Below are 72089 nucleotides of genomic sequence, written 5' to 3' on the forward strand. Positions count from 1 at the left end.
TTTGTTCACATTCTTTCAGAGTTTCTAGTTCTAGTTCTAGTTTCTAGTTTGAGATGCATGTCTCAGTTTACACCACTAGATGGCAATGAAAGCAGGCAGTGATCTACTGTATGTGGGTTTGTTGTAAAATGCCATTCAGAGACAATTAAGAGATCCTAGCCAATGAAGTGTGTTGTGACTATTTGTGCTAGGGTTTATTTTTTTTTGTTTAGGTTCATTTTCACCTCACCTCCACTCTCGTCTTCATTGGGTTTACATCTGCACATGCTGCTTCTTCTTCTTCTTCTTCTTCTTCTTCAGAGTCATCCTTTAAATCTACGGAGCCCCCCCCCCAACATTTATCGCTAAACAAATAATGTGTGGCCACAACTTAGTAACACATGGGAATGAGATCATTATGACGTGGAGAACTCATAATTGACCAACTGGGATAGTCTACCCGTAGTATGTGGCGTATGCTATTTCTTACATTTTTACATTATTTGTACTTGTGGCACCTCTAACCCAGTAACCCAGTTACTAATAGTGCTTCTATCATTATTTACTTGCAAAGACAAATTAAGCCATATGACAAATACAATACAGGTATTGTGAAAATTTCACTGTTGACCTCATTACCCCCAAATAGAGCTTTTCACAGAAACACCACATATATAATTATACTGTGACTTACATTGATAAAATTAAAGATCTTATACGTCTGTATCATAGCCTATGTGAATTGATTTTTTAAACAAACGTTTTCGGCAATATGAGCTATATTTGAAAGTTATCCTCATGAAATGTGTATCCAAATGTTAAGGTATACTGCATTAGATATATCTCAAGTTAAACTGTAAAGATTAGCCTATGCCAAGAAATTTCACCTTCCCGTTTCTCGTGCTCATGTTTTTATTGCACACTACATTGAACCTCTAGATGGCAGTGTTGCATATAGTGTTGCTGCAGTTTTATTGTGACACTGTATGCATGATTTCTTCTGTGTTGCACCATCTGACACAGGCTACATCACCATTTATGAATGAAATCTCATATTTGCTCCAAGATTGACTGGATCATCGTATTACTGCTTTGATTGTTATAATTTGATGGAAGGACTTCCATCATACTTAGCATTAACAACTGCATACATAAACACAAAAAAGGCTATAGTGAAGTCTTGGGCAGTGCAGTAAGTGTCCTGTCTGACAGCTTCTGCACCACTATGGATTTGGAGTTTGGTTGGTATGGCTGCTCTCTGTTGTCTCCCTGAATCTCTTGCTATCCTTTCTATGCTATTGATAGAATGGACAACATTACCTTTAAAAAAAATATAGTTCACTTATTCCATATTTTGCTAGTATTTCCCTGTTTGAAAGTGACTGTACCTGGCTATCACTATTTTCTGCCACTTCCTCAAAACTGCCTCAGATTCTTCCTGCTAGAAAAAATATGATTTGACAGAAAAAAAAAGTCAACTCTCAAAATATCATGCATTAATAGACAATACAATGGCTTGGGTGAATACTTGATTGGCTGGAGGGGAGTTTATTAATTTTAGATAACATGGCTATGACACAGTAGTCCTTAACACTGTTCTAAATGAATGCGCCTAGTTGAGACTGGCTTATGAATAATATTATTGTCCACAAGGACCTTGTGGACAATAATATCATTCATAAGCCAGTCTTTCTCCAATCACATCCATCCAATGGTGCGTGACAAAATATATGAATATGTGTCACTTGGGATAACATCTGTGCCTTTTCCTTAAGAAAGTGCTGAAAACCTTTGTTCAGAAAGAGATGTGTGAGACAGGAAGCATTGTCCCACATCCACAGGACCAGTCCTACAACCCCTCAAGCCATGTCATCCAGAACCTTGTGAATCTGGCCTTATAGTTGCTGGCAAATATTCTGGCTTGGATCAAGTGAATCTGGAAGAAAAGATTAAAACATGGTCGTTGGCAGATCCAAGTGCAAAGTTTTTCTTTAGAAAGTGCACTGAGAACACAAAGGATGAAACAGAGATGGTGAACACAACTGAAAAGGGATTTCCATCCACTGAAGATGCCAGTGACTCAGAAGATGATGGCACACACGAGGTGAAAAAGTCATCACATGAAACATTCTTGTTTATCCATCAGAATGCACAACAGCAGCAACTACTTCAGCGTTATGGGGCTATGGTCCTCCTTGATGCCACATACCGGACAAGCAAGTATGCATTGCCCCTGTTTTTTGTTGTTGTACGGACAAATGTTGGATATAAACCCAATGCAGAGTTCATTTGTGAAAATGAGACGACTGCTGCAATCTCTGAAGCCCTCAACATCATAAAACAATGGAATGTGGATTGGAATCCTAAGTACTTCATGCTTGATTATTCGGAACCAGAATACCAAGCTCTTCACTCTGTCTTCCCTGATGCTCAGAAGTATCTGTGCTCTTTCTATCCGGAGCAAGCTTGGATTACATGGACAAAGGAAGGTAGGATCCTGTTGAATTGAAAATAAATATTTCATCAAAAACCTGTGAACATTGGTTTATCCTTTGTGCTCATTCCAGATTTTCCACTTACTTGGAGCTTTTCATTGTTAATTTTCATATGGTTAGGGATGCACCAAAGGCAACTTTTTCCACTGGTGACACCAATTCTGAGTCCAAAACTTTAAGTGGCTGATACGGAGTACTGATCCATTACCTTTACTGAGCAGTACAATAAGGGTCACTGAATAAAAACGATTTAGCCTGATGATTTTGGCATTGTTACATCCCTGATTGTTATTGTTAGTGGTTGGATGTTTAATAATATTTAAAGGTCATTTTACATTAATAGAATAAATGTGAGACAAGAAATTTGTGAGACAGCTAAGTTAGAGCAATTCCCTTGGTGGAACATGAAATTAAATACAAAAAAATAACATCTTACCCCCTAACAAACTTTTGCAGGAAAGAACAAGTTGTCCCCTACTGAGCAAAGTGAACTGCTTGGCCACCTCCGAGAGATGGCAAGTGCCCCAAGTGAAGCAGCTTATGATAGGGAGGTTGAGAGGTTGAAACAGAGTAGAGTACACAAGTCGAAGCAGGAGGTCCGAAATTATGTCAATAGGAGATGGCTTTGTATTCTAGAGGTAATACACTGCACCTGGACATGTTCTGTTCCACATTTCATGTTCCACATTCCACATTTAGACTGATAGGGATGTTCAAGACAGGTTAGGACCTTTACACACTATTTTGTTCATGGTGTTTTAATTCTTTTGCTTTGATCCTTTCATCAGCACATACTCTTTAATCAGTTTAACAGAATATTTTGTGTGTTTCTCAGAGGTGGTGTAGGGCATATGCACCACAAGGATTCAGTGTGGCAGTAACTACAATCCAAAAAATGGAGTCAAAACGCTCAACAAATCGCTGAAGAGCTTTTACCTCAAAGTTTCTGGGACAGGGAGTGTTTCATCACTGTTGGAAACTGTGGTCTGCGAATTCATCCCGGAACAGCTACTATCATACAATAGACTCAACTTCATTTATAGCAGCCGATGCAAGGCTTACAATCAACATATCCCACAATTCCTGAAAGATAAGCCCAGGAGTTTTGTGCAGGCATGTGCAAGGAGCATGTGCAGGAGCTTGGAAAGGGATCCTTTAGGACCAACAGTGAGACAACCTCAGTGTGGTACAATGTGGACCTTGGTGAAAAATCTGAAAAATATCCGTCTTGTGAATGTTACTTATTCAAAACAGCGTTCTTACCATGCAAACATTTCTTTGCCATTTTCAAGTACACTGACAAAACATGGGCAGACCTCAGTCCGATGTATATCCAAAGCCCATATGTAACACTGGATAACAAAGTCACCTCAGCTCAAGCCAGTCCGGACAGTGTTGAGGACAGCACAGAAGAGGTGTACTCCAGTGAGCCTTGGGATAGCCCTGTGCCTTGCACAAGCAATCAGCCACACAGTACAGGGAATGAGCCACATTGTACAGGTGCAGCATCTGCTCAGCGTCATCTACGAGAAGAGCTTCAAGTTTTACATGACCTATCATATCTTTGCACTAGTAAGGAGGCCATTGGGAATGCAGTCACAGTTGTTCATGGTCTTTGTGAGACAATTAAATCATTATTGTCCAAGGATGATGGCTTGGTCCTCACCAGCAACCAAGATGAACTCACTAAACTACAACTCATACCACTACCCACTCGCTCTAAGAAGGCCAAAAAAAAGAACTGCCAAGAGAAAGAAAATGATGGTAGATGAAAACAAGCTGTGACACGAGGGAAGGCAGGACTGCCCAGCAGTTGCTAAGGAAGAAGGTGTGTTTGACTAAAGCAAATATGGTAAAAGGGTTAGAAAAAATGTTGGTAGCTGGTTAGTAGGGACAAAATCACGTTGTCAAAATAAGTTATAGATATGTCAGTTAACGTGTGCATTGCTGAAGAGACTCAAACCGTCTTTCAGTCCCTCCCTGCCTATCTGTATAGAGCTGGAGATCTCACTCAGATTGATTCAGATTGCTCACTAAGTTGACTTGGCAGAAGGGACATGGCAGGGGCTGGGTAGGCTATGGAACATTTTCTGTGCCAAAATCCAACATGATAAAACCAACCATCAACCATCTAATGATAAAAACATAGAATCTACAAATAACAAATGACCACAACCAATGAATGCTCACATCATCAAATTATGAATATTCAAAATAATGAAAAGCCAACCATCAAGTAACAAAAGAACAAGTCAAATTAAAAAAACCTCCATACAACAAACAGCCACATGTGATTTTTATGTTAAAGTGTGAGTCTACTGTTCACCACCATAGATGTCATGATTTTATTATTTGACATGGACATTCATTATTTGATGGCTGCAAGAGAAGGCTATGTGTGATATTATGTGGTCATTTTGTTATTTAAAGTTGTGCTGTGCACCTGCCAATCAAAGGCTCCGCCACCGCCCAGTCCAACCCACCAAATTGACGATTGATTGGGTGGAGTAAATCTGTACAGTCTGTGTGCAAGGCTTCAGTTCCAAAACTGTTTCATTAGCCTAATCTGCAAAATATGAGTTACTGTGAATTAATTTGAACTGGTCAATTTATTAGATCAAGTGCAGGCTGGAACAGGAAAAATGATCACTCACACTCATTTCACTGCGTGGTACAGGCTGTGAAGAAACAGGCTGCTCTAGTCACACAGCAGGCATGTCTGTTTTCACCTCACCCAACAAGCGTTCTCTAGGTGGGTCCTTTTGACAAGTGCACAGCCAAACGTCAATTAACAAATGACCACATCAAACATTGAATACTTTGCAGCCAGCAAATAATGTCCAAGCTAGTGAAATCACAACATCCAGTGATGAACAGTAGACCCACACCTTAATATAGAAGTCAGATAAGCTTTTTGTTAGTTCATGTGAACTACTGTGTTTTTTTATTTGACTTTTTCTTTTGTTATTTGATGTTTGGCTTTTCATTATTTGACGTGAATATTCATTATTTGATGAATGGCTTTTCATTATTTGACATATTGTATGTTTTTATCATTAGACGTGATCATTTATTGTTGGATTGTGGTTTGTAGTTTTAATCAGATTGTGCATTCCCACCATCTAATTCACTCCCGGAATGCTCAATTACAGCCCTGAAAATATGTGACATGAACATTATAAAGTCATAAAGGCTGACTTACTTTATTTCTGCACATTCTGCATATGAGTTGTCACATATGGCACATTTTCTGTGTGTTTGCTACCTCAATCCTTGAATATACAGTATTGACAAGGTGTAGTTTCCACAATGCATGTCTATACACCTGCACATATCTATATGGCCTTCTGTACACTTGGCATCACACATTTTGCATATAATTTATATTTGTAAAATCACATATGTGTTTTCTCATATTCCCATGTCCTTCCTATTGTTATACATGTTGCACTCTGTTATTTTTATAATGTTTCCACCATTTCATACTGCATATGTTTGATATTTTTGGTATATTTTTTTATAGCATATATTTATTATTATTTAACACTGTAATCCATACTTTTCCCATACTTTTCACTCACACATTCTACTTAACATGTTCTAGTGTTAAAATTATTGGTTGCATATTTTTTTATAACCCCCATTTGCTATATTCTTGTTTATATTCTATTTTTCTGTTAATATTCAATTGTTTTCTCTGCTGTAGGCCTATCCTACTGTTTGCTGTTGCAATGATCCAATTTCACCACAGGAATCATTAGTTTCATCTTAGTTTATATATACATTTTGATGACCGAAAGTAGATAAAAGCCAATTATAATTCAAAGAGACTGTTGGAGAGGTAATAGATTAGATATAGATATAGATATTATATAATTGGATGCCCTCCAGATTAATGTATCAGGACATGTTGTAAATCCAATAAAAACCTCTGATCTGTAATATATATATATAAAATAAAAAAAATCCAGACACTGGTAGGCCAGAAGCAAAGGGTAGCTCTAATCTAATAAGAGGGTTTCCCTTGCCCAGGCCTACCAAAGTAATGAGTACACTACACCAAGTACAAAGTAAAGGTTTGATTTAGATTCTTCTGATTCATACTAATCGTAAAGGTTTTATATGAAAGCCTACAGTATTGCTTGGGAAACCGCTTCACTTTGCTGGACTACAGTGAATGATACGAGCAATACAAATGGCTACTTTTTGATCTTCACTGCACTCTTTTGAAACAAAATAAACTCCTATGGCACTTCTCTCAACACACACATGCTTAGGAAATCTTGCTTCACTATGCCATGATTCGAAGTCTGTCAAACAATGTGAAGTGGTTAATTTCTAGCCATGCACATGCTCATATGCACTTTTTTTATTTTTTATTTTGTGGCTTTTTAGCCTTTATTGATAGGTAGTAGTAGAGATCGACAAGAAAGTGAGGGCAGAGATGTTGTGTCTGGATGTTGCTGTACTGTCGCCTGTTTTGTTCCATTTTCTGTTCTGTATTTGTATTCATTCTTTGTGTTTTCTACCATGATTTTATAATTATTAGCCTCTTTGCTTGCTTTCTTTTTTTGTTCTCAGTATATGTGTATTTTGTACAGTGAAACTTCTGTGTAAAATGCAGAATAGAATTGATTAGTCTTACAGTGGAATTCATAGTATTCCAATGATGTCACATGCATTTCCTACTAATATGGTGCTTCACCATATACAGCACATTGGCTGTGGCTCATTGGCATTTGATTGTAATCACCTATTGATTTATTACAATCACCTGTTATTTTCCTGCCAAGATGGCCTGTGGTAATGTAACAGACTACTATGAATAGTAGCTAACTAGGAAACTGTAGCTCACATGACCAATATATAGAGGAAAATGCATACCATTACTTAACAATACTCATCCAATAACTGTCATCCACCGAGAATGTGGACTTCCACTACCATCGCTAAGTATTAACAAATTCTGCTTACAATGCATCAAGCAAAATCACTGGTTAAGTTGTTTTTGGATGGATTGAGAGGACTCCCTTTGTGGTAAATCAGAAAGATTTCTATGAAGTCTGAATTATCCTGTAAGAGTTTTGCTATGTGACTGAATCAGCAGTCTGACTAGACAATTTTGCACAATCTCGATTATCTGGAAAGTACCATTCTGTAGTCAAATGTTCAATCTTTTTTTTTAACTCATAATTGATTTGGTGAGATCCACTCAACTACTACATAAAGATATGCTTTCTCTCATGCAGTTTCATTTGCCAGTTATTGTCATTTATGTAACCTTTGGGTGTGAATAGCAAAAAACGATCATTAGGCAATAAACCAGACCTTCAAATGATCAAGGATTGCATTAATGGACTTTATTAATACTCTTCACTCTTTGCCTACTGCGTGTTGAAAACAAAGGGAAGCGAGACTCAATAAAAGCTTCCATTATCAATGTTGGTATACAAGTAATTTACATTAAAAGGATAAAACAATATCTAGTTAACAAGGTGTTCATGTTAAACTGACTGTTATAAATATATTCAAAAACACTTTTTGAGCTAATCGTCCATACTCCTTCCAAACATGTTTTTTAAACAGATGGTAGTGTTTCACATAGACTGTGAGGGTCTCTCACTGTTGGAAGGGAAAAGGAAGGTCAAACTCAAGCCTTCCTGCATTAACTTTCATGTAAGTCGGAGCCTCCTCTGAAGCCTGCAGCAGAAAACCAAAAACAATGGTATTGAACTGCTCCACCCCAGAGATGAACATATCCATGATGTACTCAATGACACTGTGCAGCTGCTCCATATTTAGTGCAGAGATCTGTTCAAAGACATCCCTTATGACAGAGACAAGGTTACGATAGGGGACGTTGATGTTGATGAACACTGCATCCAAGTAGTCAGACTTGATGGAGTCAACAAACTCCTGAGATTTCTCAACGACAGCCCTCAGGGTCTCACCCACCTTCACTAGCATCATGTCAAGGCTCTCCATATTTTTCACAAAGTCCACAACTTCGTCAAAGATGTTCTTGAAAGATGTTTTGACCTGATCCAAGATCTGGCCCCCAGTAATTGCATCACCAACTGGCATGCGTAATTTGACACTGCTGATCATCTCAACCAGAGAGTTGTAGTAGACCTCCATGTTCTCAAAGATAATCTGGAGGACCTTCTCTAGCATAGCACCAATGCTGCTGGTCAGCTTCTTGAGGACCTCAGGGAGAGTGGTCATCTCCTCAGAGCCAGGCAGCTTGAACTGGGTCTCCCTCAGGACCTTGATAGCAGCATCCAGGAAGACCTGGACAGTCTTTTGGTACTGGCCAATGATGTTCCTGAAGAAGATGGACAGCTGGCTCATTTGAATGTCATAGTTGAAGGCAGTGTTATAGGCCTCGTTGACAAGGTTAACAATGGAGTTCTTCAGCTCCTCCATGTTCCTTGTGATCTGGTACTTGTCAGCAAACATGGTAAATGTCGAGGTGATGGAAGGGAGTCTGTTCTTGAGTCCAAAGAGCATGTCTTTTGGTGCCTCCATGTTGTAGGCAATCTGCAGGTTCATCTTATCATCATCCTTAGCAGATGATCTGACAAGGAAGATGTCAACATCAACGTCTGGGGCAGACTGTTGAATAGAAGAGAAGAAAAGATTATTTTTGTTATATTTTGATTTTAGTATTTAATTTTCCTGAGATGAAAAAGGTGATGTTCACTTCTTGTGGGGCACAATGTTAATGAAAGGTTTCACTAATACTCACAGCATAACGACTATAGAGTCTTGCACTCATCTGAGATGGGACCCTGCCATTGAATTGAAGGCCCAGGAAGCCAGTGGATGGGGTGGAGATGGAAGCACTGATTCCATCTCTGCGAGCAGCATACCGGAAGTTCACATCAGTGAAAGTAGGGCTGGTGATGTCCACATTCAGGTTGTGGCGAGAGATGCTGGAAGATAAAGAAAGCATATCAAATGAGAAATCACTATTCTTGAGTTAACTGTTAAACATAAAAGAAATTTGATGGACATACATATATTGTAAAGGTTTGTTGAAAAGTAAACAAGAATGTTGAATAGACAATATACTGTATTTACCTGTCATCAACTTGGCGCTTTCTCCTGAAATGTAAAGAAAAAGAAAGAAAAAAACACAAAATTAGATAATTACTTGAAAGCTTAAATAATATCAACAATTATTAAACATAACATGTAAAATGTTCTACGCAAAATGTTACCTCAAGGCTTGGGCAATAACATGATGGACATCCATGGTCAGGTCAGTGTGTGTCAGGACAGCCTTGCTAACCATGTTCAGAGCATCATTCTCAAAGTTTGCAGTGGTAGAAGCTATTGAAAGAAAATTATTTTTATTTTTATAAGATTTGGTGCTCAACAATCCTCAATATACAGTATATAAGAAATAAATATTTATGGGAATTTGTGCAACTCACCATCCATGTCATATTCCAGGAAGACAATGGCAGAGGTAGCAGAGGATTTGAAGGTGACTTTGAAGACTGGAGCATCACCCTCCACTTCAGCTGCCAGGTTTGTGATGTACACTGGGGTGACAATCTTGGCATTGGCAGAGATTTTCTGCTTGGGGGCTGTCACTTCAACGACAGTCTTCTCAAAGATGGTAAAGTCACCCAGGCTACTTGGCTGAGACATATCAATCTCAATATCAGCAGTCAAGGAAGAGATTGGTGCAAGGTCAATGGTTGCCTGGGCAACATGCTCTCCCTTGGTGTTGAAAGTGAACACGTTTGCCTCGTTGTTGCTAGTAAACTTCAGCACTGCATACACACGGCTCAGGGAGGCTTCAACAGCCAGATTCTCATTCACATCCATGCCAATGATTTTGGTCGCACCATGGGTAAGTTTGGCATCAGCAATTACCTTGGATGTGGAGCGTAGGCCATCACTATTCAGGTACAAATTAGCCTCATTGTCCAGGACTCCCAAAACTAGATAGTGTTCAAGCACTGTGCCATCAATGTTTGCCTTAGTGGTTGACTCCATGGAAACATACTCAAAGGTTCCCTCCAGCTTCAGGCTGTGGTCTGCCTCTGCCTTTCCGGCAGCCTTGAGTACGGGCATGTTGAAATCACCCTTTAGCTTCAAGGTGGACACAGCATTTGCTTTGGTCTTGGTGTCCGCAACCAGATTCTGGTTTGCTTCAAGGTTGAGTACAGGCAGGGCAATCTTTGCAACAGTAGCCACAGAGACAGCGGTTTCAAAAGTCTCAGTGCTCACACTGATGGTGCTGTCATGAGTGCCCTCAATGTGACGATTCTCCAGGGACAGGGAGTTGGCCAACTTGATTCCTCTCTTGGTGGTCAGACTGGTGGTTCCATCAAGTTTGGCTTTCAGGCCCTCAAACACAGAGGCTGTGATTGCTCCCAGACGGAACACAAGATCATCCTCAGCATACAGTCCAGCATTGACATTCAGATTGATGATGGCAGACTTGAAGGACAGATCTGTGATCAGGTTACCCTCTGAGGGAATCTGGATTAGACCCATCAAATTAACAAGGGGGGTCATCTGGCTCTTCTGGTACACAATCTTAGCATCCACATCAACAGTCTGCTCGGTGGTAGTCAAGATGTGCTTCAATCCAATTTGCTCGTACAAGTTCAGATCACTGATGGCTGGAGTACGGAAGTCAACAAAAGGCAGATCAATCTCAGGAATGCTGATGGGGCTTGTCAGGAAGTCAAGATTGGCCTCACCATCCATGGCAACAAAGATGCCAGCCTCTTTTTCATTATTGTCAACAGTGAAGTTGTAGAAAATTTTGTACTGATTGAAACGGGCCAGAGTTACTGTGTTCATCTGTTGGGTGTCAGGCTTGAAGATGGCTGAGTAATCATTCTGCAGATCTATCTTAGCAGTCAGAATTTCAAACAGGTTTACCCTGGTATTTCCTTTGTTCTGGAAGTCAAAGACAAACTCAATGGGACGTACAACAACACTGAATGTATTGGAAAGGACTCCGCTGACTGCACCATATAGCTCTGTGTCATGGTTTGCCTTCAGCTCAGCCTTCAGATCATAAAGGTTGCCATGTCCAGATGCCACAACAAGACTGTTCTTAATGGCTAGGCCCTCTACCTCATTGCGGACTTCAAACGTGAAGTAGCTAAGGATGGCAGATTCAGCAGTCATTTGCTGTTTCATCTTCAGAATGGTAGAGTCTGTGTCACCAGAGAAAGTCAGGGTGACAAGGCTGGGAGTGATTGTCAAACGCAGGTTGCTCTTGTGGTTGCCCTCTTCAGCATTGCACTTGCCTTTGCCGACATTTTCAACTGTGAGGCTAAGGGTGTTGCCATCCTGGCGAACAATTGCCTTCTGGGTTAGAGTGGCATCACTGGTGAAACTGATGATTGGGAGGTTCACTAAGTGATTATAAGTTGTGTCAAGAGAGGCAGACATTCCCCCTTCCATAGCAATAAAGGCTGTGTTCACTAATTCAGCAGTGTATGGTGAAGTGGTGACCGTCACTGTAGTCTTGGCTTGGGCCTGGGCTGATCGACCATAGAGGCTTACAGATGCCTGATGTTCAACTCCAAGAGCAGGATGATTGAACTTTAGGGTCTCTGCAAAAACAACACGGCTCATCTTCGGTACTGCAATACGAGCAGTGGAGTCCAGTTTGTAATTAAGGATTTCAAAACTATCAGATGTGGCCTGGGAAGTCAGGAATCCAGTGAACTGAGGGGTCATTTCATTATCAGTAGAATTCTGGAACTCAGCAGAAGTCTTGACAGTGTAGATGGGGGTGTGGAATTTGACCTCACCATACAGTTTACCAAAGCATGGGACCATGATGTCAGTTGGGATGGTTGGCAGCTTGATCTCAGGAAGCTGAAGCGTCTCAACAAGCTTTTCCACAGGGACCTGTGGGATGGTTGGGAGAGAGATCTCGGGAAGGCTGATCTCTGGGAAGGTTATCTCAGGCATGGCAGGAAGGTAGTTCATGGTCAGGTCTCCAAAGAAAGCATCTATATCAAGCATCTTGATCTCAAAGTTGACAAGGAAATCAATAAGATTAATGATTCTCTGCTTAATGTCATCAAAAGAGATGGTGGTGGCTTGCACAGTGTAGAAGCTCATGATGGTAAACTCAGGGATGTCCAGCTGTGTTGGGATTTCAAACTCGTGAAGCTTATCCATGCTAAGTTTCATAGAAGGCACAACAAGGTCAGTGAGAGGGAAGATGAAGGATGGTATGTTCAGCTCAGCTTTCTTCAGTTCAGTGATGAGCCCTTCAATGATTTGCTTAATCTCGCTGACGATCTTGTGCTCAGCAGCCACTTTCTGAATGACCGCAACCATATTGGTGAACATGTCAGTAATGATGGACATGAGCCCAGTATAGTACTTGCTCACTAGCTGTAGGCAAGAGGTAATCTCATCTTTGACATTCATTTCAGTAATTGTCTGTTTCAGATATTCAGCAAATCCCTTTAGGTCATTAAGCATAGCCTGGTCAATGATGTCCTTCAGAGTTTTGATCATTTCTGCAACTTTGATTTCTCTCAGTTGCTCCATGAAGCCCCTAACAGAGGATAAGACAAAGTTGACAAAATCTCTTGTGGCCTCAAGTTTCTGGGGGATTTCAAGTGCTGTGATGATTTCATTCACATAAGCTGTGTACTTAGCAATCATTTGATTGGCCTGATCCACAAACACATTGTAATCGAATGACTTCAGCTTCTGGACAATAGTGTCAAGATACACATTCAGTTGTTCAATCATATGCTTAATCTCAGTTGCTTTCAAGTAGTTGATACCATCTTCTATAACTTGCATAACTTTGGCAGGGATGTCTGTGTCTTTCAGTTTCTGAGCTACAGCGTTGATGGTTTCCTCAATTCTGAACTGCTTGATGAGCTCCACAAGCTTTTCCAAGATGGCCTCAACCTTCTTGTCAACCTCAAACTTGACAATCAGCTCCCTCATCTTGGCATGGAATGTGTTGATCTTACCAAGGATGTCAAAATCTTGAATCAAAACCCTAACATTATCAATTATTTCTCTGAAAATGTCTGTGGGAATCTTAGCTACCAGTTCCTCAATGTAAGCTTCCAAATTGATAGAGGAAATGTAGTCCTTCAGCTTGGCAACAGATGTGGACATGTCAAAGGTCTCAATGAACTGCTTCAAATCACTTATGATCATCTCTAGTTTAGCCTTGATTTCAAAATTGGCATCGATATCATGCAGGAAAGCAATGCTGCTACCCTTCAGTTTTTCCAGGTCAATCAGCTTGATAAGGTCCCTCATGGTATCCATCACAGCAACAATCATAGCCTTGATGTCATACTCTTCATTAATAGCGTTCAACTGTTGCTGGATCTTCTGAATTACAGTTTCAGACAGGGTGCCACTAACGATAATGTCTTTCATGGTATCAACAAAGTTTTGGATGCGAGTAGTGAGATCAAGCAGCAGTTTCTCAACAGTAACCTTCAGGTTCATCAGAGAAGCTTCCAGGTCCTCCATGGAAATTGTATAGTCTTGGGTAAAATCAAGTAGGTATTGCTTTAGCTGAATGGCTTTGCCTTCTACATTCAGCTGAGCAACAAAGTCACTCACATGCTGAGGAATAACCTCGAGTGTAGCCCTGATTTCCTCATTGTTGATGTAGTTCTGCAATGCTTCTGCAATGCTCACAACAACAACCTTGACACTTTCCAAGAAGGCAGGCAAGTTTTCAATTAGAGGGAGCTGAATTATGTGACTATCTGTGTTCTTATCATACTTAAGGAAACCAGAGATGGTGAATTCCTGGTTGTCTGTGGAGGCTGTGTTGAGAATATTTGTGAGGATGGTGCCAGAAACCTCCATTCCGATTCTCTCTGCAGTGTTGTAAACACTTAAGTCCTGATTAAAGGCATGGTCATTCATCTTAGACTTCATCCTAAGAGTGGTTTTCTGCTCCTGGGGAGACAGAACAGTATCCATCTTGTTGTCAATAGTGGTCTCCAGGGAGAAACCATTATCCATCTGCTGGCTCACTGAGGCTCTGTATTCATGCGAGGTTGCAAATGCCAGGGGCTGTGCCTTAAGGAGGAACTTGCCATAGAGCTGGGCACTCTGCTTTCCGTACATGGTCAGGTCACCATCGGCATTAAAGATGGCATCAAGGTTGAAGTCAAAGGGAATGATGCTGGCACGGATAGTGTGGTCAAAGCGCATTGGCTGAGAGTTGAAGCGGGCATCATTGGTGATCCTGGCAGCAAGACCAACAACTTCAAGCTCAGTGTTGTGGCTCATGTGAGTTCCAAACAGTTTTCCAGTGGTGCTGCACTTAGCATTGGCAGTCAGGTCAGCATAATTTACCTCATAAGTGTGCTTGATCTCTTCCTCACCATAGATGGCTTTCAGGCTTCCAGTCAGGTCTATCTTGTAGAGCTCTGCCTTCAGCTGAGCTTCATTAATGAAGTTGGTGGCCAGCACTTTCAGGTTGTTATTGACATTTGCAGAAGCAGTGTAGGGCTTCAGGTCGATGGTGATGTCATGAGTATAAGAGGCATGCTCACTGACACTGGCTTCAGCCTTTGAGTTGAAGTCAAAGCTAGAGAGAGTCATGGCCAGGGTGTTGGCATTATCAACCTTGATGTCATACACTGCAGCCTTGTTGTTGATGGACAGAGTAGCCTTTGAGGCATCGAGTCCAGCACTGAAGGTGTTTTCCAGGGTCAGGGGGCTCTGGAGGGTGGTTGTTCCACTTGTGGCCAAACCGTCCTTGTTCATTGTCAGAGTAGCCTTGTGAATAGCTTCATTCTCGAGGAGCTTCACAGTGGCATCACTGCTCAAAGCCAGACCACTGACATCAAGGGAGGCAGAAAGCAGACAGTAGATACGGTTTTCAGATTGTTCTGCGTTGGTCTCCATCCTCATGATGACTTCACCGGCACCGGCAGAGGCCTCCGCCCGATTGCGGATCTTCATGCCAAGAGCAAACGCATTTGTATCACATTTCAGTGACAGCTTCTGGTCTTTGAAGGAAAGCTCAGCAGTGTGGGTCAGGATGTCTTCGAAAGCATTGGTGTTGGACACAACAGAGAGTTCACCATTGGCAAAGGTTGCTGCAATTGTGTTCTCGGCCTGAACAATCGTAGAGTCAATCTTCAGAGAAGAATCAATCTTTGCCTCTGGCCTGAATGGGAAGATGATAAAAGATTGGGTGGAAATGGTGTTGCCATAGATGGGTCCAGCCTTGACTGTTCCCTCAAGGTTGCTATCAGCAGAGATTTCTTCAGTGTTGATGCCAGCCATGCCAGTGTGTTCTAGGGCAATATTGAGACCGAAGGGACTTGTGGCTTCAATCTTGCTGCTTGATTTAAAATTGAATTTGTCTGTGAAAGTGGCATCCTCAATGACAGTAATACTGGCTTCAATGAATTTATGTACCAAAGAGCTTTTCAATTGGGCTTTGATAGAATCAGTGTTGGCCAACATTCCAGAGCCTATATGAAAAAAAGAAGAAAGGGAAGAAAAAGATAATTGATCACAATGAATAATTGCATAGACAATGCACACAGAAAACAAAAAAAACATTTGTTGTTATGCAATCTACACCAACAGCAATTATCATGCAACAAATTCTGAATTCATTATTGTTATTCACTATTAAATACCTTCCATCTTTATTGAGAGGATATCGAATGGGGAGGTTCCTTTCACATCAAACATAGCTGAGTAGCTTGGTGTATCCACAACATCTTTGCCGGCAGCCATTGAGGCCTCCAAGTCATAGAGGTTGCTCTTCACCACAGTTGAAAACTCAGCTTTGCCAAAGAGTGGCACAGACACAGAAAGGCTCTCAGGGATAAAAAGCTCTGGGATGGGAATCTCCATGGAGTCGATCTCCAGTCCAAACTGGGGCATAGACACGTGGGGTGTGGTTAAGGCAGGTGGAAAGTTTAGCTCCTCTGTTGACTTTCCTCCAAGAGGGAGAGGGATAGCAATGGTGAAGTGCTCGTTGTTGAAGTGGTAGACTACCTTTGCCTCACTGTTTAAAAAAGGAAAAAGAAAAAATTTATTTTTTGAATAGTTTGCACATAATTAAATGATGACCCTTGAGTTTTTTTAATCTTACCCATTCAGGAACAGTTTCTCTGGCAGAGAAATCTCAGGCATATCAGGCACTCTGAAGTTCTGAATGTAAGGGATATCAGTGGCGTACTTCTCCATGTAGTTATTTATTGCCTGAGGAACAAATAGTACTTGTTTTATGCTGACTTCATATTTGAAACTAAAAATCTGTTGGTCAAGATATTTGTGAAATCCAAGTTTCATACCTCCACAGACTTGATGAGGATGTGACGGACCTTCATGTCAGTCTCCCCCACCCGCATGTCAAGAAGATCATTGCCATACTTGTCAACCAGGTCAGAATATGGAAGGAGGATCTCAGAGTTCATATCAGACTTGACCTCAACCTCAATCTTGCTGTCATCTATAAAAATAAAGAATGATGAAATAGAACGCTGAAACATCAGGAAAAGTTCATCTAAACAAAATCATGCGCCCATCTAACTAGTAAGCAATTATAAGTGATTATGAAGTGATTATGTGAGAGTAACTGGAAAAACATAATACCATATTTCATTGTGATTTTCTGGTCAGAGGTGGCCCCCAGGAGCTTGATGTCACTCTCAAGCTCTAATTCCAATTCCTCATCACGCTTCAGGTTGGCTGTGACTGTGGCATCAGCATTGATCATGGGGACAAGAAGTTGGACTTGCAGCATAGCTTCCTTCATGGCCTTCAGACTTTGAAAAATAGACCAATGAGTCAGCATATTTTGAATGATGAGGATGATATTTATGTTATTTGATAAGGATATGACTGATTTCTTACTTGGCACGGCCAACCAGGGAGAGCTGAGGGATGTTCTTGTTTACAAGGTCAAGGTAGATGGAGTGAGTTCCTTTGCCCTTGGTGTTGCCATCGACGACACCCAGTCTGAATCCAGCCTCCACATCATAGTCAGGGATCTGGATGTCAGTAGTGATGACGTGCTTCCTCCTGTTGTACTTCATGATTGCTCTGGCTTCAGTGGGCTCCACACCTGGTGTTAGCCAAAAAACAGTAAAATTGAAAGACTCCACTAAACTTGAGTCTTTCACTAAATGGATCCGGTGATGATGAGGATACGATTTCACCAAATCATACGTTACCTTCTGCCCTCAGAATCATCTTCACAGAGTCAACCTTCTGCCGGCCCCCATCTCCCTCCTTGAGGAGCTCATAGGCAATGGTGGCAGTGTATTCAGTGACTTCACCAGTAGGATGGAGCTCCACAGCAATCCTATTAAGGTAAATAGGAATTAAATTAATGAATCAATGTGCTTAATTAATTTACTTACCAAAACATTAATATTTGCTTGTGGACTAGAGGGTCTCGCTTACTTGCTGTCTCCAGTGAAGGGGAAGTAGGGAGTCGTGTCATAAGAGAAAGCATCGGTGTACTGCAGGGCAGTGCAGTACTTCATTCCAGCGAAGAAGGGAGTGCACTCACTAACATCAACCTTGTCGTTCACCATAGGGGGGATAGTCTTAACCTCAGCTCCAGTCACTGCCACCAGGGTGTTTCTATAATTTAAATGAAACGTAGAAATTAAGAATGTTGCAATCACAGGTATAACATTCCCTCAAATATTTGCATAAAAGTTCTACTCAGGCTTACGTGATGCTGATGAGTTTAGTAGGGTTCCTGGGAGCAGGGATGGTCAGCTTGACATTATCGCTTCCCATGGAGACCTTGGCACTCAGCCCACTCTCGTGGAAAAGGCTGGTGTGCATTTCCAGTCCAGACTTAATGTATTCAGGGATGTGGGAGCCAACCTGAGTCACAAACTCAATGCCAGCAGAGGGCATGAAGGTAACCTCGCTCTGTGTAGAAACATAGGGGGAGGGAACTGAGTTGTAAACCCAACAGAGATACTGTACCAGATGGTAAACTTATATCTGAATGTTAAACACACTTATGTAAATCATTTCAAAAATAAAGGTTTACCATGTCACGAGCAATCTTAAATCCACCCTTGATCCCAGGGGTGAAGGTACCAGACAGGGCAATCCTCAGAGGCACACCGGTGGCAGTGGGCAGGAAGAATTCATTGTCCATGAAGATGTAATGGGCAAAGATTGTGTTGTCAGCCTTAGTCATCAGTCCCTTCATCAGCTGTGGTAGATACAAGTACACAAATACAATGCAAATGTTAAACATGCACTTTCGTTACTCAAATATAATGCTGTCTCTGTGTTTAATGAAAACAACTGCCAAGTATGAGGGCATGGTGTTTTTTTCTGTTTCTGCTTATGCTTACATCAGTTGGGAACATCTTGAACATGCTGTCAATCATCATGGCAGCAGAGTAGGCCATCTCCTCCATTTCATTGGTCCTCAGGTATCCCAGCTCATTTCCTAGCAGTCTCAGATAAACCATTGCCTCTGGAGATTGTTTGGCTTTCAGATCCCTCACCAGTTTGTTGAGGTTGCGCCCGATTTCCCTCATCAGGCTCTGGGAAGCCTATAAATGTGAATACTGTTTTACAAAACTGTTTCCTTATGTTAAAATTGATCTTCACAATTAGAAAGTAAAAAGCATTGTTCTGAATACCTGTCTCTTCATCCTGTCCTTCTTCAGAGCAGGCAGCATGTTCTTCAGGATCTCGTTGACCCTGAGGGGCATGTTGTCAGAGACGAAGTACATGGTCTTCAGGGCGGTGTCAGGGAAGAATCCATTCTCTCCAAACAGGGCTTCAACAGTTGGCTCAAATCCTTTGCCCTCCATTCCGATCTTAAAGGGTGACCAATTTTGAACTGTTATAATCACAACTGAACACATGGAAAATTGTCTCACAGGATAATTTGGATTGAAATTGCCTAAAGTTTTACCTCCATCATGTCAATGTCATAGCCGAATGCCTTCAGGGTCATTTCAAGCATGACCTCCTTGGGCAGGTAGCTGGTACCCTCAAAGATCATGTTGCCCTCCATGGAGCCCATCTTGTAGTTGCGAGAGAACTTGATGGGGTCCATGACGGTTCCAATCTCATTACCCTGCAGGGCTTCAAGAATCTTCTGCCTCAGCCTGTAGGAAAGAAAGACAGACAAAGAGGTTATGATTAAACCAGTGATGGTGAGCATAAAATAAAATGAATAAAAAGAGGTCTTCTTATCATTTACCTTATTAGCTAATGCAGCAAATGTCATGTTAAGATGTTTCACTTACTCTTGGGTCTCGGGGTCAGTTGAGGACAAGATGTTGGTAATGTGGGAGATGACAAAGCTCTTGGCCTGTTGGTCCTGCTCACTGGGCAGGGCAGCAACCAGCTGGGCCAGTTCACTTGGCTGAGGGTCCTTCATCAGTACCAGATATGCAGCAACACGCTTCTGCAGGGGGCTAGCGCTGTCCAGAAGGACCTGCATGAGAACCTCTCTGCCCTGTGACCAAAAAATATATCCCTCATTAAGAATGAAATTAACATAGAAATAATATTTAAAATATTCTGTTAAACAGTTGACTTGCCTCCTCAAGGACTGGAGTCAGCCTGTAGACCTGGATGGCAGCCTGCTGGACAGCCAGGGAAGCAGCAGGCTGGTTCACACACTGGATCACAGCGGCCCTCAGAGCAGGACTGGCAGCTCCCATGGCTGCACCCATGTTTCCAATAACCTAAAATCAAAGGACAGATAATTATTCTACTCATTTGTCCTGCAGTTCATTTAAATTTTGAGAGTTAAATTTTGAGAGATACCCACCCTCAAAGTCATGAAAGTCTCATCCTTGTCACCAGAGCAGTCACCCAACTGATCAGCCATGAACTCGGCAACAGAACGAATCTCAGGGATCAGTTCTCCTTCAGCCTTGTAGAACCTGTTGAAGGGAAACATATAATTAAATGTTAAAGCATGTGTAGCTTATTTTACATATAGAGAAAAGGGTCTGTAAAATAGAACAAGTTATTATTCTGCCTGGAATGTTAGGTCACCTTAACTCACCTCTTAACAACATTGCTCAGGGCATACATGATGGGCTTGCTGGGCTTGTATTTGGCCATCACAAGCATGTCATTGATCAGAAGGGGAGAGGGGTTGGACACCAGTCCCATAGCAAACACAGTGGCATCAACCTCAAGTGAGGAGCTGTCGAAGGTCCTGAGGATCTGCATGATGGCGCTGCTGCACTCAGGGGTACCACACTGGGCCAGAACCTGGAAGGTCAGGGCACGGGACACTTCAAGGGCCTCGGGAATGACAGGGCTCAGGGTCTCAATCTTCATTCCACGGACCATCATAACAAGCTTGTGGAAGAGGTAGGCCCTCCTGTCGCCCTCAGTGTCGGGCAGAGTGGCCAGTTCTGTCAGGAGAGCCAGACCAGCATCCTTATCCTGGATAACACTCTTGTCCTCAGCAGCCTCCATGTGCAGACCCTTGACATTGGCCTCACCTATGATACACAAAAGCACAGTTGGAATGAGGCGATTGTAGCTTTCAGCAACAATAAAAAAAAAAAATTAGACCATAAATAAAAAGATAAATTAAAGGAGGCGCTTACTGTAGTCAAAGACTCTATCATTGTGAGCAGAAACTTCCAGCAGAGTCAGTTCTTGCTTGCCAACATTGGTAATTCCATATTCTCCCCTATGGGCAGACAATACATGGTTGAGAAAAACTACAGAACTCCTGGCCAAGACATATCAGTACAAGCACTCAATGGAACAAGGTATAGTTTGAGAGAGCAGTATGAGGTTTGACTTACTTGTGAGAGAAGGGCACCAGGATGTGGTTCTCAGTGCAGGACCCAGAGGTCATGTGCTTGTTTGCATTGTCAAACTGGTAGTTGCAGGTTTGAGAGCTCCTGACCAGCTGGGCAAGAGGGTAGTGCTGAAAAAGGACAGAAGAATTTTCTGGATTATTTGAAATGGAAGTGGTAATCCACAAGATTCTTGATGTTTTTTTGGCAACATTTTTGGCAAGCGGTCATTGCTGTCATTGCACTGCACTTCCCAGAAATCACTTGCCAATCAGAGTTGCCAGTACTGTGATGTCTTTTTCCTTGGATTTTCTGTTGATGAAGTTTGTGTTTCTGTTGGTAGCACTCTTTATTTGTCTGTTTAGCCATGGTGGCTATCACTGCTCACGCTAATTACCCATTTCTTATCCTCTACTTATTCCAAATAAAGTGCTCATTGTAACAGAAAACACATCACTTCCTGTGCGACGGAGGATTTTTCCCTGGAAAGACTACCCGACACCGGGTATTTAGAGCGACAAATGTAGCAAATGTAAAAGCTGTCATGAACAGGGTATAGGTTGAATCATTACTGTGTTTTCTCAATCAGCAATGAAGAGTAGCAAAGCGGAAATTTATTTTTTATGAAAATGTCACGATAACATGTTTTGATATTTTGATGTTTTGACCAACTATAGCACTTGGATGTCTTACCATGCCGGAGATAAGGGCCAAGGGGCTGGTGTGGTCTTTCATGGGGACAAATTTGTCGCACCTGGACAGATCCCTGGTCAGGCTGATGTCGGTAGCAATGTCCTCTCTAGCATTGACAGAGTATTGGGTCTTGCACATGCCGTGGATGGTGGGCTGAAATAGATGATTGGAGCGAAATCAATATTCATAATATTGCACAGAACATTTTTTCTTACTGTAAATATCAGATATGATGCTTCACAGTGGTATTGATATGCATAAAAATACATTTCAAGGATGTCAGTAGTCTTGGTAATTTGAGGAGCATTTTCTAGGTAAATAAATGTACCATATTCTTGTTCTTCTCTTCCTCCAGCAGAGGCACGGCCAGAGCAGAGATAATACCCCTCTTGAAGTTCAGGATGGTTGTTGTCTCACCCTCCTCAGGGAACAGCTTCACATCGTACACACCCTCAACCACAACCTTCAGAGGATATCTAAAAGAGGTAATGGAGGACATTTTACAGTTTGTTGCAAGTGCACAATTAAAAAAAAATGTCAGAGTAGCAATGAAATTGCCTTTATGAAGCCTACGTTTCATATAATCTTGTTACAGTGTGACTTACTGCTCCATTTCAGCAGCAAAGGCATCAGAGCTGGGTGCAGGTCTGACCACAGGGTTGCCCCCTGCATCCATGTCGACCACCTCACTCAGGCTACAGCCAGTGGTGCGGATGATGAAGCTACACGTCTGAGGCACTTCAATTTCAACCTGTTGCAGAAGGTAAATATTTCTTTCTCACCTCTGACAATCATCATATTGTAAAAGGAATACTGGACAACTAAAGATGGTGGTGAAAGATCTTGTACCTTGCAAGAGGCCTTGGGTCCATTCTGAAGCTGTGAGGCTCCATTGATGGCATTCACAGACTCGGCTTCATACTGGTATTCATACTTGTGCAGGGTCTTGTACCTTTTGGCCACTAGAATAGAGAATAGACATCAAGAAGGGATCTAATAGTGATCTAATGAATCCCATAAAACTGTTGTGACTGCTTAGACTGGATGTCAAAAAAAAAGTTACATTTCTGAAATGCATTTCCATAAAATTGGAATAGGTGTGGCTTTTAACTTTGAGGTGTATAGTGCAAGAATACATAGCCTCTTCTGTTGACAAACAGCATGTAATGGTACAAGCAATGTTGGAACTTACGTAAACAGGTTGGTTGATCTCCATCTTGGGCAGCTGTTAAGAAAAAAGTGAGGTCATTTTCATTCTAAGTGTAAGATAATGCAACTGAAATGAATTCAAATGTCAATTAAATACAAATGATAGTTCACTGAGTACCCTAATCCTTAGGTTCTAAGTCCTGATGATTAGCATGGCATGTCTCCACACATTTTAGATCGCTAACATTTACCCTTTGTGTTTGCTTTTCAAGGGTCTAAGTAACTCATTACATTTACTCACGATACTGCAATCGAGTAGCTTTTTTGTGTATTTTTTAAAGTAGTAATTTTACTTTTACTTCAGTACAAAGGTATTGCGCTCCACTACATTCTGAATTACATCCATTACAGAGTGAACATTTTGTAACTCTCCATAAGCAACAGAAACTAATTTACTCATGTAAATTGACAAATTGTGGAGCCCTTTGCAGTCAGCAAAGAAGAGAAGTGTAATGTGGCTTTACTTTGTTTGTTCACTTTATTTTGTAATTTCCAATTTTTCTAATTAAAAGAATATAGTTTGAACATTGTCCTCTTGTCCTTTTAGAATTGCATGGGAAAGATCACATCAAACAATGTTCTCTTTTCTAAAAAGCAACTCAGTAACTTTTACGCTGAGTACATTTCAAATGAGCTACTTTTTACTTTTACTTCAGTAGATTTTTACACTAGTACTTTTACTTCAAATATTCTTTCTGATGCTTTTTATGTTTTTAAAAATATTAATTAGTAAGTATTCAAAAATGTTTGTTAAAAACTTTAGAAATTTTTAACAACAAAACACTTATCCATCACAAAAGTGTAAGGCTAAATTGAACCCTAAAGAAACTATTTTCTACAGCAAGACTGTAAGCAGTACTCACAAGACAAGGCAAAGGTGCTCAAGAGCAGCAAAAGGCAGAGCTTTGAGTCCCCCATGATGGGTTCGCTGAAGCTCTCTCCTTTGGGGTTGGCGAGTACTCGGACGAGACTGATTCCTCAGATTTAGCATGGGACTTTTATACCTTCAGCAGGGCTCATCCACAGGGACTGGAAGGAACAGACAGTACTTTGAAGGCTCAAAGTCCACTCCGCCCTCCTGTGTGGAGGGACAAAGGCAAAAGGGTTTACAAAAACTACTCATGGCCTAAAGCAGTGGGTTAACAAACTGGTCAATTTTGTGTAGTGAAGTGTTAAAGATTTCTTCCATTTACTGCATTAAAAACTGCAATGGATGTTTAAGTGTTTGCAGAACTGTGGCTAAGATATTCAGATTGATTAAGCTACATTAAAAATTAGATTTGCCACATACTGGTGGTTTTAGTTTTATGATAGTTCTTTCCAATTAGTTTAATTCAGATATCCATCAAGAGCGGTTGAGGTCTAAATTACCGCTGGCAATTGTTCAACTGTAATTTCAGTCATATCAAGGCCCTTTCCCTGGGGTTGCACAACTGAGTGTACGATTAGAGCCAGTGTTGTATGGATAAATAAAAATGTAAAACTACCAGTTGGCAGTCAAAACATTTAAAACATCCACAATAAACAAAAAAAAAAGATATTCTCATAATTGCATCAATTTATGTTTTATTTTATTTAATACTATAAATCATATATTTATGTAACTTACATCAGGCTGATGTACTATAATTTTTACTGAGAACTAATATGATAAAGGTTTGTCTTGGCTTCAAAATATTTCACGATTTAGGAGGTGGGGATATTAAGTTTGGGTGGGTTCGCCTTTCACTAGATCCCCAGTGGAAAAATTACACGGACTTAATTTAGTCAGCTAATTTAATATTCTTAAACTTCTGCAGTAACAATATAGCCAACAATTAGTTCTATAATCAGTGGAGTAAACTAGCTAACAACTCCAGTGTGAACTAGGTCCATGATACCATTGGTAAGCTATATGGCTCCTAATGAGCAGTGAGTGATCGAGGCGTGCTCCAAACACAAAGTCCCTTTGAATGTGAAAATAATGATAAAGTTATCAGCTGCTTTGGTGGTATAGAAAGAATTAACAATGGGATTTAAATGTTTGCTCTCTGGCTGATTGACCAGCAAACAAACCAACATCTTACAGCAGTTTTTCCTCTCTTATGTAAATGTTGCATGGGTGCTTAGGTGTTATTTTAATTTCATAGCTCCAGTTATGGTCCAAGTTCAGGTTTGGATGTTTTCCTTTGGATGCTTCTACATAATAAACACACTTATAAAACACAATTATAAACATTGGGAGTATACTCCTTTGTGTTTCAGAGGGAAATGTGGCTAAATTCTAATTTAGTCTAATTTTATATTTTCTCAAGCAGTGGTGGTAATTTGCTTGCTGTAGTGGTGCACCACTGCCGAAAGAATAAACACTACAAAGATTAGCCAAACGTTAATGTGGATTAGATGATGAACTCTGATCTATAAAGGTTCATGTAGGGTTTGATTTGCTACTGACATTGGGACTGTAGTCCACTTTGTGGCAGCCACAGCACATGCAATAAATAAATAAGCTTGACAGCCTTGGATTGGCTGTTGAGGTATTTCTTTCTTTTGGTTTGACTGCCATGTTTAATTTGAAATATATTAACTGTGTCAAGAGTATGTACATTTTTTAGGAGAAAATCCAGTTTTAGCCATTAAAAAAAAATGATCTGTACACAAATCATATAACTGCACCTGAAAGTTGTGTAATGATCTGTTGCAATATATCCTCATCAGCAGCTTCTAAAAAAGGTAAAAAAAAAAAAAAAAAAAAAAAAAGATATCTCCAGTGTCTGTATTTGCACTGATAGACATGTACACAGATAGAGTCCAAAGGGGGCTTGAGCATGAACATTTTACATTTTGTTTGCATTTTAGACATTTAGCTGACTTGTCAATGAGTGCAACAGCAGAATAAGCTTAAAACCCTACATCATCAAATATGCAAGCAACCAGAGTGTAAAGGTCAAAGGCAAAGCCTCCAGAAAATAGATTTAACAAATATCACTGTGTGATCATGCCTGATGGAGAAATGTCTGCTAAGCAAATATGAGCAAGGTTTTGGCCTGCCACTCATAATCTGCCCTCTTATATTTAGAAATGCATTTTTTTTTTAGTATGAAAATTTTACTGTCATCATCTTTACTTAAAACACAGCAGGATATCTAGATATACTAGTTAAAAAAAGGTTCCCTGATCATGCATTAGGTGCAGCAGAGCCCCAATCAACTGCACAATCCTGTTTGTTGGCAGGTTTATCCCTTCCAAGTCTCATTGCACTTGTGCAAGGTACAGACAGGATCAATGACCTCAAAGGGCTTAATAGGGGAGAGGATACTTTATGTATGTACGGGTACGTGACTGACTTATTTGGAAGAGCAGTTCTCAAAAATGATTACTAATGCAGGCATGTGTTTGAATCATACATGCTGCAGAAAAGAGGTGTTTTATATATTTCATACAACAGCTAGTTTCAGTCAAGCAATCTGATTCATCAAAGATGCAGTCCAACTGTCGTAACTCATGGAGGTCCAATGGAGAATTGGCTGTATGCAAATAACCGCTAAATATATAACAACCAGGCTAGAAAAAGAGAGATACCTGAAAAAGAATGTTGTGATGTGGCTGTAGATCCATTTGGTAACTTCCTAAGTAAAAGTAACTAATATGACACGGTAGATTTGTTTGTGTGTCTTGTCTTTAGCCCTAGTCTCTACTCCAAAACACTACTGAGTTGTAGCTTGAGAAGAGTCAGCTCAGTTAACCTGAGTTAACCTAGCCAGCAAGCTAATTTAGCAAATGAACCAGTGTTAATGCAAAAATGCATCTACTATCCACTACTAATGCTAACTTCTACTAGATACGTTAGCTAGTGCTGAAATCATTCAGCTGTATGAGTGGTTAGCAATGTCAGATTGTGCAAACATAATCAAAACAGCTAATTCTGCAAACAGTTGTATTTGTATTCAAGTATCACGTTTTTGGTTTGTTTTTATTCATTTTTGTCATTATGACAGTTGTGTTAAGGCTGCAGCTAACCTGGTATTTTTTTTCCTCTGCGGCTGTTACAATCCTCACTTCTTTTTACTACTGGGCATAAGAGAAGAGAGAATGGGACATAATCCCGAGTGATGAGGCCCATAAGAGTGATTATAAACTCCATGACCCACTCCACAGGAGACAGACATGTCCAGTCTTTTCCCCAGTTGGGCAGCTGTGGGTTCTCTTGCCTAATCAATCCTTCAGGGTAAAGGTCAACTGTTTTATCCAGCGCAATAGAGATCATTGATGTTATTATGTAAGTATATGGAACAGAACAATTTCTTAGAATGCAGTCTGACTTCTTTTGCAAAGAGGAGCCTTCAGAGAGTGCATGATTAAATTGCGTACTAACCTTTGTACGCAACAATGTGAAAGATATTGACTAGTGCAGATACTGGTTATCTATGTAATCATATTTCCCCACAGTATGGATTGTTGTGCTGAGTAGAGTTTGCAAGATCTGCAAACATCGACTATTCCATCACTTCAGCTTTGAATGCTCCTGCTTTGAACAAGATTATCATCAAAAAGATTCAACGTGACAAAGATTACACATTGTATGCTTATTGTTACAAACCTAAAATGCCTGTAGCCTTGTAAACACAGTTTGAATAAAACTTGTTTTTAGAACGGATCTTATCAAGACCAGCTCTGAAGGTTGGAAACTTTACTGATAAAGTTATACATACAGCATGGACTTATATTATATACAGTATATGGCTATATTAATATAAGCTCAATAAATTCCATTATCTTCATGATGAAAGTCTGTATTAGATAGCACACCATGTGCTTTCTTGAAAAAATCCACATGTAACTTCTCCTCTTTCCTTTATCCTTAGGTTCCCCCTGATCTTTTATATTATCCTCAGCTCAGGGCCACAGACCTCAGATGAACGCTTGAGGATCAAAAGGCCTATCTGAGACTTGCAAGTCATATGAGTCTAAAAGTTTCAAAATTATTTTTTTTTTTCGTCTTATAAAACTAACTCAGTATGTTACGCTGTTGTTTTGTTGTAAGTCCTATGCAAAAATAAATGTAATGCAAGCAATGCAAATATTTTTTAGCTGCAACCAGGGCTGTTGGTCCGTCGGTCCGTCCCAAAAATTAAAAAAAATGTGTACTGGTTTTCATCATCTATATCTATTGATCCTAAACTCACTGAGTGATGGCTTGTACGACTCGGGGGAGAGTTTCCTATCGATTGGTTGTCATTTAAGCCCCTCCCCCTTTCCTGATTGTATTTATCCTCAAGTCGCATTGAGATGTATGTTGATCCTAAAGACATGAGTGACAATTCATTGAACTCAGGAGAGCAATCCTGAAGCTGCATTGATATATGTGATGGCTTGTGAGACCGGAGAGAATGTCCTTTCGATTGGTGATTGATCGACTGTATTGAGTTGCATTGAAGTTGAAGATGCATTGGCTCACACATTGAACTCGAGTTTGCTATAGATTGGCGATGTCATTAATAACCCTCCTTCTTTCCTGTTAGCTGTTTTTCATTGTCTATATGTATTGATCCTGAACCCAGTATGCACTGACTTCACTGATACCCTCGTGCTGTATGAACCAAGCACGTAATTTGTGATGAGCTATGACTAGCTTGGCGCTTTGAGAAAGTGTGGCGATCACGTTCCATTTTTTTCGTTTCAGTCTGTGGCTTCAATCAGGAAACTGACTCCTGGCACAATAAAAAGGTTACTTTAGGCTACATATTAATTTATAGGCACAGAGCAGACAAGACAGATAACAAACTAGGCTACAGAGCAATCAAACCCAGAGAAAAAACAGGTAGGCTAAAATATATGGAAGCATATTCCGGACAATATTAAAATTAAAAAGAAAATAATTTCATTTTCAGCGATGTCATCGGCAGACTGCTCTGGTTGTGGTTCACTTTCACTGCTGCATACTGCCAGCTAGTTTGCTCTTCTTCGAGTAATGGCCTAACTGATCCAGGTATGACGCTATGATTTATTCAGAAACATTATAAATCTTACATCTGATGTGAGGTGATTCAGTCTAGATAAAATTGAGCTAAGCTAACGTTAGCATAATGTTATGGAGTCAGCTAGCGGTTAACATTAGACAAGTTCGGCAGTAGTCAACAGTAAGAAAACACATAGGCTACGTTCAGACTGCAGGCAGAAGTGGCCCAAATCCAATTTTTTTGCTGATATGTGACTCAGATCTGTTTTATTTATAACAGTGTGAACAGCACAAATCACATGGAATCTGATCTTTTCAATTCTGATTTGGGCCACTTTCATATGTGGTCCTAAATCAGATACAGGTCTGATTTTTTGCAATGCGACCTCAGTCTGAACAGTCATATCGGAATTCATGCGACTTTTACGTCACTCTAGATCGACATTCGCCACAATTCTGCGCTTGCGGGAGTCACTCGGTGAATACAAACATGGAAGACAGCTGCGATGGAGGTTGTCAGTGGAGGGACAGTGAGGTGTTATGGCCCTGACACACCAGGCCGACGGTCGGCCGTCGGCCAACGTCGGTAAGCGTCGGTGTCCCTAGTTTTTGCGGTGTGTCCCGCACCGTCGGCACTAGTCGGACCCTGTCGGCAGCTTTTCGGCCGATTGAGCATGTTGAATCGGCGTCGGAGCCGTCGGTGAGAGAGATCACTCTGATTGGTAGTTCATGTTTTGCCTCTGGATGATTGGACTGATAAATTCCTTCAACATGTGGAACTGAACAGGAAAGAGCCGAGCGGAGGTTTCATTTATCTCCAGCTCTCGACACAGGTTCGGGAAAGCCCCTTGAGCCTGTTGCTGGAGTAACGTTATTCATGATTTCACCCATTTAGTGCGGTTTCTCCTTATTTTTCGCCTCCGCCTCTTCCTTTCTTCTTCCACAACCAAAAGACCTGACAACGCCAGTGCCATTTGTAACTTCTTATCAGACATATGGTATGGACAGTTATTTCCCCTCACGCAGGCGCAGAACGTATGTGCTAGTTGGCCGTTGGCTGTAGTCTTTGCGGTGTGTTCAAGCGCAACTTTTTGGACCAGACGCAGGCGACGTGAGGCGACGCAGCAGTCGGCCTTCGTCGCCGCTGGTTCTTTGACGTCGGTTTGGTGTGTCAGGGCCTTTAGACCTCATAAGTATTTGGGGTGAAATTTTGGATCAAATCTGTTTCAGTGAAGTAGGGCTGTACCGAATAGTTCGAAGCTTCGAAGCTTCATTCATAACGTTGACATTTGAATTTTAAATCAACATTCGAATGCTGCGCACTGCGCAGCTTTTTTTTTTTTGCACGTCTATTCATTCTGTTTAAACCAATGATGTAGCTATACCGTATTTCTGCACAGTTACTGATAAAGATTAGGCTACACTAATATTATAGTATTATACTATTATAGTAAATTACTTAAGTCGTTACAAAAAAAAAAAAGATCATATGTATCTGCATTCGCTTGGCGCTCCTACCAGACCATGTCAACAAGCTGATATTCCTGGCCCACAACCTGAAAAGAGTTAGCAAGTCCTAGACCACTGGGAGTAGCCTCTCTTTTGGTAAGCTAAGCTATGGTAAGCTAGGCTACAGTAGTTTTGTTTGTGACATTGTTTATTGTTACCTAGGTTACAGCCCCCGTCCTGTGCACAACGAGTGAGTGTCGGTCACACCAAACTTCTAGTCACCGGACTGTTCAGACTTTAATTTGAAATGTTCTGATTTTGTGTCAAAGTCAAGGATCTTTGGCTATTCCTATATATTAATATCTTCTGGCTGAAATTCCACTTTTCCTGATGTTTCCACATATTGTCTTTGTTTTGTTGGGTGCGTATGCTGTAAATCTACATATGGGTACCTGACTATTAAGACAGACTTGAAAAATTGTGAATATATCTTTTGTTTTAACATATAACATATTTGGTTTAAGTCAGCTTGCAAAAGTCATTTTCATTGTTTATTGCCATTTCTGTCGTAGCATAATGTTGCTATAAGCCTAAAGGCGCGATTACTATTTCATCATTATTTTATGCCCTTATTGGATTAGCCTACATGTATTTATGTTGACGAAACTGACATTATATTTGACGTTATATTCATTAAAGAAAGTTGATTTAATAAAAAAAAAGACTAACTCATATTTAATCCGATGAATCACTTTATTCAAATTGAGGATTTTGTTCGAGGATTTTATTTTTTTTAATTTTATGATGACGTCATAAAATATGACGGCAGACATTCGAAGCTTCATTTGAAAACCTCAATAGAAGCTTCGAATGTAAAAAAATTACATTCGGTACAGCCCTACAGTGAAGCCATTCACGTCACGATCCCACCACTCCTGGCTCCGACTCCGCATCCACACACACCTCCGTACAGAAGTAGCAGCCATTGCTCCACAAAAAGCCATAATTAAAAATTTGGCTCTCTTTCTCCTCATCCTCGTCCTCGTTATCATCTGCTCACGAATTCGCTGGCTTCCACTGCACATCAACTTCTAAATGAAACTGTAAACGCTGACTTCAGTGGCCTCCATGTTTACTTCCGTACGACAGCGTGCTGCGTGTGTCGTCTTTGTTATTGTTCTTTTGCGCATGCAGGTCAGTTCAGGACCGTGACCAGTTCACACTGGAATCTGATATTGGCCACATTTAAAAAATAATGTGAACAGCCAAACAAAAAAATCGGATCTGAGCAATAAATCCGAATTGAGCACTAAGGCTTGCAGTGTGAACGTAGCCATAGATGCTCCCTATTGCAAGTTTGTAGTTAGTCAGACTAACCCAACATTTGTTTGTCAAATTAACTTGTTAAGCTACAGGACATCTGTGTTTGTTTTTGTGTTTGATTTTCCGACAAAATAGCACATGAATGCAAAGCTGTTTAGTGTCGGACTTTCCCGCCAGCACATGAACACAAAAAGTGAGTTATATTAGCTGCTAGTCACAGCTAAAAATGTAAGAGCTAACAATTATGTGATGGGAGCAGGATGCCTTGTTTTAAGTTACCAGTAAGCTGTATTAGGCTTTTGTATTTGGTTTCACAGAGCCAAATAGGTCACATCACAAATTGTGTGCTTTTTTCATATTTAAAACAGTGACCTTTGCATATGTTTGTTGTAATGGCCGTAAGCTAAATTATATTTCAAACAAAGCATGAAGATAGGCTGCCAAGAAATCCACACAATACATTCAAACAAAGAAAAATCCCCTTAACACAGCTTGAAATTAATAATAGCTTTGTTTATTGGATTGGACGGTTTTTCACTAAAAATGATCAAATGAGCTATTGATATATGGGCTGACAATATAGGGATTTTGCAGTATGTACATACATATTTATATAGCAAATATAAATGTTTTTATTATATATTTATATTTAGTATATCAGATGTATAATACATATGCATCAGTCTATATGCTCAATATGCTCAACAATATTGGATATACTCCAAAAATGCAGATTGGATCATACCACCAAAAAATAATCCAAGTACTCTAACTCAATGCTTACAATTTAGCCCGCAACACTGTTTGAAATACAGATTACTGACCTATTAGTCAATCTGGTTGGGAAACAGTTGGCTGAAAGTCCAGACACAATGAAGTCATGTACAGGGTATCAGTGTGTCATAAACCACAGAGATCACTCAAAGCCATATTGTTCTGCAGCTTTTATTAGGAGCTAACAGATAGCAATTAGACCAAACCTGATAAAGCCTTCACCGATAGAAACCTTACATCAAGACAGACCAGAGTTTTCTCACGTACTGCACAGCACATACATGGTAGTTTCCATCCCTTGGTAAAGTCAAGTTTATTTGTGTAGCCTGTAATCACAGTTACAGTCTCACGGGGCTAAAACAATAAATGAAAACAACATCTCAGATTCAGTGTGCTCACAGCAAGAGTTCCCAGTTGATTGTCTCTATTGTAACAGATACACGATGCACACAACACACAACACACACACACACACACACACATAGAAGATACACACATTCAGGGGTTCAATTACCAAATAGAAAGCCCTTCAATTTCTGGATTATTTGCATTGAAGTCATGTGCCATCTAAGGCTTCTTTAACTGTGATATTGGGCCTTTTACGGTTGCCCACTGTGCACCTATTTGGTGATATGTAGCAAGATAATCTTATCTTATATCTGAACTTATCTCCACTGGATGAACACAGGTGTTACTGTATCTTATGCTGGCCGAGTTACCTCGCCTATATTCTTTATGGTCTTGTTACTTCTAGGTGTTGTATATAACAGACAGAACATTCCAGCAGTGGGGTCATTTCAAGACTGCATTGTTTAAGTAGAAATTAAACTTGCATAAGCTAAATTAAGGCTCTTCATGTTTTAGTCAAATATCTGAAACATCTTGCTGCTGTTTTCCTTCTGTTGTCTTTGGTTCCTCTGGTTACACAACATGGTTTCTCAGTGGTTTATATATGAACACGGCTTGTTCAGACTGGTTCCTGCACATGGGCTTCAACCTGGACAAGGGCTGTACTGGGATCAGTTCCATTTGGCTTTATTAGACTATGGAGCCTGTTGGGTTGAGCCGACAAACTGATCTAGGTATAGACTGACGTGCTTTTCTGGAAGCAGATGTCAAAGTGGACTACAAAGGGCATGTCTTTATAAAACGGTGACAGTGGCGTTTAAAAAGATATGGATACGGCTTTATTTTTTGTCGATTTTGATACCTTTCTATCACCAAAATTAATGAAAACTTCTGAAATGTAACAGCTGAAATGTTCAAATTTGAAGGCCTGAAACTTGTGCAACTAGAATTAGAACTGTGCGCACTGAATTTGTGTGCGATTCTTGAAATTTAATTCCATGATTTGTATCTGAATTTTTTTAAACTCTGCTAGGCAATTTTGCATGTTGGAGGCACCAAATGGAGCAAGAATAACTGTTTGAATATGGTGGACTTCATTACCCAGAAATCCCAGAATTTACTTCTTCTATTTACAGTTTCTCAATATTCAATTTAAATTTACTTGGGGAAAAAAAATATTCTATGACTGCTATCTATTGAACCAATTTGTAAGCTACAATCTGGCCACTAACAGGTTTTTGTCTATTGGTACATGTACAACTTGTACTTTGCAGGAGTACTAATTGGCTGTAGCACAGGAATGAAAATGATTTAACCCTCTATGGGAACAACATAAATTCAGAAATGGGAAGTTCCTCACCTCCACTATGAAAACCTGAACTGAGTGAAAAGCTCACACTGTGATTAGGTTCCTGTAATGACACAAGATAGTGAGGGGATTTTTTTTTAAATACTGATGACTGCAGCTAGGACTAAATCAAACTAAAAGAAAATGATCATGAATATACATCAAAGATGGGAAAAATCATAAATATTTGTTAAAGCGTTAAGCTCCTCTGCTTGGAAGAGGGCCTCCTTCTCCCTGATGTCTTTCTCTGAAAGTTCAAGCTGCAGGTCCAGAATCATCGCCTCAGTTTGTCAGCAGCGAGAGTGTTCAGACACTTCTCTTTGCGGAGCGTTTCCTTTAGCTCCTCCATTTCATGAAGAAGAGCTACCCGCTTCACCTCAAAGGCTTTGGTCTTGTTGGCCTTCTGCTCTGCTTCAGTTTCGGCTCTTTGCAGCTGCAGCTGGAGCTCAGAAATGGTTTCCTCTGCAGCCTTGATCTTGGAGGCCTGTTGCTCTGCCTGGAGCTCCAGCAGCAGAATCCGGTCCTGAGACTGGACCCCAAACTTCCTCTCCACAGGGAGTTCGAGGTAGCCTCTCTGCCCTGTATTATCCATCTGTATCTTCTGCTGTATCTCCTTGACCTTTCCCCACTTGTCTCTTTGTCTTGCTCTTTTCTGAAACTTGTGAAAAGTATTTTGCATCCTGTCTAAAAATGTATTTTAAACTTTATTTTGCTTTTTGCTTTTTGCTGGTGTAGCCTATTGCCAGCTTAAAAATGATTAGAAAGACTGTAAATGTGTTGCATAAATGTTATATAATATCATATAATAATGTGTTTGCATAATTGTTGCACATATTTCCTCAGTGATACATACCATCAATAGCATCAGATATTGAACTGTTTATAGCATGCAAATGCACTCTTCATACTTTCAAGTTGTTGTTTCATATAGTTCAGTGAAATTCAATAAATTAATATGTCACTCTTTTAAAGGTCCACTCTTTTCCAGTGTTTTATTTTATGTCTTGAGGTCTATGAAAAACCGTTTGTGTGGTGTCATGTACCAAAAACAATCCACAATCCATTTTTACACGTTAATTTTCCAGCATCTCTCTGAGCCTTACCAAGAACAGGTTGCTGTGTCTTTAAGGCTCATTAATATTAACGACCCTCTGTTCTGATTGGCTAACAATTTCAAGAGTGAAACGTGTGACACTGCAGCCCCGGCAGCTACAGGTAGGGAAAACTCTCCAGTAAATAAGCAATGACAACCGCTCAACTGCTTTGAAAAAAATGCTTTGTTAGCCTATTATTTCTTACAAAAATGATAATGAGCGAACCTTTGTGACGCCACAAAGTTGCAGAAGTCCAAACAGCTCGTTTAGAGGCTTGCTTTTCTAATATGGATTGTGTTGATTTAGTTGGCTACTGTGCGCTTTGATACTTTCACGATGTTTAGATAGCACATCCAACTCCTTTATAATCAAAGAGACAACGGAAATCCCGTTTTCCACAATATGGGTCCTTTAAATGACTGTCATTCCTGAAGGGTTCAAGGAAAGGCAGTCCATAGGGTTGCAGGCCCAGAATTCCTTGCAGCACCCCTGCATGTAAGCATACACTATCTACATCACTTTTTCACGACTGAGGAGGAATTAATAGGGGAAATAAATTGATCATAAGGGATCATAGCCTGGATTCACCAGCTTAGTCTTGTATGCACCTGCTTATATGTTGTATACTTAGTGTATATCAGAGTAATAACCTGGTATCATGGTTGCGGCATTAGGTTTGAGGCTGTGACCTACTGTGTGACTGTGGTTGTGTTATCTTCTAGCTTTCCTACTGTTTACACACACACACACACACACACATTGTGATTGGACCTTGATCGGTACCATTGTGTTGTACCAACACAATGGTACCGATCACTAAAGAACTCATCTATGCCTTCTAAATTTTCTTGTGGCTCATTGTAGCATTGGTTTGGTTCACACCAGGTGTTAGTCACATTCACATACATACATACAGTCTTCATCTCCACACAGTGATTGTCCCTTTCTATTCACAAAAATAACTTATACAGCCACACTGCTTGCTTGAAAGGCATAATTCATCATTGCCACGGAAACAGAAGGCCGACATAAACTTTTGAAATGCGCCTCTGTGCCTCAGTAATAATAATAAAAAAATATTGTATAATGCTGGTGTAAGCAGTATTATATGATCAAACTATAACAGTTCAACACTAGAAAGGCATATGGATTTTGAGGGTCTAAGAGAAGTCCAAGAAGCCATCAACTGAAGGGGGGAAATAAAGTTATTTCTTTGCACAATTTTGAAATTCTAACAACTCTGCTTTGTTAGAATTTTGGGTCTAGGAAAAGTCATGAAGGAACATTTTAAAAGCTGAAATTTAAATTCTAAAATTCAGAACAGACATCACTTGATTTCTAGTGTTAATAAGAGTTCAGTTGTGCACTATGCATTAGGCAGTGTAAAATTAGGCCTTCAGAGTCGTAGTGCGAGAGGTTTCTCAACCTATACACCCATGCACAAATAATTTGTGAATACACAAAGTAGCACCAAAGGGGCTGTGGCTTGCTGTTGACGGATTAAGATATGTTTGATAAATAACACCCAACACAAAGATCTAAAGTTTTATCACATTCAATAAGTCCAACTCAGGGCACCATGTACTTTTTAACATGTGGATAATGCAATGCAATGTACACAAATTCTGTACAACTGACGGAGATTGGTTGGCATTGGGTTCAACCCCCAAACCAAAATCTATAGTGTGACATAACATGAATTCTCAATGATTTATGGTTCAATAAGCGTCTTGCATTACTGTGGTATATCACCCAGTACGGAAATAGCTATTTCAGATAGGCTGATTGGTATCAAAGGATTATTTCTAACCCTTTATAATACTATACTGCTTGTATTTTGCCTTATAGCAGAAACAAATATTGCTATTGCTTGCTGATTTTCAACATTTATTTTGATGGCTAATAGGTGATCCAGTATCTCAGGAAATTATACAATTATAAAAACAAAACAAAAACAAATCCTCCACAAAGGTGAGTCATACTAACTCATACTGGAAATCACTTACTCACTCTACATCTAGAAACTTCGAGGAAAGTCTAAAGCCTTGCCACTATCAGTGCAGCACAATAAAATAGCAGTGCAAACATGATAAGCAAGTTGCAGACTTTATAGCACATGTCTATCAGCGTATCTAGAAGATTCTGCTGTGTAAGTAATCATGTCTTTTAGGTTGCAATGAGCACAATGAGCCAGCATAATTATGTTTAAAGGTTTAACATCAATAAATCAAATGCGGTCTTAATTTTGAGATGCACTAGCCCTAGCAGTACCACTGACATGAGATAGAGGCTACCAATTGTCTCGACTATAGTCTCATTTGTTCACAGTAATTATACCATGATAACACAATTAATTTGACAATGATATATTGATGTTTAAAGATGTTACATGCAGCACCTTTAATACTGAGAGGAAATGCCACATGTTGAACATGCACATGGCACAAGGGCATGTTGTGGTGCCTCACTCGAGTTAAAACTTACTTCCAATGCCATGTGTTCCCTAAATATTGACAGAGGACTATAGAACATCACAAAGGAGCATTGCCCCGTTGTCTGTTTAAGGTAAAGACAGACAGATCAATATTTGATCTTGTCAACAACCACTGTCTGTATGCGTAAGATTAAATGTACATGTGTGCCAATATGGTGGCAAGGCAGAGGTTTACCTACTTTTTCACAAGAAATTACACACTATTTCACAACTTGTACAATACAGTCTCACTTAATCCAAACCTTAGACATCTGAACTGGTTAAATCTCTGTTGCCTGCATGGGACTGTAAGATGCAATGGAGTCAAGCATGCATCAAATGGTACAAAACAGTGCTTTGCTATGAGTTCTCTTGTATGTTTTATATGCTTTCACTTTCAGTCATCTGAATTTTTTTTTATAAATTTGGAAGACTTCCACTCCCAAGGGATTTAGATTAGCAGGTTTATTACTACTAAGGCCAGACTGATATATCGGTTTGTTGATTTATATGGCCTGTTATATATATACAGTATATCGGCCTGTTAAACATTGGATATCAGCCAGTCAGTGTCATCCCCCACTGATATGATGGAGCTGATAATAAGATTTTACTCACAGTCTGTGACACCGGTAAGGAAACCTACCTCACCCTGGCCTGCCCTGGGGAGCTGTTAATCCAACTAAAATAATTCATTATTATGTGTTTCAACAGAGAGTTTTAGTGTCCCATGATGGTCTATCTGCTGTTTTAGAGGCTTTTCCACCCTGACAACAATGAAATTCTGGAGGAAACATGAAATCCTTGTAATTTTTTTTATTTTTTGGTCAAATTTAATCAATCAAACCCTACTACATACTACATTCATGTCTTTGCGTGCAGACCTGTCATGTGCTTAATGACCATGAGATGAGACTGCTTGACTATAATCTTATAACAACAGCATAAATCAATTACTTTGCTACAATTTAAAGTTGTTATCCTGTTTTTCAGTCAGTTTTAGGAAGTCTTATTCAACTGTAAAATCAAAACTCACAGTATTTGCAGTATTCAAAGTCTCAATCAGCCTGCAATTCGAGCCTCAAGTTAAAGAGTTGCTGTAGGTCACAGAAGGTAGCCTGTTCTGTTCAGAGTCGATGTTTGTTGCATGTAAACACGAAAACATTGCTTGACTAGTAACATTTGATTGACTCCTGTTGGTGAATCAAAACAAATCAAAATTATTTCTAAAGTGCTTTTTACAAAAGGCACAAAGTATTTTGCAAGGTAACAGAAGAACATAGAATATTCAGTTTAAGAGCAAAAGACAAAAAATCCCAATAGATATGATGTGAGGCCTGTGTGTGTGTGTGTGTGTGTGTGTGTGTGTGTGTGTGTGTGTGTGTGTGTGCATACATGCATGTGTGTGGTGTGCATGTGTAGGCTTTATGTATGTGGATAAAAGAGCGATCTGTGGCTTCAGGGCGACACTATAATAACAAAACAAGCTGTGAGAAGAAATGACCCAACATGGCACCATTCCACCCAAAGACAGAATCCTGTTTAGCAATTGGCTGGAGGGGGACTGTGCCCGTGAACACCCCTAGCACAAATAAACAGGCCTGCCTTTGCGCACACAGCCCGCCCCCTGGGGTGGCTGAGTGTTCAAGCTTTAAGAAAAGACTATGGTCAATCCTAATCAACAATCCCACTATAGCAGAGGAGGATAGTGGTCTCTAGTGGATCATTAAGTTTCTGCAGAATAATACAGCAGTTGTCCCTCTTCCATTATATTCTATAGTAAGAGAGTTAATAATGTATTTCCTAGGGAGTCGGACCATCCTGTAGCTGGAGGGTCTCAGGTTTGATCCCAGTAACAGCTGTTATGTTCTGTTGATGTGTCCTTGAGCAACACACTGTTTGCTCATTGTAAGTTCTGTATAAGAGTATCATCTTAACGGCTAAAATGCAAATGTAAATGTACTGTACTGTATAATTTGATTTCATGTGTTTATCCTTGAAGCTGACATAGTTTCTTGATGTATCCACTATTCATCATGCTGCACTTGCTCATTGAGCTTTACAGTGACCTTATCATACTTTATGGTATTTTTTTATGTCCTATGTTATCAATATATGTGATATATGTGATGTTATCAACGTAATGAATAATGGCTCAATATGTTTCATGTTTTTCTGTGACATTTGTATAGTATCCTTCTAAAATGCATTACAGATTGCTATAGTTATTTTTTCATAAGGGAATCACAACAGTGTTTTTCTTTCATGCTACTTCAACAATGACAAACTTGTTACGATACTGAGTTGCAGCTTGGTAATAGAAACATGAGCAACCTCAGACTACTTTAACTACAAACGCTGACTCTGACCCCCCTAGACTGTATTGTACTCACTCTTAGGCAGAGATAAACACTCCATGTGCTTAGAAACAGGTGTCAGGCTTCAGAAGGACACACACACACACACACACACACACACACACACACACTGTTAATTATTTATCCACACTCTAAAGTGCTGACATACATACCACCCTGTCTGCAACGTCACTTTAGCCTACACAGGGGAAGTTATTGTCACAGCCACGTATATTGGACAACCAACAGCTTCATATGCATATCCAGAGAAGCTGAGAAACAAGCCATATTGGGCAAAGATGAAAATAGGTTTTAAATTGACTAGGTAATGCCTCGGCCCTTTAGTGCATTCTGTTACATAAAAGTACAGGGCCTTGTGATAGAGAAAATACGCATTTTCCATTGTGAATGGACAATGAAGGAGATATCTGTGGGTTGTATGTAATGATCTGAATAAATACACTAGTGCCACCCTAACAAAAAATCACTATAATATTCCTCTATAGACTTACTGTGTGTCTGTGGTACTCAGTAGTGTGTTTGCAGTGACCTTATTGTACTTTGTGGTATCATATGGTATCACTATAATATTCCTATAAAATTCTGGGATATTTGTATAGTAGGTATCTACCTAAATCTTACTATAAGATCAGGTTTCTTTTTGCAAGGGGGATTCACACAAACTGGTGTAACAGCACGCTAGGTGCAGGTGCTCGCCACTTCTCTGAATTAGTGGTCATAGATCAAAGATTTTGTTTGAAATCCCAACAGTTTGTTTAGCTGTTGTGCTGATAATATCTAGTCTAATGACAATTTTCCACAGGACGCTGCTGAGACTGTTACTACTACGAGGATACATGCGAATGTGGAATGGTCTACTGTGCGTGGGGGGATTGGAAATACTGCTCATCAAGTACAACTCAAGAAATCATCATATACCACGCTTTGAAAACTGCTACATTAGTTATGGGGTTTTAATTTACGATATTTTTCATTAACAACTATGCTCAGTACGTCAGCAGCGTGCTACAGTACGTTTAATAGCCTTTAAATAAAAAAAGTGACACCCCCTTTTCTTGTTAGATGGGCGAGTCGGATGAAAAACGAGCTCTGTGCCACATCTTCTAAAAAATGACAAAACTGTCGCTACACCGGGAATGGCAGGCTTTACCGACTAAATAACAGCTTACCTTTTAAAAAGGAAACTTAGGCTATTCAAAGCCCTTTCATACGACATGTTTTTCTCTGAAACTGTCTAGGCGACGCTGAAACTCACTCGAACATCTTTTTGAAAATTGTTTCTGCGTTGCGTTTTACTGAGTTTTATCAGCAAGAGTAGCTAGGTGTTAAAGAACAGACGAAGTTAACGGTACTACGTCTATTTATAAAGCCACAAAGTGGGCTTAACCCAAGTGGACTTCTCTACCGGAAGACTCATAAACAACCCTTGGTCCTAAAGCGGTAAGTTTCCATTAACTATTTCCCATTTACAAAAGGAAACACTTGGGATGGTTAAAACAAATTTAGTCTAATGCCTTCTATCCTACTAGTTAGACTGTATAGACTGTTGTGACACCTTTCTTAAGACGGAATAGACTGTTGTAACCGTTACACCTATATGACAAAACTATAGGCTACTATACTTCATGATACATGTTTCAAAATATACAGAAATTGGGTAAAAAAATGAATTGTAGGCTACTGTTCTTGTAGATGACATTGATATACTATATGTTGTCAACACCGCATAGGAGGAGAATATACTACCAGGGTCCAATATATTTTTTGAATAAACGTCATCTATAGGCCCCTACGTACAAATGCAATTTTTGGCCGTTTTTTGTATTTTGCATATGTGATTTTTTTCGCATTTTGGACAGGCTTATAAGTCATAGAAGACAAAGTGGATAGTGTAAAAAGAGTATTATTTGATAGACCATATTAGACGTATTAAAGGTGTGGCAGTTGCCTGTGTGGGACATCCCATCCCTTCAAACTTTGTGTCTTGTCTAATTATCTTTGTCAGCCCATTATTTTAAACCACTATGCATTTTTTTTAAATTATAAGTCCACAGTCATCATATGAAGAGTTTGCACCCAAAATGAAATAAGCCTATCCTCCAGTTGGAAAATATGACATTCTTACAAAATGACTGCTAGAATCAAAATGAAACTCATGATGGAATATTACTGAAATTAGACCTTTGCTTACAAAACAGTTACAATTTTAGAGGATGTAGCCTGATCATTTGCATTTTGAATATACTAATCAATAAACAAGATCTAGCAGTGTTTTATTCATGACTATAAGCTTTTTGAAATCAAATCCTCCATTTATGGAAGGCTGTGGATTAACCTGCTCTGGATTAAAAAGCTCTACGTTTTAAATTTGAGTTGAAAAATATTCGGACAAAATAAATGCGTGTGTTTCTCAAGAGACTTCACGTATGTGCTGCCCTGCAAGTGCCCCAGATTGATAGTTGCTCTGCCTCCCTCTCATACGCCTCAGCACTGCTCTCCTGTTGCCTTGGCTACTGGTGTGTCAAGGGACTCCATCCTGATACACTGCATGATTTTCTCTGACACCAGTTCAGAGAGACTGACACGAAGCAGTAGTGAAAGAAAGAATAACTGGAGAGCTCGTTTTCTCTTTTTCTCACATTGGACCAAACTCCTAGCCCACCTGATTCAGTTTTACCAGCAGAGTTTCACTGGAAGGCAGCTAGTCCGCTCGTCTACTGCGCAGCAGGCTGCCCCGGCACATAAAATGGGACGTCTGCTTTCTGTCCATGCACCGAGGCATATCAGTTTTATTCAATTTACATTCCAGTCAAAGGAGGCATGATACAGACAGCATGAATAATATTTTCTCAGTCGTGTTTATGTAGAGTTGATGATGGGAAATGTTCACCGTGACCCCTCTGACATCATTAGATGCGGTGCCAGTTCTATTCTGGGAGAATACTGGGAATTCTCCAAATGGTTAACAAGCTCTGATGACTTTTACTGTGATCATTTGTTTGGCGAATGGGAAAGGAGATGGTAATTGTCCTTACATTGGGATGTTACATTTTGACACCTCGTTTTTTTTTTCTTTTCACTTACTCATGTCCTGTCTGTAGCATAACGAGCTCTACCACCAGCATCTCATGCTTTATGGATGCACTACTGGGAATGATGTGCGAGCGAGTGTGTGTGTGTGCCTGTGGATGCCTGCATATACACACACTGTATGTGTGTGTATACACACACACACTCTCACACATACACTCTTCAGCTCTCTCTCGTTGACTGTCTTTGGAATTCCCTATTTGACATACGTATTAATGAGGGCATCTCGGAGTATATGGGAAAAATAATAAAGGCTAATGTGTGTATGGCTTTTTGTTGTAGTAGGTCATTACCAGGGGGAGGAGGCGGAGCTAAGAATGGCGGATGGCAGTGAAACTCTCCTGGTCAGAGGTTTACAGGAACCCCAGGTGGCCTGGGGAAAGGGAAACACATGTTGCATGAGTGTGAAGGGAGCCTGGAGCCTGTGTGAAACGGAAAAAGTGGAACGTGCAGCCATGGTTATGGGGGTTGGGGACAGCAGGCAGGCCGTTTAGTGGCAGGGCGACAAGGGAGACACTGTTGCTGTGTAATCGAGGGGAATTGCAAACACCGAATGTGGAATGGGAATCTCGAGGGGCTGTTGTGCGTCAAGCAGCACTCACAAACTGTGTTCGTTTCACAAACTTAGCAGTCAGCGGAGGGAGAGCATGATTCTGTCAGCAAAGGTGTAGACACACACACACTGACACACACACACACACACACACACACACACAAGGTCATGTGGATGTATCACCTCAGCAATATCAGTTATTCTAAGGTTACACTTTCCATTGCAGCAAGTAGCAACTTTGAAAAAGCCATTTCAGTTGCCCATATAAAGTCCCCAGCTGTGAAAACACTTGTAAAATGTCCTGTGACGTGCCAAATGCAGGCTTGTGTATTTGCGTACATATGTTACTGACATTCTATATGCAGACATGCAATATCATACAGCTTTAATTGTCCACAGTCAGTTGAGGCAAGCCAGAGTGGTGATACAGTAGGAAATTCTTTGGGGCAATGTAGATTGGCAGCAGTCCCAGCAACAGGCAACAAAGTGAGCCACAGGATACAGAAATCAATTCAGTTTCCTGGCAACAAGATTTTCCTATTTGGTTACATAATGCAACAATCATGAGGCAACTCTCTGCCCATCAGAGTTGTCCAAAAAGTTACCTGATCTACCACTTTTTACCTGATCTTTACCTGAGCTACCACTGCCTTAAGTTCTGCCTTAAGATCACCTTACTGTTATGCGAATTGAAAACAAAGTAAGCCATTAACAGAATATGGAATACGCCTTAATATTGTATGTACTTTATTACTTCCCATATTGCTTTTCATCAATAGCAGCCTAGTATACTTATAGGCTTTAATGAGTGTATTTGAAGAGGTCAGTTCCCAAATGCTATGTTCATTCTAGGAAAAAACATCATTACCTAAAGTTCATCATGTGATATCTGTAATAATATCTGTATGCAGTAGACAATCCAGTCTGTAAAAGTGTTTAGTTCGCCACAATCCTTGAAAAGCACCATCATATGTTTGGATTATTTTTGCCAACAGTCATTTTGTCAGAGTATTGCATTTTTCCCCAAATGGTGGCTATCTCCTTTTGGAAGGAAAGTCTTTATTTAGCTTCAGAGGCCCTTAAAACATCAAGGCAGCACTTTTCAGTCTTCCAGAATGGAATCTTTTGGGTTTCATGTGGGTTTGTGTGTGCAGGGAATAAATAGCAACGCCCATATTTATGTCTGCTCCAGCTCAGCCAGCGCACTGAGCTGTCCTGGAAAAGTCCATGTGACCCAGTCTTGAGGAGGTGCTGCCCCTTCCTCATCCTGTTGTATGTTAGGACGGAAGAGGGGTGTGGTCTGGGCTACAGGGCTGTGTGTGTGTGTGTGTGTGTGTGTGTCCGTGTGTGTTATACAGTAACCCACTTAAAACACAGTCTTCAAATATGCCTGTTGTGTCCAAGATGAGTATTACTTTTGTTGTTATGCTATCAATTCTGACGTTTTCCCTTTTCCCCATAAAATCCTTCTAGGTAACATCATGGTCACGTTTACCATTTGGTTCACAGGCAGTATTTTGGGGGGTCGGATAAACTCTTGTTGCTTATTTTGGACAAGGGGAGAAAGTAGTGAATGTCCATACATGCAGAAAAAAAGTACTGTAAAAAAAAAAAAAAAAAAAGAAAAATTGCTATTAAATGGTGTAGGAGGCATCATAGGGTTCCAACCCCTTAAGGACATGGAATCCAATCTTACAGTCAAGAGCATTAAAACATCTAAAGGACATCTTTAAAATGAAATTCCTCATTCTTTTCATTTGGGTAAAGACCAGTGTTAGTTAAAGTTACTTTTAGTAAGTAACCACTTAAAAGTAATTAGTTACATAGGCCTACTATGTTACTTACCTTAAAAAGTAACTAGTTACGTTACAAAGTTACTCTTTAGAGTAAAAAGCAACTCATTAAGTAGTTTTGCGTCAAAAACCTGCCTAACCAACATGGCTTGTGCTGGCAAGGTGTTGTCGATCATTGTTTCAAAATATAATGCAAGACTATTGCTCTGTTCTTACAGCAAACCAATCTCATTTGTATCAAGCAGACTTAGATTGCTTTTAGCAGCATACTGTCTGTATGAGATGCTGCTGGATTTTTGCTTTTTTTCTCTTTTTTTTTTCATTTGCCCAAACAAAAATGAAACAGTATGAAAAAAAAAAAAAAAGTAATGACATTCTACTTTAAAAAGTGTTACCCCCAACACTGGTAAAGACACATGTTTAGCTTATTTCAAGTGGCGGGCTTACTGGAGTCCCTGTGCTGTGTGATTTTTTGTTTTAATGCACATGCAGATCAATACTGGGGTATATGGCGTATTAGAATGACCTAGGATGCTGGAATCCTGTGGTATTGTGTTTTAAGCTTTAATGTGTGTGTGCGTGTGTGTGTGTCTAGATGGAATGATCTTATTTCCATCCATAAGCCTGAACGAAATTGCTAAGGGTTTGTGTCAGCATCTGTTTTCTCGAACCTGTCCGTCTCTCATCTTACAGCATACTGTGAGTTCGATTTATGAAACTCCAGGAAATTACATCCACATGACTGTATGAGAAATGAGGAGCCTGTGTAGAAAAGACCCCATCCAAATGACACTGCTCTCATTTGTTCTACGTCTGATAGAATCATCTTGGTGCCAATAACACAGGAGCAATGGGATTTCAACAACTGAAAGACAGACAAAATGGAGATAATAAGTTTTCATGCTACTATTTCTCTCTCTCTCTCTCTCTCTCTCTCTCTCCAAAATCCTTATGGGTAACACAGAAGAGTGGAGGTGTTACTCAGATGGATTAATATGTCATGGTTAACCAATGGTATGTGCAAAGCAGCAGCTCACACAGTATAGCCAGAAATGATTTTCTTTCAATGTGTCATACTTTTTTCCATTCTTTCTTACCCCCTGCCCCCACACATCTCTCTTTCTATCCCTCCCACTCACACATTCACATATACATGTTGTTAAACATTGGCTGAGCTCATGCCCACTTTCTTCCTAAGGCGTCCTGATCGATTTTTTTTAAACAAAAAAGGAGAAACAGTGTTAGATAATCTTTTACTGTTTTATATATTTGTATTACTTTTCCTCTCAGTTGATCTTTCTCTTCCTCTGCCTCTCTCTCTCTCTCTCTCTCACACGCACACTGAATGTGAGCCTGCACTCAAACCTTTCTTACGAAATACATATGTCTAGGGACAATAATGAATTTAATTTGCCTTGTGTAAATTGCCAGTAATGTTGTCTTTGTGTACCATTCCCCTTGTTAACTCAAAATATGAAACGGATATACCCTCTGGGCAGCTGTTTATTCTTTGGGAAAGAAAGTGAAAAAAAAAAAAAAATCTCCCTACCATCGCCCTTGTTAAATTTAAATCAATTCCATATGCACACACACACCCACACACACACCCATTCTCCCTGCCGGTGTCATAGCCTTTTTGCTTAGTAACCCACCCATGGTTGCCTCTGCTTCATTGAGTGTGATGCGTGCACAAAGTATTCCATCTCGTTATTATCCTGTTGTGGTTTTATTCAGGATGTGCCGTTTACATGCATCATCATGTCCCAATCACAAATATCCCTGCATACACAAATAAACATATTTTCCCAAATATTACCATGGAAACAGAATAGATAAACCAAAGGTGAATGGGTGAAGGTGTTTACATGCTTCAGTGTCCTTGCTAGCAGTGGTATATCCTAGCTTTCCAATGTTTGTGTTTCTCTATAATCAGGATATGAACTGCACCCACACAAAGTCAAACATCCCAACTAATACTGGAATATTAATGTGCACATAAATGTACTGACTGTTGCCCGGGTTAATCGCTGGCCATCTAGGTTATAAAGTAACAACAAGCATCAGTATCATCCTGACCTTTTTAGAAAGTGGCTTTATTGAGAATTACAATGCCCCAGGCCAGGACACTTGTCCCTCCACCATGCAGTGAATGGTCGATAAATTATCACCGTGCCAGAGGATTAAAACAGTATCCACGGAGACCAGCCAACCCCCCGAGAGGCGCTCATAACATTTGAGTAGTAATCTTATCTGTATTTTTCCTCTGCATGGACATTGTCTCAGCTGTCCATGCTGTATCAGTTCCCCTCAGCTAATTCACCGCTCGGACCTCTGGGAAGGATCTTTAAAGCACACGTTTTTATTATAAAACACTGCAGACACTGCGAGGATTTATTGAACCGATGAATCATTTATGTAATTCACACAAGGACATTAATGAGAGTTGTTGGTCTCCTGCAGGAGCAGAGGAAGCCGAGCAGCCGGCGACGTGGAGAGGAAAGCAGAGGGAGAGCGGAGAAGTGAAGGGAGAAGGCAGAGCCACCAGCCGAGCTACCTGTCCGCGCGCCTGTCTGCGTCATGGGGAAACAGAACAGCAAGCTGCGGCCCGAGGTCCTCAACGACCTGAGGGAAAACACCGAGTTCTCCGACCACGAGCTGCAGGAGTGGTACCGCGGCTTCCTCAAGGACTGCCCCACGGGCCACCTCACCGTGGAGGAGTTCAAGAAGATCTACGCCAACTTCTTCCCGTACGGAGACGCCTCCAAGTTCGCCGAGCACGTCTTCCGCACGTTCGACACCAACGGCGACGCCACCATCGACTTCCGGGAGTTCATTATCGCCCTGAGCGTGACGTCTCGCGGCGGCCTGGAGCAGAAGCTGCGCTGGGCCTTCAGCATGTACGACCTGGACGGTAACGGCTACATCAGCCGGGCGGAGATGCTGGAGATAGTCCAGGTGAGCGCACGTGGTATCCTGCTACAGGACAGGTGTCTTCTCCAAAAAATCTCCAAAAATCTTCTCCAGTTTGGGTCAGAATAAGGCAAAACTTATTAGGCTCTAACTGATGAGTTATTATGACTGATGACGAGGTTCTGTCTGGTAGTTAAAAATAATTATTTATATAGGTCTTTACATGTGACTGAAACTAGATAATGCTTCAAGTGGGAAAAAGGTTGTCACTAGTTTTTTCTCTATTAGAAGTGAAAACTTTTACACTTCGGCAAAGTAAGAAATATGTATATTCATTTGGGGTTGGCACAAACAAACAAATAAGATGTAAATTATTACATATTTAAAACTAAATAAGAACTGTACATTATTCGCATTCCACTGATTTTATTCTTAGTGTATTAAGGGTTTCATTTTTAACTTCTAGGCCTACTGGTTATTTTCCGAGTCTGAATTCATAAGATTATTTTCACCTCACATCATGGATGCAGGCTGCCCTTTCTATTTTTTATGTCTCTTATCAATGTGGCTATATTTACTCTTCCAATATGGTGAGCTGAGCAGCCTGCAGGGCCATATCAATATTGGCTCAGTCCGTTGTGTTTGTGGATACAAATGAATGTGAAAAAAAAAACTCTGTTAAAGTGTCTGTGCTTTTGTTAGAGTCCTTTCTGTTTTTCAGCTAAAAGGCTTTTTCGCACCAAAGCCGTTGACCTTAAGATGCTCTGAAGTTTGCAGTTTTAGGAGATACAAACAGACCTTTATATTTTAGCATGTAGCTGACGTGGTTTTCCAGAGGGACTTACAGTGAGGGCAACAGTACAATAAGCTTCAATTCCCAGGTCACCAACATTATAAGTAACCAATATTGAGGAGGTCAAGGGTCAAAGCTACCGCATTCACACAGTAGATGGAACACATTCCTGTGTCCATAGTATGTTTGTGTATCATAAAGAAATAACCAGGTGGAAACTGTTTTTTTAATCTTAATTGCATAATAGTTTAACACAAATAATCAAGAAAATGAATATGCACATTCATCTTTACTCCTCCTTTGTAGGCAATTTACAAGATGGTGTCATCAGTGATGAAGATGCCTGAGGATGAATCAACACCAGAGAAACGGACAGATAAGATCTTCAGACAGATGGACATTGACAACGATGGTAAGACTGATGTAATATTATGTAACATCAATGTCAGACCTGTTTGTACATGCTTCAGAGCAGAGCTGGTGCACCTACCAGTCCCTGTCAATGGGAAAGTCAGCGCGACACATTGCCTTAAAAATCTGGCTTCTCGGTTTAGTACTTCTCCAACCTCTGATGTACCTCACAGGAAATAAAAAGGTAAACATAGTCCTAGACCAGATAAAAGATACTTAATGAGTACGCTGGTCTTCCATGCCTGCAAAGCTTCAATATGCTAAGACTCAGAATGCAGTTTCTTGGGAAAAAAAAGTTAAAAACAAATCTCTTGCTATTGAATTACATTAGTTAGGTTTGGATTTAGACCATTTCAACTGGACCATGAATTAGCGTCTACTATTCATGAACAAACTATAATAGTGACATCAAGACATTAGCATGAAGACTAGTTATATGGTAGTCTTTATTCAAAAACCACCATATAAGAGTTTGGAGAGTGATAGGAGAGATTGGAGAGAGAGAGGCAGAGGGAGAGAATGGCATGTAACAACATGACATAACATGAACAGGACCCACAACATCATTAATATGCTACATGGAATGCACCTCAGCCTGCTGAGCCACCGGGATGCCAGTAGTTTGACATTTAGCGTGAAAAGGTAATATTATATCGACATTATAGATGCGCTTAAACCTTTGACATGTCAGACGTCAGTATGATATTTAGAGCTTCCTTCATCACATTCACATGGCAGCAAGGTTTTTAAGCAGAAGGTTGAACAGTCAGAAGGTCAAGCTCGAGTCTTTAACATCATGTATATGTAACTCAGTTTACCCACCTTTCTAATAGAATTTACACTTAGTTTTCACATTCCTGGTTGCCTACTGGAAGAGTGGCTCTAGTTTTGGTAGATTCAATGAAACTATTAAACACCACCGATGAGATTATTTTAATATTTAAAATGAAAATTGCCCTGTCACATAACGTTGTACGCTGTGCTAAACAAAGGAGTTTATTATGGTGTTGTGTGCCATATGCCTCTTAGCGGTAGCCGAACCCAAAATTAAATCGGGCCACAGGAATACTTGCAACATCTATTGTCAGTGTTGTCAGTTTTTTTGCACTGCTTACTACTAGTTGCTTAGAGGAATTTAAACTTATTTTACTGTTGCACTTATTGTAAGTCACACTGGATAAGAGCACCAGGAAAATGCCTAAAATGTAAAAATGATAGAATCGTGTTCATTGAGTCAAAATGCTTATTCAACTCGGCCATGGATTTCCACAACTAACATGAAAATGGTACAACAGCATCACCTGTTGGCTGATGTGACGAGACAGAGGCTTTTAAACAAGAGTTGTTATACAGTATTTAGCCTAAATGAAAAATATCATGTAAAAACTTTTTTCTACTTGTGAAATAGAGTTTACCCACCCTTTTGAGACAATAAATAATTAAATAAAACAATAATCAATAAAGCAGCCTTCTGCCCAATGCATGCTGGGATAGCCTCCAGCCCCAGTGACCCTGAATAGAAATAAGCGGGTAAAGAGAATGAATAAATCAATGACTGAATCAATAAAACTGTGTAAAAATGTTTGTCATGAGCTCATTATTTTGAATACAAATGTTTTATATTGTGCGTGTGTTGACTAAGGCATTAGTGATTACTTTGGGGGCTTTGGCTCAAAAGCAGCTCAGAAACACCATCAAAAGGGAAAGAGTCCACACACGAGCCAGGCAGGCCATCAAGCCTCAGTAAGGACATTAAGAAGCTGAGATAGTAAAAATAGTGGTGGTGTAAAAATGAAGTGAGGACAATGCAAAACAGGGTCTAGGGAGTAACGTTATTCTGAAAATATAACTGCGTTTTATGTTTATATTGGTGGGGGTTTGCTTTGTAGTGATGTGACAGACTGGTGTTCATAGTTTTCCCATCATCATATGTACCACTACATGACTGGTGACTGTGATTCAGTTGTAATTTGCTGTGTGGTTTCTGCTCCACAGGCAGGTTGTCTCTGGAAGAGTTCATTAAAGGTGCCAAGAGCGACCCGTCCATCGTCAGGCTACTGCAGTCGGATCAGGGAACCTCTCGCCAGTTCTGAGGACAAGAGACAATATAACACACACACACACACACACATCCATGCAGCTAATAGTGTTCACTTGATAGAGGCCCAGTCATCATCACGCCCTTACCAGACAACCAGTTGCTCCTTTAATTTCACGTCACTCCATGTCTTAATGTTTACATTGTCAAATACTTCTCCATATTGTATTGATGTGGCTCCCTTTTCTATCGATGTTCGGTGGACTATGATGTGCTCTTCAATTAAGGTTTTCTGTGTAAATATTTTTCTCCAAAATGTTCTTGCCTTGAGATGGTTTTTACCTGCTTTCCATTAGTGAAGTGCCATATCATATATTTGTACTGGTTGGATTATACACTTGCAAGTATTATGACTCTTCCTATTATATTACACTTAGAGGGAATTAATTAAACCAACATTACTTGGTATAATTATGATTTCATATGAGACCTGATCTTGTTGAAAATCGGCTTATTGTTCAGGATATCGGCAGTAATTTGAGTCACAAAAGTTGACCGCTGCTGTTCTGAACAAGCTCTATATGCCTTTGGTATTGCATGCGCTCTGTGATCTGTGTATTTAATGATATTGTAACACAGTTTACATGAATAAGGAGGCAGTGATTAATTGTTTTTATTCCTTTTTATTTTTGTAACAAAAATGTCATTTTGTTTTCACACAATTGAAATAAAGTCGTGTAAGAAAAATCTACACAAGAAGTCCCACAGTATCCCCTTGTCCTGGACAGACACAATGCAAACCCACTGACATTCTCATTCACTGAATTTAAAAAGAGAGAAAAATGAATCAAAAACATATTTAGTCACATTAGGTTGGACACTGAAGTGTTACAAGTCCACATCTTTGATAAGACAGATGCTTGAGGGTGGCTGAGGAGGGGAGAGGGAGCTGTAGTTGGAAAAACCTGAATGAACGACTGAAATGCCACATTCAGAAACTCCTCCCTCCTCTCCCCAGCGGGCGGCGACTGTATAAATACGCAGCGTCTGATGTTCAGCAGGTATGTGAGGCAGAGTTCACCGCAGGGCTCCACACCACCCCAATCCCACCCCCCACCCTCCCCTCCCGTCACTGACAAAAGATGTGAGAAGCTGCAGGTGTCTCTCCTTCATGTGTCTCTTCTGGAGTATTTCAGTAACTGAGCGACCTGGCCTCCCGTTCGTCCACGGGAGAGGGGAGGCGGGTCGCACGGGGCCAGACCAGACCGGACCACACCAGACTAGATCCAACCGGGCCGGTCTGGATCAGACCCCGCCCCGTTTGGGCTCATAACTCATCCTTCTCAACGTCGTCATCCAGGTCCACGTCACTGAGGTCGTAATCGTCCTCCACAGGAAGCTGGGGATGAGCAGAAAAAAAGGTCAGTTACGTGCTCCAACCCGCTCACAGATTCCCATCCAAACGGTTTATTTTTAGATCGTCGGCGAAGCAAAGCTAAAAATCTATTTTCTATTTTTGTTGGCCTATCATGATGTTTGGCCATGTTGACGTTAACATATTTTGCTCGTCTCTGATGTTTGCGGACCAAAATGCTAAGAATTAATAAGTTTGTAATGCTAACAGACATTAGGGCAGACAGACTGGTGGGACTGTTAAAAAGTTAACTGTAACCAAGCAGCCTGTTTGTACCTCATCTAAAATAAGGAACACATGAATATGCACCACACATCAAAACACTGGCCTCTTCCTAAATGGAGACAAGTAACCACAGATCATCCTCCATCGCCATATTACACACCAGCACAGTGTTTCTTTGCATATTCCTCTGAGAGACACACATATACAGCAGGGGGTCGGAGTGCAGAGGCGGCCAGTAGCAGGTTGAGATTAAACAAATTGCTCTAGGACACCTTGACAGGACACATTGGCTGTTACAGGCCTCAAACCTGTGACCTTCCATATACGGGACAGACTCCAGGTCACCCTGTTACTCAACCTTCCCACTCACCTCTCCATCTTTTCCGTCCCAGGCTTCCACAGCATCAATCTTGGGCAAGGCTCCACCTCCCACTGTAGCAGTCGAACCACGACCCACAGACAAATCCCTGAAGAGAAGAGCAACAAAGGATAAGATAAACCAGCCTGCTCCGAAATGTTTCTTTCGTGTCGTCCTTGTGATGGTGACATGATGCCGACAACAGCGCCCTCTACCTGAGGAACTCGTGAATGCCGGTCTCACTGAAGGAGCCTTTGAGCAGAGCAAACTTCATCTTGCGGGCGTTGATGGCAGCCATGGCAGGGTAGCCGAATCCACCGATGCCCAGGGAGGCCTCCAGCTGCATCTGAGCTCCAGCCTCAGTCCACAGCCAGCTGAGAGAGAGAGAGAGAGCAGGCCATTACTCACTTGTAATTGGTTATTCATTCTTGGTCATCATACTCATCAGTCACAAATGGAAAACTGGTCTCTCATCCTTACCCCCACATCTTCTTCTTGTACTTCTCAGCCATCTTCATCATCACCTCCAGATAGCCGTTTCTGCCAGCGGCGCCTGTTGGGATACAAGCATGATGGATGGATGGTGAGTGATGTAAGACTCATAAAAAGGGCTATTACACCGATAATGTGTGTGTGCAATTTCCCCACAGAATTAAGCTAAGGTCTTTTAATTTTTTAATAATTTATTATTTCTTACACTTAATTTTTGCATAATTTAGAATCAAGAACACACTTTGTGTTCTTTGTGTGCACACTGTGTAGTGTAATCTGTCAACTAAATGATGGCCCACTAAACCAAAGGGTTAAGCTTTTTGAACAAAAAAATCAAATGGACATATACTGTATGTTGAGTGAACATAACTGTATTAAGCATTGGTACACTCATGTAGTAGAAGAATAAAAATCATGTTCATTGCACTGCAGTCTAGGCTATAGTTTATACTGCAGGCCATCGGTTTCTTAATATACTATCTGTGTAGCTGAATTCTTCTTTTTATTCTCTAAGTTAATGGCAGATCACCCATGGAGGTGATCAGTGGCAAATCATAATATAAATACTATTCAAAAAAGACTGTTTTTCGGAACAAAAAAAAACAAAAAATCAGTCAAATTTTCAAAAACTCCCTTTACCAGAGAAATGCCTACAAAACTATTTAAATGTTTGTGTGTGTGTAAAATAATGTACACAATATATCAGATTTAGATTCAATATAACAACTCGATTCACGGGTCAGAGCCAGAGGTGCGTGGTCTCACCTGTGTCCAGGATGTGTGGCAGTACAGCGATCACACACAGCTGGGTGTCCTCACAAGTCTTCTTCAAGGTGTCGTCATTAAGGATCTGAGAGACAAACATTTAAAACACACACAAATTTTATACAGGTTATTTGAATCCACTAAATTCAATTTTACATAAGATTCACATTTTATAGATGCTCAACATGGCTTAAAGTAGCAATCTGCAAGATGTTTTTTTTATTTTGTCATCTTTGTTGCCAAGCGCTCATTGCTGTGGTGTTTCTGCACTGCACTTCCCAGAGATCACCTGTCAATCAAACAGTGTGTCCAGTACTGTGACGTCTATTTCCTTGGATTTTTTTTATGTACACACACACACAGCTGTACTGACCTCCAGCAGTTCAGGAGCAGGGGCGTTGTCAGAGAACAGATCCATAGCCCTGGCAATGATGTCGGAACGGGAGCGGCCTCCTTGGTAGTCCTCAGGCTCCTCCCCCTTACGGAAAACCTTGATGGTGGGAAATCCACGAATCTAGATACACAAAACACAGATAGTCCTTCAGCTCCAGAGTATTTTGATGTGAATGTCAATATGTAGTTAGGGATTCAGTATGAGATTTTTATTTGATCAGTGACATTCAGTGGCAGGATACAACAACTTATTTTTTTTGTTTGCGGTTGAAATTACAATGCCTGGTTTGTTGTACAACTAAATTAAATCACTCACTAAGTACATGCGTGTTTGACAGCTTCAAACAAGTTTGAATGCATGAGCAATGCATCCAAGTCGTTGCTCTGAGCCGTCAGATCGTTCACCAAGTGTTCCTACATCAGTGAATGCAACATAGACTTTAACAAACCACAATCAGTTTGTTTAGTTTTCAAGATGAATAATTTCATAATTCAGTCTGGAACACTCTCATCATGAAGTTAAGTCCATTACTGTATGAATGGTAACACAGTTGTATTGAGCGGTACAGGCTCTGCTCTGCTCCCTGTATGAATCCAAGCAGCAAGCTAAAGATTCAGCGGGGAGCGCAATCAAACCCCCACAGGGTAACAGAATAGTTCTGTGATTGATTGTTGATTAGTTAGATCAAGGTAGGCTCATTCTTTGTAAAGTCCTTTGAGACATGCTTGTGATGAAGGGCTATATAATTAAATGCACTTGAACTGAACGCAGCAAACATATCACTGAGATATGGAATATACATAATTTCAAGAGACAGGGCTACAGAGACATACCATCTATCGCATGTATATTAATAAGGAAGCAGAGAGGAGGAGGATAGAGTGGTGGAGGGAGAGAGCAGCACAGCCAGTCAACAGCGGTGTGTGGCAGGTAGGAGCCGGAGGGATGAATGAGGAGCTGACAGCTTAAACGGACTGGCTTGTTTGAAGTGCCGAACATGAGTGGTGTTGTGAAACAACTGGCAGGGCGGACTTGACATGAGCTGTCCAATGCCCAGTATTGTTTGATTGGGCCAGTAATGGATGATTTGCCTCATTCATATGTCTGCTGAACAGGCACACAAACTTTGATGGTAGTGAGGTAGTGAGATAGTGAGAAGCCCCACCCACAACCAAGTCCCCCTTTGGCCAGTCGGTGTGAAAAGTTAATCAGTTCTTCCTTGTCTCATGACCAACCTTTCCACGAGGCTTTACGGTGTTACGTGAATCTGTTCAGAAGTTATATGCCTTTTTATGTGGAGCCACGCCCACCGCTACGCCCCCCTTTGGCCAATTGGTGTGAAAAGTTAAAAAGTTAAAGTCAATTCTTCCTTGCCCCATGATCAACTTTTCCACAACGTTTCGTGCAAAGCCATTCATTGCTTTTTGAGATATCCTGCTAACAAACAAATAGACAGAATGGGGGGAAAACATAATCCCCATCCAATTTCGCTGGCGGAGGGAATAAAAAGATGGAGTAGGCATTTGACTGTTTGCTGCTGTTAATTTTCCCACCTTGCTCATATGACATTTCATGTTTGTGAATGGGATTTCTACTTTGTGTATCGTGCCACTTTCTTTTGTACTGAGCAGTGCTGGTGGATATATATTTTTTTACTTTTCCTAGTAGTTTATATCTGAATTTTACACCAGTGTACCACACGACTGATGGATTCTTGCTCACCCCATAGCGGCTGGATACACTCTGGTGTACAGTAGCATCCACAGCTCCCAGGCGAACTTTGCCCTTAGTCTGCTCCTTGACTGCTGCGGCTGCAGCTGCCCACTCAGGCTCCAGGCTGGTGACAATGGAAGCGGGTGAGGATAAGAAAAACCAAACATGATGTATGATGTTTCATCCCAAAGTGAGGTATTTACCATTTTAAATAAGAAGTGACATCTTGAAGCAAAACTATGGAATATCATTCAAATGATTAACTAATGTAAGACCTTTGCAAAAATGTAATGATGTTGAGGATGGAATCATCTGTGCTTCTGAAATACTGACTGAAAAATAGCTTGAAGTGAAAATGTCTAGAAATAGCTGCACAGGGTTTTGGAATGAAATCTCACACACTGTCACAACTGTAGGTGGTGTAGTTAATTCAAAGCCAACTACAGCAGTTATTTATGATCCTCAAGAGACTAGATGTGTGAAATCTGGTTTGCTGTAGTGAGACTGGACTCACTGCGTACTACACCCCAAGGCGGGCTGTGCCAAGCAGCAAACTCACTTCTTGCAGTGTCCACACCAGGGGGCAAAGAACTCCACCATCCACACAGCATCGCCGTCCAGCACCAGCTTGTCAAAGTTGTCATCAGTGAGCTCCACCACATCCTTCTTACTGCCGCCGCTGCCGCCACCGCCACCGCCGCCGCCACTCTGGTAGAACACAATTGTGCTTTAGTTATCCATGTGCCCTTACCATGTTTGATTTCCAACAACTGGGACAGATAATTGTGCAGGTTCACTACTTCCTGTACCTGTCTGCTGTAGTCAGAGCCGCTCAGCCTGTCCTTCACCAGGGAGCGCAGAGCGTTCAGAGCTCCATCCACAATCGCCTGGCTGCCGCGTCCACCTGCGGGGTGAAGGGAATGCACAGATCATTCAGTTTGAAAGCCTAGGTTCATACTTCATTGCAGCAAACTGTAGTACTTAATTATACCACTTGTGTGACCTCACCAACCATCTCACAGTTTCCAAACAGGTCTTGCAAGCAAGTGATTGGTTTACCAGACAAGCACCAATGCTCATCTCTTTGTTGCATGGGCTTGGACTGTACCTTGGTAATCCTCTGGCTTGTTCTTGTTCGCTCCAAAGATCTTGATGGTTGGGAAGCCTTTGACATTATACTGGCTGCCCAGGGACCGGTGCTGATCTGCGTCTACAGCACCAACCTTGACGACACCCTGAAGAATTTAAGAACAAAACAGGTTGGGATACGCTGCCTCAACTATTAATTACAGCAAAATCTAGCAACTGTGCCAAAAATTTTTAACTCTGGAGCAAAACCGCTCATTTCAGAGGTTTGAAACTACTGATCTTCCTCAATGAATTGCTGTTCCTGATATTTATAGAGTAATTTATCTGCAGTTACACCCTTGGGTCCATCCCGATTTGTTCATAAAATGTTCAACAAATGTTTAAGGCAACAGAAGACTTGGTAGAGCTGTGCTCTCACCGCCAGTCATTCTTGTCAAGTGCTGGGCTTTGAGATAAGATCTTCTATTAGCTGAGAGCACTGCATAGGAAAATGGATGCTTTAATTAGCTGTGCAATATAATCTATATATTTTTGATATAATTAATAAGTGCATTAATTATATGCATTAATTATTATTATTATTGGAGTTTTTATTTGTAAAAAGTTGTGACCCTTTGTTGTTAAATATTTTAAATTGTTGAAATGTTTAGATTATCACATTGAAAATGCTTTTAACCCACAGAGGAATTAATGTCAGGACTATCTTTATTAAATTCATAAATTCAATTAATTTGAACTTGTCATCTTCTTCAACATCCATTTATTTGTCAGATAAAATTAATTACACGTCTTAACAGGAAGGGCCAAAGTGTGCCAACTGTCATCCTATAGAGGAAACTATAAATGTCTACCTCACTGCAGGACCAGGGATAAATAATTGTAGGCATTGTAATTATTTACATAAGCCAGGATTATTGTTTGGGTTGAACAGACAGGTGATGTGCACAAGTTTCACATCTCTGGCAGTCAGTCACTAAGTGTATGGACAACAACTTATTTGTATGAAGGACCTGTTCGCACAAACAATGCGGGTTGGAGAAATAAGATTAGAAGTGATAACAAATACGTGCGTAAAAGCACATTCCACCAAGCAAACAATGAGTCTTTTTTTTTATTTTTTATCTGAAACACAGTTCATATTATTAATTTATTAACAACTGACTGGTCCCATGTCTACCCACGGCCTCGGTCTGATTCTCACTATTGTATTACAACAAACTTCTGAATGTTTTGGAGGGATTGTAGACTATGACCGCTAAACATACAGCTACAGTAAATGGATGGTTGAAGCCTTTTCGTGGAAAACGCCTGTAGGTAGCTCAATTGGCAAAAATCGGCAAACTCACTTGGCAACCAAGTGTGATCTACCATAGACCTTTAGTTTACCTTAAGGGCTGTGGCTGCCTTCTTCCACTCAGGAGCGAGGTTTTTACAGTGGCCACACCTGTAGTGAGAAACAGTGGAGATACATGGAGTTTTAGTCACTGGAGGTGAATTATACATCAAATTCATATTGACGTTGCTGTGATAAAAGATGTCAATCTCTATATTGCAAAAGCCACAATATGTGCACTTTCATAGACACTGTAGTTTTACAATAAACACAGACTCCATGAGTGAGTGAGCAGTGAGAATTAACATATGGTAGATATGCATCATTCAAGTCCAGAAATACTTCATAATATCAGGAGAAGGTCAGCCTTGCCAATCTAATGGGAGATATTCCCACAATCTACCACTGCTGAATGCATTCAAAACACATCAGAAGTCAATGTAGGCTAAACTTGATGCTTGGTATGAAGAAAATCCTACTGCAAGTCACCTATTTCACAGTCAGTGTTGTTCCGTCTCATTAGCCACTAAAAACGTCTTTTGTCTATACAAACACAATATGCTACCAAAATCAAGTAGGAACTACCAGTTTTGCATATAGGTCTCTACATACTCTTCCTTAACCAAGCGGTTAAGCAATACTGTAAGCTTCTGTCAAGATGAGCAGTTACTAGCAGCTGACTGAACCATTACCTGGTCTATCCACAGTTATTTGTGTATTGTAATGAACTTAGTCTACATTATGGTCATTGTGTCATTACTTGGGTCTTCTGGAGAGAGTTGTTAACATTGATTCGTGCCCACAGCAGTTACATGGACTCACCAGGGAGCGTAAAACTCAACCAGCCACAGGCTGTCACTCTGGATCACCTCCTTGTTGAAGTTGGAGGGGGTGAGCTCAACAACATCACTAGGTGTGTCGAAACCTTGGACAGCCAGGACCAGGGAGCAACCCAACACACCTGGAATAAGAGAGGTAAAGAATAAAGAACAAGCTTCACGCTCTGCAAGCAAGTGTGTATGTCTGTGTGTTCAATAAATCACACAATTATACTGTACTGTGAAACAGGAGCTACTGAAAAGATACGACAAGCCTAACTTACCTAAGTATAGTTTATGAGCAGACTTATTGCACAAATATTACACTAGCAAACAGTTAGCCAAGCCAAGAGTTTTGTTATACTATCAAACCATTGCTCTAACGTTACCAGCGGCCTACGGTGTATCACTGTGCACCTTAACTTGGCTGTTCTAGCAAACCAGAGAGGGAAATTGCAGTCAAATACCGCTGCTAATAACAAATTGGCTAACATAACATGTTTACATTAACAGAAATTGCGTTGCTGTTGTAGCTCACCAAGTAAAAGCGGTCTCATGGTTGTAGCAGCTCTCTACACGTCTCCTCAGTTAGCAACACACAGCGACTGGCGCTGCGCCGCCTAGAAAAGTAGATCGACAAATCTCACCGTGGCCCACGCTGATTGGTGCGCTGGTGGCGACGCTGCACCGCAGCCAATCAGCGTGCGCCGTGTAGTTCTCCTACCGGTACCGAGGAAAAAAAGATAGCCGGGAGGGATGAACGACAACATGTAAGAGCAGCAAGAGAGGATGTGAGATTTGTTACTGCTGACTCAGTCTAAGATTGGATGGAAGGTAAACACACGTCAGTTTAATTAATACATCTTTTAAAGTGTAAAACAGCATGTAAGAACATAAGCATGTAACATTTTAAGATGGTATGATTCAGTGATAAACTACACACTACAAACTACACTGCTAAAGTTACATTTTAGTACATTTACATCTACTCAGTAGAATCAGACTGCGTTACAATAAATGGGTCTTTTCTAGAAAATAACATACAAAATAGCCTACCCATAGTATAAATAATTATAGTTATGTAAAATGTATTATAGACATTTTGCACGTACAACACGGTTATTACAGCAAAACCATAGGTCCTCATAGGACTGTAGGAGACAAAAAATAACTATAAAGTTTGATAAGTTCATTATGAACTAAATAAATGTTGTCCTTATCGTGAACACCGACTGGAATTCATTATTCATAGTTCACCTTTTTGATTTAGTACTAAGTTACATCACAAAACTTGTCTGTATTGCAGGTTTTGTTTCAGATGCTTTTTGTGGTTAGATGATATAACCAAAGCTTGTGCTCGGGATTTTATACAATAGTTTATCAATTATTAATTTATTCCTATCCTCCATAGTTTGCACCATTTCTTAACAACTGCTTAGAACAAAGTTTTGGTCTCCTTTACTGTAATGTTAGGTTTGTCATCGCTAGGTGGAGACAAACAATAAGGCACAATATGCAGGCCTACCATATTATGCACAGATACTGCTGAGCTGCTCTATGAACAGTTAGTAGACAGAGAGTGATTCACTTGCCAATCTATCAATAATCCAGTGTGCCATGCGCAAATCTGTTCACTTTAAATCAAAAAGACAAGTCCTAAACAACCTTATCCACATTATAGCCCATTGTACGCGACATAAAAGAAAAATCACTATAATATTCCTATAATAGGCTATTCCTACTGGGACTCGTAGTGTATCGAAGGTAGACCTACTCGGCAGCTTGTATTCACTTTATCTTACTTTTAATCCAATATGGTATCATTGTAATCCTATAATAATATTCCTTATAACAGGATCTTTTAGTTTTGCTGATATATTCGTATAATATCATTCTAAATGTATTAAATGAGTCGTTTTCGATATAGGGCTATTTGGTGATAGCCTATAATAATACATTCATATGGGATACTGGATGTGGGGTGGGATATTGGTTGCATGTAGCAAGGGAAGTAAGATGGGATAGCCTATTACTTGCCACAAGTTTTTAATCGATTATCTTTAATAGGCTAATTGTTTTTCTTCGGGCTTATATAACATATAATGCAGTCCACACGGAGTGCATATTCCTGTTTCCATCCACCCTTGTTTGCTACTTCACTATTCATCAAACGCCGTGGAGATTTATGATCTGCTGCGCCCCTGGTACACTGCGCTGCGTCAAGCCAGCCAGAGACAGCCAGAGTACAACCGGAAGTCAGGCGATTTGCCTCCAAAATAAAAGCATAAAATTCAAGAAAACAGAAGTAGGCCTATGTATTAGGGTGGACAAAACAACAAAGATCATATTCAATGTATTAGTCAGTTAGCCTAATTAGATTGGATGTCGAGCGAAACTATAGCTGTAGAATAGTAACTGAAAAGATAACATTCTTGCAGGGTGTGTTCACACTATTTCTCATTTTTCAAAGTGCCATTGCTTTTTTACATTAAAGTCAATGGAGAGTGGAAAGCCACTGCAGCTGGCTTCTTTTAGGCTTCTTTTTAAGCAGAGCAGAACACTGTTTGAGAACAGTTCCACTTTTTGGAGGTGAAGTGAACACATAACATTCTTAACGTTAAAGCTTTTTTGTAAGTCAACTAATCACAAGTAAAATGAGATCTGGTCATAAAGAGTCAGTAGGCTATGGGGCACACTGGCTGTGAGTTTGACAGACAGTAGGTACTATTTAGTGGCAGCTTATGACGGAAGTGAAGATCTGCTTTTTGAACTTATCAGCATAAGATGTGATTGAGGGAGTGTTTTTTAATACAGAGATAATAGTGTGAAAATGCCTTTAATCTTCACATTGGTTTGTATTACTAAAAAAAAAAAAAATCATCAATTAGGATTTTATTTTGAAAGTTATGACCGGATGTCGTATGGTTTCATTCTGGCTGACTCGACATTGCGCGCACTTCCACGCCAACTTTCCCAGCGCGCACAGGCGCACTCTTCACTGCCAAACACGGGTGTAGGCTACACTAGAGCAGACAAGTCTTCACATTGCAGCCACCCCCGACCAAAAATACTTGTTTTTCCGATTAAAACACAGAAGATCCAACGAGTCCAGGAGGTTTTACGCACGGCGCCGGGGCTTCTGGTGACCTAAAAGACTTTGGGAGTAGTTACGGTTTGGCGACAATTTCGATCAATTAGGCTATTTTGGGGCGGACTTCGTGTTAATATATAAGGGACATAATGTGGGGGATCCAGAGGACGCGGTATGCTGATTGCAACGGCTCCGAAGCCAGTGAGGAGACAGAGATTGTTGTCAACATCGGCGGGGTGAAACAGGTGTTGTACGGGGACGTGTTGAATCGCTACCCGGAGACCCGGCTGGCAGAACTGGTGAACTGTTCACTGGGGAGTTCAGAGGACCTGTCTTCACTGTGCGACGACTACGACCCGGACGCGGGAGAATTCTATTTTGACAGGGACCCCGAAGCGTTTAAGTGTATAATCGAGCTGTATTATTATGGGGAGATACACATGAAACGGGGCGTCTGTCCGATTTGTTTTATGAAGGAGATGGAGTTCTGGAAAATCGACTCGGATTTCCTCGACGAGTGCTGCAAGAGCAGCCTGAAAGAGGTGGAGGACGAACTTGCGGAGATCGCCGAGAAAGTGAGAACTATCCTGGTGGACCGGGAGGGGGATCCGTCGGCCGGGGGCTGGCAGCGCATCCAGATGTGGCTGTGGAGACTCATGGAGAAGCCGGAGTCCTCGTTCCCCGCGCGCGTCATCGCCGTGGTTTCGTTCTTCTTCATCCTCGTCTCCTCCGTGGTGATGTGCGTGGGGACCATCCCGGACCTGCAGGTGGAGGACTCGGAGGGAAACCTCATGGAGCATCCCACTCTGGAGGTCATCGAGACGGTGTGCATCGGCTGGTTCACTGTTGAATACGTCCTGCGTCTGATCTCCTCCCCGAACAAAGTCAAATTCATGCTGTCTTTCATGAACATCATCGACTTCATGGCGATCATGCCTTTTTACGTGGTGCTGATTTTAACCTCCCTCGGCGCAGGGATGATGGAGCTGGCGAATGTGCAGCAGGCGGTGCAGGCTTTGCGCATAATGCGCATTGCGCGCATTTTCAAGCTGGCACGCCATTCCTCTGGACTCCAGACCCTCACATCTGCCTTGAAGAGCAGCTTCAAAGAGCTGGGTCTGCTGCTCATGTATATGGGCGTGGGGGTCTTCCTCTTCTCGGCGCTGGGCTACACTATGGAGCAGAATCACCCGGACACCTTGTTCACGAGCATCCCACAGTCCTTCTGGTGGGCGGTGATCACCATGACCACGGTGGGGTACGGGGACGTCTACCCCAAAACCACTTTGGGTCGGTGCAACGCGGCCGTCAGCTTTCTATGCGGGGTGATCGCCATAGCGCTGCCGATACACCCCATCATCAACAATTTTGTCATTTTCTACAACAAGCAACAGGTGCTGGAGACTGCGGCCAAGCATGAGATTGAACTGATGGCCTTGCGCTCCGGCGATGCCGAGCCGAAGGCCGTGGCCAGCTCGCATAAACCTGTTGGCGGAGCCGGGGTGTGGGACAGCGCCATGCGCGCCTCTCAGAGCGACACCCACATCCCTCTACTGAAAGACCCTCGGGCAGCAGCAGGGGTCCAGACCCCCAGCATGGACACCAGCTTCGACAGCACAGCGGAGGCCACTGAATATTTTATCTCATGAACAATTAAGACCCGCTACACAAGAAAAGACACTGCAAAAGATTAATAACAAGAACAATCTCACAGGATGCTTTTTTCATGTCTCAGTACATAATGAATTATTGTAGACATGTTTTAACTCAACCTGCACAATGTAGGGTTGGTGATAAAACGATGACTGGTGAGATAATTGTAAATAGCCTCGTAGAAATAATAGACCCGCAGTAATCTCCAAGGGCCTTGGATACATTGTGAGGAATTGCGCCTATTAAAGGGATGTACAGTGAGATACTGACTTGATGAGCTGCGTCTTTGCGCAGTTAGTCCCTGCGGGCTGTGGGGTGCTGTTTGAACAGCCAGCGCAGTGATTCCCCATGTAGGCTACTTATATAACACCCCCTATCCCCGATCCCCAAACTCATACTGTAGATGCACTGCTGTCCTGTTGCCTACTCCTCTGTACATCATATTGTATTGTTGTTGTTTTTTCATACTGCAGATAGGCAATTCCTCAAACATCCCCTCCTTAAAAGAAATGTAGTAATCCTATGAGTTTTAGAAGGTATAAACATCAAAGCAAAATTATAAGTCACTATAGGAATATAGGAATTTCAGTGATATCATAGGAGATGAAAAAATGCCATACATTTCGATGAGGTCACTATAAAGTCACTATTGAGCACCACACACACTGTAAGTCCCTATAGGAACATCATAGGAATGTTATTGTTGGGGTAGCAAATAAAAGCAACATATTGTTGTCATCAGGTTTGTTTTGGTATTTCTGATATAAATTCAACTGCCCATCTTTGGCACCAGGCAATGTATGTTTTGCATCTGTGATTCAAATTGTATGATTATGAGTTAACACATCACAGATTAAGCACGACTGGAGAACTTTACACCGTCAACTCATAGTGTCTAGCTGTTGAAAGCAGTGTCTGTCTGTGCCAGTGAGCTGCAGTCCCAGATGGGAACAGCTGACTGACACCGGGACCTGCCTGCCTCCTTGGCTGCAGGACATGCTCCTAATGGGCTTAAATTTTGCAGCAGCCATCACCGCTGTTCCCTGGAGGATGAATGGTAGGCTAACTTCACCACCCAGTTGGGCTTGTGGGCGAGGGGAAGGAGCAAGTTGGAGTTTTAGTTATACACACAGAGATAATCTCATTGGTTTAGGTAAACATCAGTGGGCGGAGCTAAAGGAACCACAGTTTTTTGGAGTGCAATTTAGCTACCTGGCAAACTTGAATGGCAAAGAGCGAACTCTCAGACACCACTGGTCCGATTTTGATGAAAGTTGGAGGGATGATGCATTTTGGCACTGTGTTCTGGTGTTTAAAACATTACACTGATTGGCCTGATGGAGGCGCTATAATTAATGATCAAAATTTCAAACTTTGAAAGGCCATAACTGCCACACCACCGGTTCGATTTTGATGAAACTTGGAGGGACGATGCATCTAGTTACTGATTGGTCTGCATCATTCATGGGGGATGACATGTTTATTTGTTTCAGTGAGCAGCAAGTAGTACCAGTGTCTTTTACACTGCGCTTCAGTGTAAGTTACTTAGCCAGAGAGAAGGTCATGAAGGTTAGTCCTGGCCCGTCAGCCTGTCCACCCACACACGTCCTGCACCGGACTCTGCTATCTCTCCCGGCAGGGGCCAGCAGCAGATTCACACATGTCAAAGCCTGGGAGAAAGGCCTTTGTACAGCCTGACAGGTGGAGCTGGAATGTCAATGGCGCACATTGTGTAAAGGAACAATGTTCCTCCGGCTGCCTCAGATGCACATGCAAATACACATGCACCTTCACGTTCAAATTTAGATTTACAGGCGCACGCACTGGCGTGTACAAACATCCCCCTCCACTCCACAGCCCACGCACAAGTGCACACAAATGAATGCACACGTACACACACACACACACACACACACACACACACACCTCTCTTTCTAATGCTCCTTCACCCATATCCCCACAGCCATGTGTGATCTACTCCACAGTGACCTGCTGTGATCCTTTGCCTAATCACTAGTTTTTACACCCACGAACTAGCCATTCAGTGGGCGTTCAAGATCAGGAGTAATTATGAGCCATTTACAGAAAATTGTGCTCATCATCCCTTCACCAATATAGCCAAAATTCTTGTGAGATTTCCTATATATCAAATGGTTATTAATACTGAATCACTGCATTTTCCAGGTGCTCATCATACTCTTGGTTATATCTTGAGGTTTTGGAGTGATTACTGAGCTTTTTTCCCACAATTTCTGGAGATTGGTGTATAAGTGGAGTTGGTGTAGTTAATATGGATTGCGTAAATTTGTGCATCAACCCGAAACCTGGTAGAGTAATTGATCTTGGTAATGGCTTTTAAATGAGGTAGATATAGTGTCATTTCTCACACACTTTTTTGAATTTGAATAGACAAGATGGATTACGCATGTTCAAACATGTGAATGTGACAATGTGAAGTTTGTCCACAGATTGTAACACTACCAGACTGCTGTGGGCAGTTCAATATGTGACTGCTGGCGTTAAATCATAGATCACTGTAATCCACTGCTTGAAATCTCTGCTTGCAGGATGCTGTAAATAAAGACATTCTGACATTCAGCCTCTATAGTGCGTACTCAAACACTTCCAAATGCTATTAATCATTTTCTTTCAGACATAGATCTGCTTATAAACTGAAACACAGTCTTTGCTGACAGGACAGGAGCTCAACCAGCAGTGTGTGTATCCATGTTTCAGGGATGCAAAGCGACTGAAGGCTCAAGAGGTGGAGCTCACGTGTCCCATCCAGCTGACTGCTAGATTGTTTTGCTGTGACACACAGGCATACATCAGTATTGAGTTACACCAGCCATTTTGATGAGAGCACGGACAGACAGAGACCCCTCCCCCCCCTCCCCTCCCGGTCTCCCTCTCCCTCGACCTTTAGGACGGGGATTTTCTACTTGTCTAAAAATAGGGAAATCTCTTTAGGTATCCTGTATACGAACGGTACAGACAAGTGGAAGCTAAAGAGAAACGAAAGATCATTTTGCATTAAATACTCGTGCATGTGTATCCCTCAACAGCTATTCAAATTCAAATGATAACACATTTTGGGGGAATGTGATGACACAATGCATTTGTTTCACAACTGCAAAAGAGTTATATGCAAAGTGAGCACTGAAGCTCTCTTTCTAATTACAGACTTTTTTCCCCCAACTCCCAATTTTAAGATGAAAGAAAGTTTTTACTTAACGTTTAAATAGCTGAGCATGCATTCTCTTTTTCCGCACTGCGCTGCTTCTCATACAGTTCATTCACTGAGCCGCTCCACTGGCACAGCCGGGGGTTAAAATTGTTGCTCAAGGGCACCTTGTTGGAAAGGGAGAGGAGAGTAGCACATTCACTTTCCCCATTCACACTTACACTAGTCTGAGGATCTGAAATCTGCGATCTTTCGGTCACAAATGTGGTATTATTATGATGCCGTGAAATAGGTGGACAGATCACGGTTTTGCTCAGATATACTGTATGTTGTCGGAGTAGAATGCAACCCCAACTCCAAAAGCAAAGATGCCCAAGTAGGGTCAAAAAAAGAAAGGAAAGGAAAGGAAAGGAAAGGAAAGGAAAGGAAAGGAAGCAAAACAAAAAACTTGAGGTGTTCAAAAACGTTGTGGGTGAAATATTTCTCTTGAGTCAGACTGCACTGAAGCCAGTTGGTGCCTACCTTCAAACAGTACAAATGAGATATTTTAATAGAGGGATTCATATTCACCAGAAGATGGTCAGATGCATTAATTTGAATAAGAATGTGGGTGCATAATGGTATGGCTTAACAGCCTAGCCCTGGTGGCACTATCTCTGTTTGACGGATATTTTCAGCTGCAGGAGAGGGAAAGGTAATCTCCCTGATGGCAGATTCAGAAGCAGAGGGAAAACATGTTCCAGGGCATTATTGTGTGCTGAATGAGTTTTATTCTTTCAGCAGGAAAGTTTAAAAAGCTGCGTAGGTGCACCCTGGAGCACTCTGATTCAGCCACAGAGCTGCATAAAATTGCAAGACAATAATTACATAGATTAAATATGACCTTCTACAAAGTAGCCGAATAGTGTGCACTGAACCCGCTGAAGCTCTTACGAGTCATTATTTCAAATGATTTCCATATCTGTTTTTTTTTCCATAGCCATATCACTTCTTCCATTTCTTTTTTCTTGCAAAATGTCTTTTTTTCCCCTTGCAAAATCATCACAGGGGCGCTCGTTGGCTTTTTAGAACAAATAGCAAAAATAGCTTGGGAAAATTTATGGAACACTCAGAATGTAACTCAATTTCATTTGGAGAACCCAATAATCTGTGCCCAGCCAATGTATTGTTTCAAATGCATTACTAAATGGCTTTGCAGCTGACTATGCCTGAAGCCACCAAGAGTGGAGTCAATGTAAAATGTTAAACAGTTAAAATCAATACAATTATGCCACTGCAGCCTTCATCTGAAATACTGACTACAGGACAATTAAACTGCAGGTTTCTCCGGTGCGTTACCCGTCGTCTGCTCATGGCTTTACTGGGCTCATAAAAGTGGAAAAAAATAGACTTGTGTAAATGCAGCATGCTGTACACCAAGCATGCAAAAATACCACAGAGAGAGAAAATTGATTTGCCTGTAAAATAGTTTGTCACTAGCCTTTTCATCAGAGGGTCTAATGTATGTGTGTGCCTGATGCAACGCTTTTGCTCCTGCAGAGAGATGGATGAAGGCGAGCAAACACTGCAACACACTGCATGAGGGGGGATGCAGGACCGTAGTCATGGGTAGAGGAGGAGGTGTGTGTACTGTGAACCCACCATTCAATATAAACCAGTAGTGATTAACTTAATGGATGGGGATCCTGTATTCAGCCCAGTGGGTAAACTCTCAAATAACCATAGTCAACAAAGACCAGATGTAACTTGTTCCCTATTTTTCTTGATTAAAATAAAGTTTTGTGTGATTGAAGGGGACTACAGAGTTAGGGCTGTAGCTAATGATTATTTTCATTAGGGATTTATCTATCAATTTTTTTTTTAATTAATCAGTGACTCATTTAATCTATAAAATGTTAAAAATAATGACCAACACCCATCCTAAGTTACCAGACTCCAAAGTGATGTCTTAAAACTGCTTAGTCTGACCAGCAGCCAAAAAAACTCCAAAGTATTAATTTTATAATGACATGGAACAGAGAAAAGCAGCAAATCTTAGCATTTGTGAAGCTGTAACACGCAAACATTTGGTATTTTTACTTGATAAATGACTACAATTATTAATCAATTATCAAAATTATAATCAATGAATTTTCTGTTGATCGACTAATCGATTAATAGACTTGTTTGTTTGAGCACTAGCAGAGTTCAAAATTAAACTTTGTTGTTCTCAAAACTAGGGAAGTAGCACGCAGAAGAGAACTTTAAATCCAAAAGCTTCTATAGACAGCCGGCTCGGACCAAAACACATTCCAGTGTGGTTCCGAGGATTTTAACGAGTTGATATATCTCGTCACATTTACACTTCAAAAGCAGATCAGGTAGTCGGTGTGCGCTCTGGAGTTCAGCGCTGCCTTTGGTCTCTGTGTCTTGAGAGTTGGCAGGAAAGTTATGGCCTCATTTCTCCAGGTTGTTATCTGAAGAGTTTTACGATACCTCTTACATGGTGTGGAGGGCGGGCGGCTGCGGGACAACAGAGTTTAATTCCGAGCCTTCTGGAGGTTTTGTGGCCCTAACTGTGCTGGAACTCACTCAATAACCCCGGTGATATACAGTACCTGCTCTCAACCAGTGCTCTTCTAAGAACGAGCCAGGTGTCTATGTAGGCTCAAGGGACAGTTACATCAGATCCTGTGTATTGTCTGATTTGGCTTATCACACCTAAGTGATGATAATATGATATGAAAGCAATTACAAGGTATCAATTAAATGCCAGTTTATGAACTTATTTTATTAACTTGCATTCAAGCCATATTTTTATTTCTCTCATTACACTATAGTAGTTTTGTTAATTTGTTTTTTGGGAGTCTAATATGGGCCTTAATGGAGCAAGCGATGCAAGTATTCCCTTTATTATAGCCGATTATTTGTGAATATGCGTGTTCTGTTCTTTGTAGTTTACACCCCTGTGTAACTTTGTTAAAGCTATGCAAGAATTTTTATGCAGAAATCCAGCTCTCTTATCAGCATAAATCCCCAAATCTCACTAATTAAGACCCTGTAGATTTGCCCAAATGAAATCAGGCATGTACACGTCTAGGCTCACAAGAAGGGATGAATCAAAACTTAAGAATGAATTACAAACTGAAAGTTGAACTCACCAGCATATACATCTTTTACCTCTCTTGTCCCTTTGGTATAAAGCATCACAGACCGGCCAGGCTGGTAAACATGTGCGTGTTGTGTGCAGTTTACTGACATCAATTTACAGGATTTCTGGATACTGAAGTTCAAAGTTTTCAAACCGTTAACTCTCCCCTGCCAACGTGGGAAGTCGCCTAGTGCCGCTTTAAGAAAAGTGCAATACAAAATATAATTAAGATTGCCCATCAGGATCAGACAGCCATGAAGGTCATGGGAGTGAGGCAGCACTTTTCTCTTCGGGCCATATTTGAACAGACCATCTCGAACGAGGCCAGGAACATAATTTTAGATCCCTGCCTTATTCTCCATCCTGAGCTTCAGCTTCTCCCTGCAGGCGCACACTGCAGAGTCCCCAAGTGTAAAGCAAACAAACACACATTCGACGAATATGAATATGTAAATCATGAGGCAGGCTCCTGGAATATTTATTTATATAGTTACCCAGTTATTATGTATTGTATTGTATTGTCATTTGGTGGTATTGTGTTGTGTGTTGCAACGCTTTCTGCAGTGTCATT

At 40.9% G+C, this 72089-nt stretch overlaps 4 protein-coding genes across 4 annotated transcripts; 2 read left to right on the plus strand and 2 right to left on the minus strand.

The window, feature by feature from the left end:
- Positions 1-8093: 8093 nt before the first annotated feature.
- On the minus strand, positions 8094-24064 carry LOC139927923 (apolipoprotein B-100-like). Its single transcript, XM_071920236.1, has 29 exons — positions 24010-24064; positions 23130-23162; positions 22787-22899; positions 22543-22688; positions 22266-22413; positions 21938-22090; positions 21251-21375; positions 21047-21132; positions 20491-20938; positions 20251-20365; positions 20018-20164; positions 19721-19932; positions 19384-19579; positions 19106-19285; positions 18812-19015; positions 18499-18666; positions 18169-18374; positions 17892-18074; positions 17660-17790; positions 17340-17550; positions 17079-17251; positions 16778-16935; positions 16576-16685; positions 16115-16488; positions 9914-15943; positions 9698-9809; positions 9558-9581; positions 9223-9409; positions 8094-9089 (listed from the first exon to the last, which is right to left on the minus strand). Exons 1-29 carry the CDS (start codon positions 24062-24064, stop codon positions 8094-8096), a joined length of 11424 nt encoding a protein of 3807 aa, XP_071776337.1.
- A 17318-nt stretch (positions 24065-41382) lies between these two features.
- hpcal1 (hippocalcin-like 1) lies at positions 41383-52628 on the plus strand. Its single transcript, XM_071920260.2, has 4 exons — positions 41383-41711; positions 48168-48662; positions 49717-49822; positions 51817-52628. Exons 2-4 carry the CDS (start codon positions 48285-48287, stop codon positions 51912-51914), a joined length of 582 nt encoding a protein of 193 aa, XP_071776361.1. The 5' UTR covers positions 41383-41711; positions 48168-48284; the 3' UTR covers positions 51915-52628.
- On the minus strand, positions 52527-61089 carry pdia6 (protein disulfide isomerase family A, member 6). Its single transcript, XM_071920248.1, has 13 exons — positions 60999-61089; positions 60465-60603; positions 59696-59753; positions 58329-58455; positions 58030-58124; positions 57780-57928; positions 57230-57344; positions 55487-55627; positions 55114-55198; positions 54337-54409; positions 54072-54230; positions 53869-53965; positions 52527-53258 (listed from the first exon to the last, which is right to left on the minus strand). Exons 1-13 carry the CDS (start codon positions 61015-61017, stop codon positions 53187-53189), a joined length of 1329 nt encoding a protein of 442 aa, XP_071776349.1. The 5' UTR covers positions 61018-61089; the 3' UTR covers positions 52527-53186.
- Positions 61090-63700: 2611 nt separating this feature from the next.
- Positions 63701-65200, plus strand: LOC139928544 (voltage-gated potassium channel regulatory subunit KCNF1-like). Its single transcript, XM_071921141.2, has one exon. The coding sequence runs from the start codon at positions 63701-63703 to the stop codon at positions 65198-65200; it is 1500 nt and encodes a 499-aa protein (XP_071777242.2).
- The last annotated feature ends 6889 nt before the right edge of the window (positions 65201-72089 follow it).

Source organism: Centroberyx gerrardi, chromosome 18 (assembly GCF_048128805.1).
Source record: "Centroberyx gerrardi isolate f3 chromosome 18, fCenGer3.hap1.cur.20231027, whole genome shotgun sequence".
In the NCBI taxonomy this organism is placed as follows: domain Eukaryota; kingdom Metazoa; phylum Chordata; class Actinopteri; order Beryciformes; family Berycidae; genus Centroberyx; species Centroberyx gerrardi.

Coding starts and splice junctions, on each gene's coding strand:
- pdia6 (XM_071920248.1), bottom strand. Junction 55,628..57,229: donor GTGTATCCAGCCGCTATGGG/GTGAGCAAGAAT, acceptor TTGTGTATCTAG/ATTCGTGGATTTCCCACCAT. Junction 54,410..55,113: donor GCCACACATCCTGGACACAG/GTGAGACCACGC, acceptor GTATCCCAACAG/GCGCCGCTGGCAGAAACGGC.
- hpcal1 (XM_071920260.2), top strand. CDS start 48,285: ATGGGGAAACAGAACAGCAAGCTGCGGCCCGAGGTCCTCAACGACCTG. Junction 48,663..49,716: donor AGATGCTGGAGATAGTCCAG/GTGAGCGCACGT, acceptor CCTCCTTTGTAG/GCAATTTACAAGATGGTGTC. Junction 49,823..51,816: donor GATGGACATTGACAACGATG/GTAAGACTGATG, acceptor TCTGCTCCACAG/GCAGGTTGTCTCTGGAAGAG.
- LOC139928544 (XM_071921141.2), top strand. CDS start 63,701: ATGTGGGGGATCCAGAGGACGCGGTATGCTGATTGCAACGGCTCCGAA.
- LOC139927923 (XM_071920236.1), bottom strand. CDS start 24,064: ATGGGGGACTCAAAGCTCTGCCTTTTGCTGCTCTTGAGCACCTTTGCC. Junction 22,689..22,786: donor GACCCAAGGCCTCTTGCAAG/GTACAAGATCTT, acceptor CTTCTGCAACAG/GTTGAAATTGAAGTGCCTCA. Junction 16,686..16,777: donor TCCTCATCAAGTCTGTGGAG/GTATGAAACTTG, acceptor TTTGTTCCTCAG/GCAATAAATAACTACATGGA.